This window comes from Biomphalaria glabrata, chromosome 16, assembly GCF_947242115.1.
Source record: "Biomphalaria glabrata chromosome 16, xgBioGlab47.1, whole genome shotgun sequence".
Taxonomy (NCBI): Eukaryota; Metazoa; Mollusca; class Gastropoda; family Planorbidae; genus Biomphalaria; species Biomphalaria glabrata.
In genome coordinates this window covers 28,686,874-28,758,962 of record NC_074726.1, presented here as the reverse complement: position 1 = coordinate 28,758,962, position 72,089 = coordinate 28,686,874, and the positions used below count along the sequence as shown (strand labels likewise).

At 37.9% G+C, this 72,089-nt stretch overlaps 2 protein-coding genes across 2 annotated transcripts; one reads left to right on the top strand and one right to left on the bottom strand.

Moving 5' to 3' along the window:
- The first annotated feature begins 25,339 nt into the window (after window positions 1-25,339).
- Window positions 25,340-26,632, top strand: LOC129923305 (keratin-associated protein 10-2-like). The gene has a single exon (XM_056013577.1). The coding sequence runs from the start codon at window positions 25,340-25,342 to the stop codon at window positions 26,630-26,632; it is 1,293 nt and encodes a 430-aa protein (XP_055869552.1).
- A 5,803-nt stretch (window positions 26,633-32,435) lies between these two features.
- On the bottom strand, window positions 32,436-71,733 carry LOC106069792 (uncharacterized). Its single transcript, XM_056014788.1, has 4 exons — window positions 71,438-71,733; window positions 47,950-49,337; window positions 40,395-40,474; window positions 32,436-32,647 (listed from the first exon to the last, which is right to left on the bottom strand). The coding sequence occupies exons 2-3, from the start codon at window positions 49,314-49,316 to the stop codon at window positions 40,408-40,410; spliced, it is 1,434 nt and encodes a 477-aa protein (XP_055870763.1). The 5' UTR covers window positions 49,317-49,337; window positions 71,438-71,733; the 3' UTR covers window positions 32,436-32,647; window positions 40,395-40,407.
- Between the last annotated feature and the right edge of the window lie 356 nt (window positions 71,734-72,089).

The following is a 72,089-nucleotide window of genomic DNA, read 5'->3' as shown; positions in this document are numbered from 1 at the left end:
ATCTCTGATCAAGCTGAAATTTTGCACAATTATTTCTTTGACCTGATAACACCAGAATCCATAACAAATATTAACCAATTAGTTAAATTTACTATTGGTAAAACATTTTTTTTTGTTTGGTATATATGGCTTTAGCTGATTTATTTCCCTTTAATTAGGTCGTCGCCTGAGGCTTAGTGAACATAAACATAAAATAGAAACAATAGACAACTATACAATCTTCCATGTTCGTAGACACTTCGCTAGCAGAGTGGTTATCGCGTTGGCTTGAGAAGCCTGAGAAGGCTTTAGCTCGAATTCAGGTCTTTCGCTTAAAAAAAAAAACATTTAGAAAGCGTTATTTCTCCCCCCTAACCATGAGTTCCAACTGGTCTAGACAAGTGATAGGATCATAGCGTAGTGAGTAAGCTAAAAACATGAAGTAGCGATAAACAAAATACAAATTTTTTTTTAAATATTTCAAATCTCACAGATTTATTATTGTTAGGCTAGATCTATTGCACATTTTATTACATGACTGATCCAATCAAATCATACAGGTACACTTAATAAAAGCTTTGCTTTTTAAAGTATTTTAAAAATGTTTTTCTAGTTAGTTTTTAGTTGGCAAAATTGGCAAAAAAAAAGTATGCACAAAGGCTAATTAATTTTTTTTAAGTATGTATTTTGTTCAATTATGTAAAGAAAAAAAAACAAGTGGTAATAAATTATTTTTTTATGTAAAATTATAAATGCATTATAATAATTGATCAAATATTCTGTTTTTTTTTTTATTTTTCAAACCATGAAGAAATTACAGGTTTTACATAAACACTTTAGAGTTTCAGTTACATGTTATTTGCAAATATAGTCAAATAATAAAATTTCACTTACAAATTTTGTAATGGTTTCATGACACGAAGCCTCATATTGAAATATATATTAAACGTAACAGAATGTGTATTTACTTCTAAGTTTACATGTTACCCATTTTTTAGCGTCTTTTTTTTATGCTTTTTCTGTAGTTTCCCCTTTTCATTTTTCGATCTCAAAAAACTAAAAGACATTTTATCGAAAGATCTATCGTGTTAATTATTAGTTTTGTTTGGAATGTCTGTCCGTCCGTCCCGATTAGATCTCGTAAACTAGAAAAGATAGTGAAAATACGGCATCATAATATTTTAGACCATTCAAAGTTCTGATGCAACGGCTACTTTTTTCTTTTCGGAAAGCGAAAAATTTAATTTTTTAAAACACTTATGCAAGCATTTTTTTTTTAAATACACCACTTTTACAACTATTCACTATAAATAGGAACAAACATAGGAGGCTCTTTAGTTGGGAAATAATAATAGGCCATATTTTTTTTATATATTAATGCAAACGGTTATTTTTTGTCAAATTGTTTTGTTTACATTTGTATTGCAAAGTTAAGTAAGTTCTATTGTACTAACTACTACATTTACACACAAAAAATGTTTACTTTTTTTTTAAAGAGAAAAATCTAATTAGTATGCATATAAGTTGTCACAATTTAAAACAACAATTAATAACTAGTTTTTAATATTAATGCGTGGCCTAGGCAACACCACAAAATCTCTTACACAAATCCAAAGGAACATTTATTGTTATTATTAAGGAAATGGTTTTTTTTTCCTTGAGAAATAAGAGATTCACTCTTAACAAAACAATACGGCTTGTCTTCGAGTCCGAAGATTAGTGAAGAATGCAGTATTTCCGGTGGCTGCGCAGCCCCAGCTGTGACCTACATATTTTGCCACATCCAGGGCAAGCATAACCATTGTCTGCAGGTGGTCGATTTAGATTTTCTTTTCTCCGTCTGCGTCTGTCCTCGGCAGCTTCAAGTTAAACTAATACTTGTATCTTCTAATTTAGTTTCTTGTTAAACGTGCACTTATAGCATCTAGTTAAGCTTCTTGTTAAAGATATATTTTAGCACCTAGTAACGCTTCTTGTGTAGCATATAGCTTAGCATCTAATTTAGCTTCTTTTGAAACGTAGAGTTTAGTATCTAGTTTAGCTTCTTTTCAAAAAATATAGTTTAGTATCTAGTTTAGCTTCTTTTGAAACATATAGTTTAGTATCTAGTTTAGCTTCTTTTGAAACATATAGTTTAGTATCTAGTTTAGCTTCTTTTGAAACATATAGTTTAGTATCTAGTTTAGCTTCTTTTGAAACATATAGTTTAGTATCTAGTCTAGCTTCTTTTGAAACATATAGTTTAGTATCTAGTCTAGCTTCTTTTGAAACATATAGTTTAGTATCTAGTCTAGCTTCTTTTGAAACATATAGTTTAGTATCTAGTTTAGCTTCTTTTGAAACATATAGTTTAGTATCTAGTCTAGCTTCTTTTGAAACATATAGTTTAGTATCTAGTTTAGCTTCTTTTGAAACATATAGTTTAGTATCTAGTTTAGCTTCTTTTGAAACATATAGTTTAGCTTCTTTTGAAACGTATGGTTTAGCTTCTAGTTTAGCTTCTTTTGAAACGTATGGTTTAGCTTCTAGTTTAGCTACTAGTTTAACTATTTCGAATATCAGCTGATTTCTAAAAGGTATATTTATAATGTATTCATAATGTTAAAAAAACAACTGTTAGCAAGCTTTAGAGTTACCTGACAAAAACAATTAAACGAACCGATAATTGGCAGAACAGTAAGTGGATGTGATCATGCGTGACCATTGTTTTGAATTTATGAGGACCCTGGAGCCTCTAAGCCGCGAGCGAAGGTTCTCAAATGAGGACGTAAACTTCAGTGTCTTACATTAAATATTTGAAACAGTTTAAAGTGCAGCGGTTCTCAACCTTTTATGCTTGGCGACCCCTTTTTACAATCCCCCACTGTTCTGCGACACAAACACACACCCGCTCACACATACAGCAATAGAAGAAAAGACAATAACACATCCATTTTTTTCGATGGTCTTTGGCGACCCCCCAAGGTGGTCGCGACCCACAGGTTGAGAACCCCTGGTTTAAGGGTTCAATGCTGAAGCATATAAAAGCAGCACTGGGGGTCAAAGAGTTATCGACAGAAGGTGAGACATGGACAGGACCGAATGAGGATGCAAACCACGGATAGTCCAGCGTGGAGGAAAGTGGTCATCCTTTAGGCCTTGTCGTGTAGTCACGTGACACTGAGTGCGATATACAAGGTCAAGTTAATTTTAATGATTCGAAACGGTCTTTGGGGAGGTGGCATAGGTGGTCACGTTGGACGTTCGCTTGTTACCTGTAAGACGATGTAACCCTTTACAATGTCCGTGGTTCTAGTCCTTGTCTGGTTTTTATCGTATGTAACAAGGTAACAAGGTAACTAGGTAACAAGGTAACAAGATAACAAAGTAATTAGGTAACTAGGTAACAAGGTAACAAGGTAATAAGGTAACTAGGTAACAAGGTAACTAGGTAACAAGGTAACTAGGTAACAAGGTAACAAGGTAACAAGGTAACTAGGTAACAAGATAACAAAGTAACTAGGTAACTAGGTAACAAGGTAACTAGGTAACAAGGTAACTAGGTAACTAGGTAACTGGGTAACAAGGTAACTAGGTAACAAGGTAACTAGGTAACAAGGTAACTGGGTAACAAGGTAACTAGGTAACTAGGTAACTGGGTAACAAGGTAACTAGGTAACAAGGTAACTAGGTAACTAGGTAACAAGGTAACAATGTAACTAGGTAACAAGTTAACAAGGTAACTAGGTAACAAGGTAACTAGGTAACAAGGTAACTAGGTAACAAGGTAACAAGGTAACTAGGTAACTAGGTAACAAGGTAACTGGGTAACAAGGTAACAAGGTAACTAGATAACTAGGTAACTAGGTAACAAGGTAACTAGGTAACAAGGTAACGAGGTAACAAGGTAACGAGGTAACTAGGTAACAAGGTAACGAGGTAACAATGTAACTAGGTAACAGTTTAACAAGGTAACTAGGTAACAAGGTAACTAGGTAACAAGGTAACAAGGTAACCAAATTAAATGCCTAATTTACAAAAAGGCGCTGGCATACAAACAAACAAAAAATGCGTCAGAGAAGAAAAAAATCATTCCATATGCTAGAACAAATTCGTACAAGGGCTCCTTCTTCCCCCGTGCCATTAGAGAATTGGAATGGGTTGCCTGAATCAGCCAGCAGGAAAACCAACGACTTAGCAGAGTTAAAGTCTTTGATTAATATGCCTGACTTGATTTAGACATGGAATGCGTAGGGCGTAATTATCTTCTTTTTTGAAGTAACGTCTGTAATATATAAGATAAGATAGCTCCAGCTGAAAAATGTCCGAAAGCGATAGTCGTTTGGACAACGCGATAGTCCTTAAAAACCTATGTTGGATCTGGCTCTAGTAACTAGTAACTCTAGTTCTATAGACAAATTAATATTTATTTCTGTTTACTTCGAAAAATTATAGCAGTCAAGCTAGAGTTTTCCATGTGTGGCCAACGAGCTAGCAATTCTTTGCTCAACGACATACATCCACTGTTAAATTTCTAGGAAAATTGTTCGAGCCTTTTCTGATATCAGCGTTCCAGTTTCCTTCCACCCAGGTTCCATGAAGTTTTCACTTGAACAGAGGCATTGTAAAAAAAAAGTCCATTAAAAAGATTATCAAAACAGATCGGTAATACAGTTTAATTTTTGCCGACGGAGTTACTTATAATAACATTAAAACATGGGAAGTAATACGAACTTTTGGTCTAAGACGATTTTGTACGCAATTTTATTAACTCCCTTTAAGTTGAACTAAACAAGTTCCAGTTTAACCCAATACCGGGGAGCTTACCGTTTTCACTAAGATAAGTCGTTTACTAACAATAATTTGGCCTGTAACCTTAGATTCACAATTACTATCAGGGGCAAGTAATTACCGTAGCTGCTCAACAGTAGATTATTTCCCTTGTCGTAGTCTCTCATGTTTCTAAAGATAGATTTATTTACGTTGGTTTAATTGCTTTACAAAAAGATGCAGGAGATAAGTTGACCTTTGCAGGAAAGGAAAAAAAAAAGGTTTATGTTACTAGGGCGATTGGATGTTAGTAGAATGTTGTCTTAAAGTCACATGAGGGGAAAATGGCCGACGAGTCACGTGAGAAAAAAATGGCGACAAAGTGAACAGAATGACGACGGTCATGTAAAAAGCATGGGGGCACAGTCACGTGGGTAGAAAGGGCGCCTGAGCTCAAGGGTGACAAAAAAAGGCGAGAAATATAACAAAATGGCGCCAGAGAGTCATAAGGAGAGTCCTGGGACAGAGTCACGTGAAGAGAATAGGACAGAGTCACGTGAAGAGAATAGGGCAGAGTCACGTGAAGAGAATAGGGCAGAGCGTCGATTCACATGTGGCCAACTATATGAAAAACAGCTAGACCTGTAAGTCAATCCAAACCTCATATCAAGAATAAAAACAAGAATGATATAAGGCTCACTATCAATAGAATACCCCTTCCCCTCCCCAGCTATCGCCTTAACAATTTAAGCTAAACTTTTTCTCCCCATGTAGAAATGTAGCTTATTGCCGCTAAGAGGCATCCTTCAAGAAGTGTCCTACCGGTCCCAAGCCCCGGGCAAAGGGGGACTAGCCTCATGCTACAGAAACCGCAATAGCACAAAGCCAAAAAGACCTCTGTAACGGTGATTCCTCTAAAGACAAATTCATACTGACGATCCCCAGTGAAACCTAGAGCCGGATTTACCTAGAAGGAACACAAGCGAATGCTTAGTCCCCCAAGAAATATTTGGCACTGACATACAATATCTCCAAAAGGGCTCCATTGTTGATGAAGGTTGTTAACCTGTAGCACCAGGTTGCTAGTACAACTAAATCGCTGTAAGAGTATAAGGCTCCTTCTGTCTCGGAAGACAATCGATCCGCCCAGATGAGTCACTGACTTTGGTTTCGTCTTGAGACGGGTCAGAATTTGGACTGACTGATCAAGCCAATTCTGTTTGCCACAGTTCGTGCATGCATATGCGTCTGTCCTAGAGCTAGCTGACAATGGCAGCTTTCTTTTTCTTTCTTTTGACTGATGCACAGTGGCGTAGCTAGGGTGGGGGGAGGAGGGGGAGAATTTGAAAATCCCCCCGGGTCCCCACTTGATAGAGGCCCCAAAATGAGTGTTTTTATACATTAAAAATTAAATATTACCTAAAATGCAGGGCCCCCAAAGACGTCAAGCCCCCAGGCCCCCAAACGATGAAAAATTCCTAACTACGCCCTTGCTGATGCAGCTTCGTTGGTACCAACATGTACAGTCTGTCTCCATGCTGTCCGGTCTTGGGCTTTCTCCTCCCACAGACTTTCAATGTAGGCTCATATTTTAAATTACAGAATGCGTGTCTCTGCTATAATACCTCTTCAGTGAAAACCACTAAATATAGCGTCTATTAAACTCTAAACAGGTTCAACTTGAGATGAAATGAAATAAATATAATAAAATTGAGTAATTATTAAAAATGGTATTTTGAACAAAATCTAACTCACTGGTACGTTCTTAACAGATTATGACAGAGCCATTTATCTTGTATCCTCCTGCAAGACTAACAATTAATGCTCCCTTTCTTCATCATCACCTTGGAAACACACACACACACACAAACACGCCATAAAAACCCATATCTCAAACAGCGTACGGACTTTTCAAGTCTAAACACGTGTGACTGTCCTTTTGGGAAGCCGGTGTGCCGCCAAGTCTACAAATGACCAAGGCTAACACAAGAACAAAAAACATTTAACTTTTTTTTAAAAAGACAATACCTCCATTTATGACATATAATAAATTAATTTTTTAATTAATTTAAAAACATTTTTTTTGGGTGTTCAGTTCGCGTATTGAACCCGTGACACCGTCAGATGCTAGAAATTACGCATTTTTTTTTATTCGGCCGATATACTTTTACGATTATTTATTGGTATGTTCATTATATGGACATCTAGATCTAACACTAGACCTAAAGTTCTGATTTAGAGCTCTTAAGATCTAGTCTAGATCTACTTCTAGATCTAGAGCCTAGATTGTAATCTATATTAGATTTACTTAAAATATAAGCAACGTCTATAAAATTAAATAAAATTGAAGCAACTTTAATTTTACTATTATCGCATAATTACGGTAATACGCCATGTTGGCTCTAGACCTACATATAGTCTCCAGCCAAATTTATATTTTTTAACTTTGAAAAATAATAACGGTCAAACTAGGGGGGGGGGGGCAACGAGCTAGTATTTCTTTTATCAGCGATAAAGATCAACTGTTAAATTTCTAGGGAAAATCATTAGAGCCATTTTCGAGAACAGCTGTCAAGCTTCCACGAAGAACTCACATGAATAAAGGTATTGTAAAAATCTGTATGTTTTATCTCAAATGAACTCTTATGGTGCATTTGTACATAATCCTAACTATTTCCCTTTTTCTCCTCTCGTTCCTGCCTTTGTTAAATTACCCAGGAGCGTTGATCTGTTGTAACTCTCTAGAGAGAAGCCCCCCCCCCTCAAGCCCTACATGCTAACCCACCCTCTTTACTCTGGAAAGCTGCGCGCGCAACGATCCGCGCCACTACACCAAACCTTTTGATCACTGGCCCGTGAAACGTCTGCGACCGTTCGCGATAACCAGCAGCCCGCCATCTTTGATTCCATTCTTAGCCATTCTTTTTAAAGTATGTTTAGGGTTAAATAATACACAATATGGTCTTAACGGTAAAGAGCGGTAACGGGGGGGGGGGGGAGGTGGTGCCAGTGGGCGCAGGCAGGGACTCACAGAGTGAAAGTATCCACTGGCCCAGATACACTCAAAGATTAACTCCTTTTGTCTCCGGGATTTTCGAGTTCCGCTTCAGACAACACAGACCTGTGATTGGAGTGACGTCCCTTCACGGCGAGTACAGCGCCACCAAAGCTTGCGCGTGCAGCCCACGACATCCAATCATTTTCATTATCTGGTGGCTAGCATTTAAAACAGATGTGAAAAAGCGGAACAAACGAACGGCGTAAAAAAATGTGAAAGGTGAAGGGGTCTGCATTTTTTTTTTAAATCCGTCGTTAATTAAGGCTAGACACGATTTAGTTTTTTTTTAAAGTTGACATTCCATTTGACCTCAATGGAACTCTCTACAAATTAAAGTTAGAAACATATGCTCTAAAATGAAGACAAGGACCAGGTTTTACTTTGTTTCACGTTTTGATTTTTTTTTAAATATATTTTTAAAAATATTATTTTATGGTAGAATGATGGGGGTATGGTGACCCAGGGCGCCCCTGAGCCCACCCAACTCTAATGAATGCCTGACAATAGTTGGGGAAAGTAAAGGCGGTTGGTCGTTGTGCTGGCCAAATGACACCCTGCTCGCTAACCGTAGGCCAAAAGAAACAGATGACCTTAACATCATCTGCCCTATAGATCGCAAGGTCTGAAAGGAAAACTTTACTTTTTTTACTTTACTCTGGTGACCCAGTGGTAAACCACGTGTTCCCAAATCAATGGTTTTGAGTTCGAATCGTTTCTGAATTTCCTATTTGGAATGTTTTTTTTTAATGTTACCCTGCCCAGCTAACTTTAGTTGGTATGTGTGTGTGTGGGGGGGGGCGGCATACATACGTTTTGGAAGAGAAACGTTAAATAAGACTTACTGACAACTACTACGCTAAAGGCATCACAACAAACAATACCATTAGCATTACCCTAAAGACCGTCACAACCCCGTCTCAAATAAGGTTTCGGATTAGTGGTGCCTTGGACATTAATTGTACTATGTCTCTCCTTCTTATGCAGTAATTCTCGAGGCTTCGCAGTCCTAGCTGTGATCTACATCTTTTGCCACATCTAGACGCAGACAAAAGCCATTGACTGCTGGTGGCCTTTTTTGACAGTAGATTTTCTCTGGGGGTCATGTGTGACTCCGGCTGAATTGTCATATCTTCAGCTTGATTTGTCTCGTCCGGAAGCTGCTTGTTTCACTTGTATGTATAGTAAGTAGGTAGAAAAAAACAATCCAAGTGTAATGATATCTTATCTTATCTTATATAATACAGACGTTACTTCAAAAGAAGAAGATGATTATGTCCCACGCGTCATGCATTCAGTCAAGTATATTAACCATTGACCTAAATTCAGCCAAGTCACTGGTTTTCCTGGCTAGCTCAGGCAACCCATTCCATGCTTTAATAGCACTTGGGAAGAAGGAGCATTTGTACAAGCATATGGGACGAGGAATGTGCCTTTATCTTTGTGTCTTTCTGAGTATATTATTAAATTTTGTTTTTGTATTTGAAGTTTATGGTCCAGTGTTTTATGTATAATTGCTACTTTACTTTTGAGTCTTCTATCCTGACTAATATAAGACGAAATGACGCAGATTAGAAATGATCCAGTTCAGTAGTAAGGTGAGTCTCTCACACAAATACACACCATGGTCGGCAAACTAAAACCTCATCATTGTTGGACGTGCCTTTCTTTTGAATATTTAATTCCCAACTCGTGATTTTCAAATCTCTTCTCACGAGGTAGCACCGAGCTCCACCCAACCCTCTCCCTACCCCCCCTTTGCAAACAGCGTTCTTTCTCCGCGTAATGTGCTCCAGATTTAGCGATGCCGCCGTATTCCCGCTTGAACTATTCCGCAGTATAAAGCACTTTCAATTATCCAACTTCCATATTGGGGATCTCGATTTCATTAGCTCCACAGACACTTTCACCTCGGGAGAATAAAGAACTCAATTGGCAGCAACTGCTATTCCAAAGCCTTTCTCGTTTTTATACAGCAATAAAAAAAGAAAACTCTAAGCCCAGATTTATTCCTTGCAAATATTTATAGTGTTGCCAACTTTTTTTAGCAGCGGTACAGAAAAAAACAACAAACGCACAGCAAAGGAGTTGTTCAATAACAATAATAGTAAAATTAATTTTCTGCGTGAATTGGTGTGTGGGAGTAATTAAACTAACATGAAAGGGTTAATTCTTTGAGCAGTTTTGACGATCAGTACTGTAAATCCTAGAAAAGTTGTTTCAATACTAACTCTCGTGCTTCTAAAAGGGTTAGCATTAACTCTTTCTCTCCGTAATTATTTACCACATTCTGGTGGAATCAACGTTGGTATCGTCAGTTAGGATAGAAAGAGTTCAGTTTTTTTATATAAATCGTCCATAAATTTCGAACACAATATACCAATCCCTTTTACAAGTAAAAAAAAAAGTTCGAATTTTATTTTAAACTTGCTGTTTATTAAATTGTATTGATGTTTCAATCTCTATTTTTTTTGAACTAGAAAGTAGCTGAAAGATCAAAAGTGAAGTGTTTATAACTTTAACATTCTAGCTGATAAAAGATTTAGCGTTAAATTTATAATTGTGTTTCCCTGTTTTGGGACTTCATACAATCCAAACTGCTGCTAGTAAGGTCATTGGTAAGTAAGTCACCGATTGCACAATAAATAGACACAAAAAAAAATCTTTCTTTCTCTAGCAATCAAATCATTAAATATAATCCCACTACCCGACATAAGCATTTCACATTTGAGTGTGTCTGGCGTGAATGTATATTTGATTTTCTATAGTTATAATTTTTTATTTGGTGTAATGTACACACTGTAAGATACATTTCTTTAAAGATGTTAGCAATATTCAATCATTATTATTATTATTCTTTGGTTAATACAATAGTCTTAAACTAGACGAGAGTATCCAGTTGTTTTTTTTTTAGGCAGCATTAATCAAAGGAGTAAAATTACTCTCTAGACACAAAATGTTTGTAAGGAAGCAGACGTCATTTCGTACTATTATATAATTTGTAGATATATCTCTTAAACATTTCTTCAGACAGAGTGACTTTGTCTAAGAAACGACTTATTTGAAGTCACAGTAACAGCTTTAACAAAGTATAACCAGGGCTAAAAGACACCTGCCTAGGCAAATATAGGGAATAGAGTAATCATTTCAGACTTTGCCGGAAATCTTCAGGCTTTCTATAGAATGCCGGATTTCGCACTTTTTCGGTAGCATAGTTATCTTAACTCTTTCTCTCCGTAATTAGTTACCACATTCTGGTGGAATCAACGTTGGTATCGTCAGTTAGGAGAGAAAGAGTTAAGATAATGAACATAATAGAAGCAGGGAGGATCTAGTAACTTTATCGTTAGGCCAGAAGGTTATCTTTGACGATGTGACAATGACAGTGAATTTTTTTTTTTATATTTTTTTTATTACATTTGTTATCGCCAAATATACATTCAGATCAGTGATGCCTAAACTAGAGCCTGCGGGTCTAATTCGGCCCTTGTAGTTGTGCCATCCGGCCATCAAAACGTGGGACCACATTTCATAAAGAAGTCGTTGAGAGTCTTGGTTCTATTGGACCTTGTCGGTGATGTGGGGAATGTTTATGGTCCCACAAGCCTAAATAGGTTGGACATCATTGAGTTCTACATCTCTGTGCTTACCTTCAGCAACTCATATGGCACTTATTATGGTCTACCATACTCTGACACACACACACACACTGTTATGGAGTGTGTGTGTGTTTGTTTCTATGGTGACGGTCGGAAGAGGTTAGCGATTGGATGTGAGTGATGTAACAAAGGTGGCAATGTCGTCATTTGGTCTTAGTTAGGGGAGACAACTCCATAACGTGAGCTTAAAAGATGTTATTACTGGTTCCCGGCCATTTCATCCCCGGTCAATTCATCCCCGGTTATTTCATCCCCTGGTCACTTCATCCCCGGTCATTTCATCCCCTGATATTTTCATCATCTGATCATTTTTATCTAACAAATTGTAATTTTAAAAATCATGAAATGAGGAATATTTAATGTATTCATTTTTTATTTAAATTACAAAATTGTAACACGTTAATGTTTAAAAGGAATTAAAGCAAAACCTATACAGGCGACATGATATCACGAGGATGGGTGAACTCCGCCTTTATTAGAAAAAAAAAAACCCACCTTATGTCAAGGCTAAAAATGACGCACCCATTTTCAAGAAAGAGCGATTGAAAAATAAAATAAAGTGAAACATGGTCGTACTTTCACCACACCTTTGCCTTTGATGATAAGTTATCAGCGGCACGGTCATAATTATTGTAATCGCACTTCTATCTCTCAAAAGATTCCCACTACTTTCACCACACATTGGCCTTTGATGATAAGTTATCAGCGGCAAGGTCATAATTATTCTAATCGCACTTCTATCTCTCAAAAGATTTCCACTACTTGCACCATAACTTGGCCTTTGATGATAAGTTATCAGCGGCATGATCATAATTATTCTAATCGCACTTCTATCTCTCAAATGATTTTTACTTGGCCTTCGATCCGGATAATATTATGATATTACAACCCCCACATCCAATAGAAGCGCTCTAGCTAAGTACACAACCAGATTTACAATAAGATTTCACATTAAGAGAAAAAACTGGAAGAGGAAACACTATAAACGTATTAGTAATAAGTCATAAAATGTCAAAAAGCATTCTACATAATCAAATTTATATATAAAATATTTAATTGGGGATGAAATGACCGGGGATGAAGTGACCGGGGGATGAAGTGACAAGGGGATGAAGTGACCAGGGGATGAAATGACCGGGGATGAAGTGACAGGGGATGAAGTGACAGGGGATGAAATAACCGGGGATGAAGTGACGGGATGAAATGATCGGTCACCGTTATTACTAAAGTCTACTACAGTTATTTCATTTATCGCAAGTTGATATTTTGTTTACATTAAAAATAAAGTGTTATTTAGTTTATTCACAAAAGGAAGTTATTCAGATTATTAGAAGTCTTATTAGGTAAGACACATTACGTCTACAACGGTTTAGTTGTCTACCAGCAGTTTGGGGCTACAAGTCAACGACCCGGTAACAACACAAACACACACGAATTAAAAATAACTATTTCCTTTTTCTGATGTGTGCGTTAACTTAGTGACCTTTGACCCCTGACCACTCTCCTCTCCCTGTCACCTTCACGCCTACATCAAAATCACCCTTGTTAGCGTTCACACCTTACTATTCCGAGGAGAGTGTCAACGCCAGGAACGACAACTCTTTAAATGTCATGCAAAGGGGGAGATAATAAAAATAATGGTCCTTGTAATGGCGCTTTCGTCTTATAGCTGCGGGCTAAAATCAACTTTCATCTGAGTTTATTTTTATACTTACTGCACGCTGTATCCAACTTGATTACCAAATATGTATTTCTTGTTCATTTAATGTTTGATTTTTTTTTCTCTTTTAAATCTATACAACGATTCTGATAATAAAAAGCAGCAGTGCTGAAAGAGTTATGCCCCCTTCCGAAATTTCATGCAGCGTTCTGGGGTTTAAGAGGAATGCCGCTAATTTGATTTGTCCTGCGCTAGTATTGCTTAATGCACTGGAGAAAGCAGGGAGATTTTGGGAATAGAATCACACTGAAGGGGAGACCCACAAAGGTTGACAGCACTAATTTTTTTTTGTGTTTTTATTAGGTGCCTTTCTCGAGTTTTTTTTTTTAAAGGTCATCCATTTAGGCTGATGTTTTGTGCAGAAACAGGCAAAGGTCATCGCTCATTGCGCAGAAATTAGTTACATGTTTTTAAAAACCCACGTGACGCGTTGAATATGGAAATAGGGAGGTGGGAGGAGTTAAAAAGAGGGATTTCAAACTACCTAACTGATGGGAAGCGTCAGACATTGAGAAACCTAAGAACCAACTTGGAAATCTCCCCACATCTCTAACAAGACTAAACTAAGAATCTTTTAACTCTAATGTCAAGTCCGTCCTACTGTACGGTTCTGAAACACGGAGAACAATTGAAGCAACAACCAAAAAAAGTACAGACCTTCATCAACAGATGTCTGAAAAAAATATCTTTAAAATACACTGGTATGACATTTAGAACTACTACAATTGGTGTTAGAAGTGGGATTAAGGCAGCTCCACGAACGAAAGAAGGAAGTGCTGATGAAGTTAGTCGTTATCTGCTAAATTAAGACCGAGGGCTAAACCGAGACCCTTCGTTATAGAGGCCCTCAACTCTGACCTACAATGTAACAAGTGTACCCCATGGAAACGCTTCATAGACCAGCTTAGGCACCAACTTGCTTTAACTCTTTCTCGCCGTAATTATTTACCACATTCTGGTGGAATCAACGCTGGTATCGTCAGTTAGGAGAGAAAGAGTTAACTGACATAGAAAGGAGTACCTGGCAGCGAATGGCTACGGAATGATACAACAGGAGATCAATTATGAAGGCAGTGGGATACACATTTTGAGGCGAAAAAAAAATCTATTGCGGAGGACTGACGTCGAAAAGAAAATCTAAATCGACCACTGGTGGAAAATGGTTATGCCTGCGTCGGGTTTGGCAAAATATGTAGGTCGCAGCTGGGGTGCGTACCACATGAAGTACTGCACTCCTTATTAATCTTCGGACCCGAAGACAATCCTTATTATTATGTGCATGCAAATTTAGCTAAACCCTTTTTATGCTCATTCTGTTCTCATTAATTTGATAGAAATTTTATTCCAATTATTAAGGAGTCTCTACAGTAGCTTTACAAACATATTTGTTTGAGGCCGTTACTACCTGATATTAAATAGTATTTCTATCACTATTATTATATTTTTAGGCTAATCACTTTGCAATTGTTTATGATTTAATACTTGTGAATTATGAGAACTTACAAATAAAAAACTATATAAAAAAAAGCCACCAAAAGAGGCCAGAGGGCCCATAAAAGAGGCATATAAAGCCCCAAAAGGCAAAGAAAAGAGGCATGAGGCCCAATGATTCCTATGATGATAAAGCTAAAATTGAATAGCGCAAATACTGAGGTTTCCTATTAAAAAAAAAAGAGGCATAATCCAAGAAAAATATTCAATTGGAGAAGTAAGTTATTCTCATAATCTTACAGGTTACTTAACCCTATTCATTAAATCGTTGTTTATGTATATTGAAATTCCACTGTGTGCAAAATACATAATAATATTAATCACATTTAAAAAAAAACAACTTATATCAACTCACTCTGTTTGTCTGGTAAAGAGTTTGTACATGTTCTTTTTTCAATAAGACGTCTTGTCTCCGACTTTTATCTACATGTGCACTGCGCGTGTGTCTCTCTCTCTTTTTTTTTGTTCTTCAACAAAAGTTTTCAATATTTTGATATATAATAGCTTCGCAAAATTTGACTGTTCTAACAAATTAAAGTCAGAATAATCTCGTTTTGAAAAGGTTCAAAAAGTTTGGAGACGACATTCTGCGTGCTGCAGACGCATTCGATGAACTGAAGCCTGTTGCTTAAAATAGGTTAGCTTTCGAAAGATTGTCATTTTATTTCGTAAATATTCAAATATGGATTTATAACTACATCGAAACTAAAACATTGTTTGGTCCCTTAAAAGATTTTTAAGTTAAGGGTCTGGGTGTATAGCATTATTGTTCTGTCTTTAGGGGGTTCATTGGTTAGGTAGTATGTTTTTGATATTAAATAATATTTCTATGACTGTTATTATATTTTTAGGTTAATCACTTTTCAATTGTTTATGATTTAATACTTGTAAATTATGATAACTTACAAATAAAAACATATTAAAAAAAAAAGCCCACAAAAGAGGCAAGATGGCCCATAAAAGAGGCACATAAAGCCCAAAAAAGAGGCAAAGAAAAGAGGCCCAAGGCCCAAGGATTCCTATGATGATAAAGCTAAAACTGAATAGCGCAAATTCTGAGGTTTCCTTTAAAAAAAAAAAAAAAACTTACTAAACCGTGTCTTTTCACTATGTGACCAATCGAGGCCAGTCGTTATAGAAGGCCTGAACACTGAGCAGCGACGTCACAACCTGTGGGCAGTTTAGACCAATAACTCGATACCACGTCTTACAGACCTGTGACATGACAACAAGCTATTGGTCTAATTAGACTCTAAATGCTCACAGGTTCTAGCGTTGGAGGTCAGTGTTCAGACCTTCTGCAATGGTTGATCTAGGCCCAATTGACTTGTCTTTTCTTCTTCATATTGGCCCTCCAATTGGTCTGCTATAAAAGACCCTTTTTATCGCGAAGGTCAAACACAAACAAAGATTATCAAGGAAATCACTTAATGGTATTATTAAAACTAAAACCAGGAAGAGTCCAGAAGCCATTTACATCATACGCTCAAGTGCACACACACACACTCACACATAGACTCACACACACACACTCACACACACACACCGGCAAAAAACACATACACTCACGGGCTAGGTGTCTAAGTACATAGGAGCAACGAATCGTCCAATTATCAATTAGGAACCTCATCATTTCAAGCAGCTGACCAGACAAGTTGAGACTAAACCAAGATGTACATCTCGGTTCTAAAAGGCGAGATAAGGATGTCTAGGTTCAGTATGTCTAGGTTCTGGATGTCCAGGCTCAGGGTGTCTAGGTTCAGTATGTCTAAGTTCAGGGTGTCTAGGCTCAGGATATCTAGGCTTACACATTTAATGCATCTCAAGATATTGTTGTGTGACCATAACATCATTGTATCATTAGATCTAAATATCATGACATCATTGTATCATTAGACCTAAATATCATGACATCATTGTATCGTTAGATCTAAATATCATGGCATCATTGTATCATTAGTTCTAAATATCATGGCATCATTGTATTATTAGATCTAAATATCATAACATCGTTGTATCATTAGATCTAAATATCATGACATCATTGTATCATTAGACCTAAATATCATGACATCATTGTATCGTTAGATCTAAATATCATGGCATCATTGTATCATTAGTTCTAAATATCATGGCATCATTGTATTATTAGATCTAAATATCATAACATCGTTGTATCATTAGATCTAAATATCATGACATCATTGTATCATTAGATCTAAATATCATGACATCATTGTATCATTAGATCTAAATATCATGACATCATTGTTTCATTAGATCTAAGTATCATGACATCATTGCATCATTAGATCTAAATATCATGACATCATTGTATCATTAGATCTAAATATCATGACATCATTGTTTCATTAGATCTAAGTATCATGACATCATTGCATCATTAGATCTAAATATCATGACATCATTGTATCATTAGATCTAAATATCATGACATGATGGTATCATTAGATCTAAATATCATGACATCATTAAGTATGAGTCCAATCTTCTTCTCTCTGTTAAAATCTTCATCTTGTTTAGAGAGTCTTATCCACACCTCGAGAAACAAATTAAAGTAGAGGCATGGTTCAGTCTGGATTGTACTAGTAATCAGTTCTTCTTCCCCTTCTTTAAGCCATGTTTTTAAATCGTCTGTTTGCTCTACCGTCTGCTTCTCCAACATTCACAGATCCATGTACATTTTAATACAATAACTTCCCCTGAAAAAAAAGGAGAGGTATACAAGAAAGTCTATTTCTGGAACAGGGTCACGTGTAAAAGTAATCAACGATAAAATATAAAGAAACCTCTTCCACTGAAATGAGTTGTGACTTAATAAGACCCAAATATCTTCCCCGAGTTTCTTGTTACATTGAACTCATCTATATCTCGTATCACAAAACAATATAAACTCGTTAGTATTGAATTAAAGGCTTCGATTGTAGAAACTAAACAAAAAAAAAAAAAAGAATCTAAATTGTTTTATTCTATTAGACTTTAAATAAGTTCTTGCAACCTGTAAATAAAATGTTATTATTAGCGTTCGAGTCACGTGATCGATCATGTGATCTCTATGCTAACAATACCAATGGGAAATAATTGACTTGTGTAGGAAAAATGTTATCTAAATAAGATTTACCAGAGAGTCTTAGACTATTGCTCTAGGCATCGGAAACAAAAACTCGAGATCGAGCGTGTGTGTGTGTGTGTGTGTGGATGTGTGATTGAGTGTGTGTGTGTGCATGTATCACTATTTCTATAAGTGTGTAGGTATGCGTAAGAACGTGTGCGTCATGTATTTGTGTGATTGCGTATACGTAAGTTTGTAACTGTGTGGGATATATGGGGCAGATGATGTAAAGGTCATCTGTTTCTTTGTGCCACGGTGAACGAAGGTGTCATGTGGCCAGCACAACGACCAACCGCCTTTACTTTTCCCCAACTAATATCAGGTACCCATTAAAGCTGGTTGAATTCAAAGGCGGCCTAAAGATCGAAAAATTAACATTCCAGTTTTTCACCAGGATTACAATACGGTTGGGAAGCCAAGCGCTTCATTGCTCAGCCACCGCGCCTACGAAAATTGAGTGTGTAAGAGTCTGAGTGTGTGTGTGATTATGCGAGACTGACGACGTCCGTGTGTCTATGTGTGAAGGTGTGTGCGCGTGTGTGAGAGAGAAAGCGTATGTGGAAGGGTAATGCACTTCCGGTTTAGATTTCTTTAGATTTCTCAAGACACCAACCAATCATTTGTTGCATGCTCCGTCACGTGACCTAACTCTAAAACCTGGCCAGACTTATTTATTTCTGGCAAGGAAGACAGGAGCGCACATTAAAGTACCAGAGCAAAGTTGTCCTAGAACTAACTACCTCAGAGTAAGCTCGGCAGTCCGCTCTTGGCGACATCTTTAACTCCCAGAGCATCCCCACCCCTTTTAGAAATCAGCACAGAAATGGCATGGGGATAATTTGTTCCGGTAAATGTAGTGGTTTAGATTTTGTAGTCCTGTTTGGGTTTTTCTAGGTATTTTTTTCTTCTTTATTCCAAGTGTTTGTTGTTTTATTTGTATATTAAGTTCTCTTGTTTAATTTGAAATTAAAAGTATATTGTTTGCAAAGACGTTGGTGTATTTGTGTTTCTTGATAAGTATCCCAGGCGCTTGACTGTAATGTCCGTATTTATACGCGAAAATATTCACTCACTATGTCTTCATAAAGTAACTGATAAAGTCAACATATGAACTAATTGAAATACAGTCGAGCCTGTCACTAAAGTATGTAGTTACCTCGTGAGTCAAATGTCAATTGAATAGTAATATCAACAAACACCAGGAAAAAAAAAACGAACTATTATGACGTCACTAAATGTCGCATTGAACAACCCTGACCTTGACACTAATTATTATCTTTTTAATAATCATGTGATTGACCATTAATAAGGGTATCATGTGACGAACTGCTTTAAGTATCTCAAACTTTGTCATTATAAACATATATATATTAATATATATATATATATATATATATATATATATATAAATATATATATATATAATATAAATATATATATATATATATATATATATATAAATATATATATATATATATATATATATATATATATATATATATATATATATATATATATATATATATATATATATATATACAGTGCTTTTTTGTGACGGTACGCTCCGGTACGGTTAGAGACCCGATCTGTGTAACTGACTCCCAAAATCCGTCTCAGCCATTTTTATTGAGCCACATTTAGCCAATCTATCTATCTATCTATCTATCTATCTATCTATCTATCTATCTATCTATCTATCTGTCTGTCAGTCTGTCAGTCTGTCAGTCTGTCTATCTATCTATCTATCTATCTATCTATCTATCTATCTATCTATCTATCTATCTATCTATCTATTAATCAATCAATCAATCAATCAATCATTCTTCTCTCTCTTTCTCTGATATAATTGTAATCCCTTTAATGGAGAGTCGACGACCCTGTCAGTGACTAACGGTAAGATAAAACACCAGCAGTCTTTCGACCGCTGACAAACACCTGGGATGTTACTTTCAAGTGAGCCAGCACATACTCCCACGATCAAAATTAAATACAAACTTTTGGTCGTCTGCAGCGTAGACATTCTCTGATCAGATCAAAAATTACGTCCCCTTTATCATGTTGTATCCAAAAATAGACTTTCAGATCAATTTCAGTCGTAGAAATACAATCTATAGCCTAGTTTATATGGACTTTGTATTTGTCACATACATTTTATGCTCTTCTACTTTCATACATACATTAAACATACATGAATAACAGCACCAGGGACCAAGTTTTTAAGAGAGAAAGTAGTGGATGAAATGCCACGAAAATAAGGGCATGCGCCGACCGAGGCATGCCCAAACTAGACTTTGACCTTTGACCACTGGGGGTGGTAATTTGCATACGGGCGAAGTGACTCTAGACCAGAAAAATGTTATTTTGGACATTCGGATGGTCTGGAGGTTAAGTTCGCTTAGTGCGTTATCGCTAGGCGGTGTTGCCGTTTCCAGGGTCACTGGTTCGGGCCTTATTTTCGTAGCATTTAATTCATTACTTTCTCTCTTAACTGACGATACCAGCGTTGATTCCACCTGAATGTGGTAAATAATTACGGAGGGCAAGAGTTAAAAGCTTGGTCCCTGGTGCTGCTGTTCATTTATGTCTAATATATGTATGTATCACATTTGTTTCAGCACCTAGCTTCAACTCTATATTCATCTTCTACTTTCAACAAGCAATTCTTAGAAGGGAAACTAACTTAAATAATTTTTTAATACACTTCTGTGTTTTTGTTGTCTCGCTTCTATCTATAGGTCAGTGGCGTAGCCAGGGATTTGGGGGCCCGGGGGGGGAGGGGCTTGACCTTTTTAAGGGTCCCTGCATTAGGACATTTGACACCATGACATGAGATAATGGCGTAATATTTAATGTAAATACAAATTTCGGACACCTATTTTGGGTACCCTCTCAAGTGAGGGGGGGGCCTGGTGGATTTTCAAATTTGGATCTCCTCTCTCCACCCTAGCTACGCCACTGCTCTATGTCGTCGTGTGGAGATGTAGCAGACGATTTGCTGATGTGTCCGCCCCTGATGAAGTGCACATCCTTCATGTTGTAATTATTCGTTCTCTCAATCATTAACTGTCCTCTCTCCACCCTAGATACGCCTCTGCTCTAAGTCGTCGTGTGGAGATGTAGCAGACGATTTGCTGATGTGTCCGCCCCTGATGAAGTGCACATCCTTCATGTTGTAATTATTCGTTCTCTCAATCATTAACTGTCCTCTCTCCACCCTAGATACGCCTCTGCTCTAAGTCGTCGTGTGGAGATGTAGCAGACGATTTGCTGATGTGTCCGCCCCTGATGAAGTGCACATCCTTCATGTTGTAATTATTCGTTCTCTCAATCATTAACTGTCCTCTCTCCACCCTAGATACGCCTCTGCTCTAAGTCGTCGTGTGGAGATGTAGCAGACGATTTGCTGATGTGTCCGCCCCTGATGAAGTGCACATCCTTCATGTTGTAATTATTCGTTCTCTCAATCATTAACTGTCCTCTCTCCACCCTAGATACGCCTCTGCTCTAAGTCGTCGTGTGGAGATGTAGCAGACGATTTGCTGTAATGTGTCCGCCCCTGATGAAGTGCACATCCTTCATGTTGTAATTATTCGTTCTCTCAATCATTAACTGTCCTCTCTCCACCCTAGATACGCCTCTGCTCTAAGTCGTCGTGTGGAGATGTAGCAGACGATTTGCTGATGTGTCCGCCCCTGATGAAGTGCACATCCTTCATGTTGTAATAATTCGTTCTCTCAATCATTAACTGTCCTCTCTCCACCCTAGATACGCCTCTGCTCTAAGTCGTCGTGTGGAGATGTAGCAGACGATTTGCTGATGTGTCCGCCCCTGATGAAGTGCACATCCTTCATGTTGTAATTATTCGTTCTCTCAATCATTAACTGTCCTCTCTCCACCCTAGATACGCCTCTGCTCTAAGTCGTCGTGTGGAGATGTAGCAGACGATTTGCTGATGTGTCCGCCCCTGATGAAGTGCACATCCTTCATGTTGTAATTATTCGTTCTCTCAATCATTAACTGTCCTCTCTCCACCCTAGATACGCCTCTGCTCTAAGTCGTCGTGTGGAGATGTAGCAGACGATTTGCTGTAATGTGTCCGCCCCTGATGAAGTGCACATCCTTCATGTTGTAATTATTCGTTCTCTCAATCATTAACTGTCCTCTCTCCACCCTAGATACGCCTCTGCTCTAAGTCGTCGTGTGGAGATGTAGCAGACGATTTGCTGATGTGTCCGCCCCTGATGAAGTGCACATCCTTCATGTTGTAATAATTCGTTCTCTCAATCATTAACTGTCCTCTCTCCACCCTAGATACGCCTCTGCTCTAAGTCGTCGTGTGGAGATGTAGCAGACGATTTGCTGATGTGTCCGCCCCTGATGAAGTGCACATCCTTCATGTTGTAATTATTCGTTCTCTCAATCATTAACTGTCCTCTCTCCACCCTAGATACGCCTCTGCTCTAAGTCGTCGTGTGGAGATGTAGCAGACGATTTGCTGATGTGTCCGCCCCTGATGAAGTGCACATCCTTCATGTTGTAATTATTCGTTCTCTCAATCATTAACTGTCATCTCTCCACCCTAGATACGCCTCTGCTCTAAGTCGTCGTGTGGAGATGTAGCAGACGATTTGCTGATGTGTCCGCCCCTGATGAAGTGCACATCCTTCATGTTGTAATTATTCGTTCTCTCAATCATTAACTGTCCTCTCTCCACCCTAGATACGCCTCTGCTCTAAGTCGTCGTGTGGAGATGTAGCAGACGATTTGCTGATGTGTCCGCCCCTGATGAAGTGCACATCCTTCATGTTGTAATAATTCGTTCTCTCAATCATTAACTGCTCTTTCCTTCCATCTTCAAGCAAACAAAAAGAAAAAAAAAAAAAGAAAAGGAAAAAAATAGATAGCGTTAATCATGTGGTCACACTCCCCCTCACCCCCTTTTTGGGGTATAGATTCCGACATAGCGCAGCTGTCGAATGGTCAGTTGTGCTATACGATTACTTAACTCTTTCTCTCCTAACTGACGATACCAGCGTTGATTCCACCAGAATGTGATAAATAATTACGGAGAGAAAGAGTTTAAGTCTGCTGCATTGATTTCGTTTGATCTCAAGTTGTATTTGTTAATATTGTAATAAAAGTAATATTTTATATTGTTCACAAAAGAAGCTATTCAAATTATTTCAAGTTTTATAAGTTAACATACGCCTACAGCGGTTTAGTTGTCCACCAGAAGTTTGGTGATACAAGTCAACGACCGTCCATAACAAGTTGTACTTACATACTTTTCACACTAGTGGATGTCGCTGGACACACATTTGAGGCCAACAGGCAGAGATATGAGATACGTACAAACAAAATGACCATGCCAAACAAATGGACAGTATTAACTTCTTCCCCCGCAAAAAGCAATATACAATCTTTTAACTAAGAACAGGACACACACCTATGTTAAATTACCATCTTAACAAAATAAATCCCACACACCTACCACATTGTAGACACTGCACCCACCCTTATGAAACTGTAAACCATATTCTCTTTGAATGCCCCTTCCTAATTCACCTTAATAAGACCCCACTACCACTACAGCCCAACATAACCAACACCCTGTACAGCAGTGCTGAACAACTGAAGAGAACATCATGCTATTTTTCCTTGGCACAGTCTGCAAAAGAGCTGACAGCCCAACAGCAAATAGCTGGCTTGATAAAGTAGAAGAAATAGAGGCCGAAAGAAGGTCCTTGCCGAAGACAGGCGCCAACATGGAAAAGAAAACTTAAATAGAACCCCTGGGGGACAATGGGTTTGTTTGCATTAGATCAGTGATGCCCAAAATACGGCCCGAGGGCCAGATCCGGCCCGCGACGTGCTTCCATCCGGCCCACTGAATTGTCAGCACAAAGTGTAGAAATCTCCCTTCCAAAAAAAAAACGGTTGAAAAATGTATCTTTACCTACGTTTGGGCCCTCATTTTTTCTCCGATGGATTGGTATTATGATCTTTAACATTTGTGTGTTTATGAATTGGAACTCTGAATGTAGAATCTATCACGAAAAGTGAACCTATCTTTACTTTTTTTGTTGAACATGATAATAAGCCGATATATTTATTTTATAAAGAAAGTGTTGAATAAAACGACAACATAGAAACGGCATTATAAAATAAATATGGCGGCATTCTTGGTTCGAGTCGCGAATAAAAGATAGTTAAACTAGAGATTGGAGGATCCATGGGAATGTTTACCAAAAAGAGACCACAAAATGAGCCGGTGGTAAAGCTACCTACACTGTTGCCTACATTTTAAGTAGCGAAATGAAGCTATTTTCTGACACGTAACAAAGATGATTGTCAATAACCAGTTAGTTAAGTATTAAATCCACAAGTTTCAACCAAAATAGTTTCAGAACAATTTCATTTCGTTTTTGTAACTTTTCGGTCATGTGGCCCGCTAGATGAGTGTCGGAAATTAAAACGGCCCGCGGGTCGAATTAGGTTGGGCATCACTGCATTAGAAGTTACGAAATATGCAGCTTCAAACTGTTTTGCATAAAAGCGAAGGCGCACTATTGTCTAACCTACCAACATAATCAGTGTTAAAAGCACCCAACTTATGAACTAAGGGTCACAGCCTCTGCAGAATACTCCAGTTGTATTCGTTGTCTAATCATGATTAAAGATGACTTTAAATAAAAATATTCAACATGAATCATTTAAATTAATCAGACAGTGATTAATTATAATCATAATCATGAAATGAAGACACCTAAATTCTCATGGGGAATGTAGTCCCCCCCTGGTCATGGCAGATAAAAGTGACATGATTTCAGTTCTGCCCTACATAAACAGAAGAGAATTGTTAAATAAGTTAAAATATTACTATCTTGCATTCTTATTGTGTGCCATTGCGACATTTCAATAACAAGCAATAGTGTTTCATAACAGAAAAAATAATGATAAAACTCAACTTCATCAATTTTGAATTTTTTGAATTATTTTTGTTTAAATTGATTTTATCTAGGGGTTCTCAACCTGTGGGTCGCCTAAGACCTTCGAAAAAATGGATTGTTATTGTCTACTCTTCTATTGTTGTGTGTGTGTGCGGGGGGGGGTCGCTGCAGAGTGGGGGATTGTAAAAAGAGGTCGCCGAGACTAAAAGGTTGAGAACCGCTGATCTAGCGCATCTATCATGCCAGCAAGCTCAGTGCATCTATCATGCCAACAAGCTCAGTGCATCTATCATGCCAGCAAGCTCAGTGCATCTATCATGCCAACAAGCTCAGTGCATCTATCATGCCAACAAGCTTAGTGCATCTATCATGCCAGCAAGCTCAGTGCATCTATCATGCCAACAAGCTCAGTGCATCTATCATGCCAGCAAGCTCAGTGCATCTATCATGTCAGCAAGCTCAGTGCATCTATCATGCCAACAAGCTTAGTGCATCTATCATGCCAACAAGCTTAGTGCATCTATCATGTCAGCAAGCTCAGTGCATCTATCATGCCAACAAGCTTAGTGCATCTATCATGCCAGCAAGCTCAGTGCATCTATCATGTCAGCAAGCTCAGTGCATCTATCATGTCAGCAAGCTCAGTGCATCTATCATGTCAGCAAGCTCAGTGCATCTATCATGCCAGCAAGCTCAGTGCATCTATCATGTCAGCAAGCTCAGTGCATCTATCATGTCAGCAAGCTCAGTGCATCTATCATGCCAACAAGCTCAGTGCATCTATCATGCCAGCAAGCTCAGTGCATCTATCATGCCAGCAAGCTCAGTGCATCTATCATGCCAACAAGCTCCGTGCATCTATCATGCCAACAAGCTCAGTGCATCTATCATGCCAACAAGCTCAGTGCATCTATCATGCCAGCTCAGTGCATCTATCATGCCAACAAGCTCAGTGCATCTATCATGCCTTCAAGCTCAGTGCATCTATCATGCCAACAAACTCAGTGCATCTATCATGCCAGCAAGCTCAGTGCATCTATCATGCCAACAAGCTTAGTGCATCTATCATGCCAACAAGCTCAGTGCATCTATCATGCCAGCAAGCTCAGTGCATCTATCATGTCAGCAAGCTCAGTGCATCTATCATGTCAGCAAGCTCAGTGCATCTATCATGTCAGCAAGCTCAGTGCATCTATTATGCCAGCAAGCTCAGTGCATCTATCATGCCAGCTCAGTGCATCTATCATGCCAGCAAGCTCAGTGCATCTATCATGCCAGCAAGCTCAGTGCATCTATCATGCCAGCTCAGTGCATCTATCATGCCAGCAAGCTCAGTGCATCTATCATGCCAGCTCAGTGCATCTATCATGCCAACAAGCTCAGTGCATCTATCATGCCAACAAGCTCAGTGCATCTATCATGCCAGCTCAGTGCATCTATCATGCCAACAAGCTCAGTGCATCTATCATGCCATCAAGCTCAGTGCATCTATCATGCCAACAAACTCAGTGCATCTATCATGCCAGCAAGCTCAGTGCATCTATCATGCCAACAAGCTCAGTGCATCTATCATGCCAACAAGCTCAGTGCATCTATCATGCCAACAAGCTTAGTGCATCTATCATGCCAGCTCAGTGCATCTATCATGCCAACAAGCTCAGTGCATCTATCATGCCAGCAAGCTCAGTGCATCTATTATGCCAGCAAGCTCAGTGCATCTATCAAGCCAGCTCAGTGCATCTATCATGCCAGCAAGCTCAGTGCATCTATCATGCCAGCAAGCTCAGTGCATCTATCATGCCAGCTCAGTGCATCTATCATGCCAGCAAGCTCAGTGCGCTATGGTCCAATCTCTTGCTGTGCACCAGTGGTGGCGAGGCTAGTGTCTGGGAGTAGGATTCCATGCTGCCTTTAAGCGCTCAGTAAACACAACGCTCCTTGAGTCGGGATTCGAACTCAAGCCGTAGCTAAGGATTTTTTATCCTCTCAGCCAATTTGTCAATTTTTATTTTCAACAAAGGAAAGAACGTTGTGTAACATTCCATCTTATTTCATTTTATCATCAATTTCTATACAAATACTTGGGTCAATGCGGTTACCAGCCACATTATACAAACAATAATAAGTAGGCCAATACAATGTGAGACTGACAGTTCAGAACAGTGGAATGTAAACTGAAATGGAATCATCTGTCATTACATTCTCACTGGCGAATCGAAATTGAAATAAATTGAAATTCTAACTCCTCATCTTATGTTATGCATTCTTCTTAAGTTAGCGCTCGCGCGCGTGTGTGTGTGTGTCTTAATGTGTGTGTGTAGATGTGTGTGCTTCTATGTATTTTTGCATTATTGTACATAGCTTAAAAAGCTCCCGCCATGAAATACAAGTCTTCATTCTGCCATCAGTATTCGTGTCCAATGTCAAATAGAGACTTACATAACTACATACAAGGTGAAGTTAAGCCTGGAGTTTTAATCTAGAAATATTTACACATTATGTATATGCTTAAGACGGATTCTCAAGATAAGCTCCAAAGATAATACAGAGAAACATTACAAAACAATTGCAAAAAAAATATACCTCTTTATACTTTCTATAGAGCAGCGGTTCTCAACCATTTATGCTCGGCGACCCCTTTTTACAATCCCCCCACTCTGCCGCGACCCCCCCCCCCCCCACACACACACAAAAGAAGAATAGACAATAACAATCCATATTTTCGATGGTCTTAGGCGACCCCTGGCAAATCGTCAATCGACCCCCAAGGGGGTCGCGACCCACATGTTGAGAACCCCTGCTATAGAGTGATTATTTTACTTTTAATAACTAATGAATATTAGATTTTAAAAAGTTTTTAACCCTCCCCCCCCCACCCCCTTTTCGCGAGAAAACAAAAATCATGGTTAAGCGAATTTATACATCTATTACACTTTATATTATTCTATTGATATGTCTTCTGACTTAGGAGACGGCGTGCATAATGTTCCTGAACATTGATTTATTAAACTCTTGAATAACATCATGCCTACACTGGGAAATACCCGATGACGTAGAGTCCGTTCACACAAGAAATTATTTTTTTCTCGTTCTGTTGCCAAATTAAAATTTTTTTTGAAAAAAATTATAACGGTCAAACTAGAGTTGTCTTACTGTGGCCAACGAGCTAGTCATTCTTTTCCCAAACGATATACAGCAACTGTTAGAGCCGTTTTCGAGATCCTTGTCCAGGTTTCGCCCACCCAGAAGTTCCCACGAAGTTACTAGATGAATAGAGGTAATAAACAGTAAGAAAGTGCCGCGAGAAGCAGGTTGCAAGGAAATCCGGACTTTTATCACTGGTAGACGCCTTGGCTGGCTTGGGCATGTTCACAGAAAGCCACAATGTCGACTCCCACTTGACATTCTGTATGGTGATCTAATAGAAGGCAGGAGATATATGCAGGACGCCCACTTATAAGGTATACCGATGCATGCAAACGCCTAACGAAGCTCTTCAAAATCGACACAGGAGAAATGGGCACTGGAAAGATCCACATGGTGAGCAAGCACGAAGGAAGGGGCTAGAATTTGCAGAATACTCACCGGAAGCAGAAACAAGGGTGAAAAGTGCAGTAGCCCCTGGTGATTACAGATGCCCAACTTGTGACCGCAACTGTGTAACAAGGATTGGCCTCCTCAGTCACATGACAAGTTAGAAAGAAGTATCCCATCGATTCAGATGTAGAATCTATATCTATCTATCTATCTATATATATATATATATATAATTCTCTTCTTGGCTCAAGAGTTTGGACGAGAAGAAGAAGTAAAGGAAAGATCACTCTTTTATTTATACGGATAGAGTTACCCCCACGAAAAAAAAAGAAAAGGAAAAGGGGGGGGGGGGGGAAACAAGTAGTATTCTTTCCAAATATTTACATTACATTGAGAACGACCAGGCAGCCATCCATGATTATTATTGAACTGAATAGAGGACAGAATGTGTCCACCTAGTTATTTGGAAACAAGTTTGACAAACTAAGCGGAGTAATTCTCTCCAAATTTAAATAATGTTTGATAACTCTACAAACTGTTTGATTGTCTCCCCTTTTATGTGTCTCTATTTTCGAGCAATTTTCTCATTTTATTGTTTTCTGCGGAACAGTAAATGACTCGTTTCATATATTTTATTTTTCATTTGAATTTAAAGAAAGTAATTTTTTAAATCTAGATCTAGATCCAGGACGGTTCAAAGACAGATAGTTCAACGACCATTTTCTTTCTAACAATTGGATTCAATCGACAATTTATTCAACACCAGAAAATTCATTTTTTAAAAACTTGTAATAAGTATTGAAAGATAAAATATTTATTTCGATACAATCTTCATTGACCTACTACAACATACACTCCGTATCACATAAGATAAGATAAGAAGACAGTGACTTCTACATACATAAAATTTAGAATAATCTATTGTACTAAGTCTTTGCTTACTGTTACTATTGGTTATCCTCACGAATAACTAAACAATGACCAATTGCTCCCAATTGGGCCCCCCGCGCCAGGCAGGGGCCCCGCAATTTACATTTAGCATATCACTATCCGTAATCTAAATCGACCACCGGCGGACAATGATTATGTCTGCGTAGAAGGAAGCAAAATATGTAGGTTTCAATAAATTGAGTAATTTTTATTTTTTCTGTGTTTTTTTTTTTCTATTTCACCAAATTCACTTTGCCTAGGGCCTGCAATTTACTTGGGGGGGGGGGGTTTCCTTGGTGATGTTGAAGAAAAGCGATTGGTTGGTGGCAACGCAGTGAAGATGATGAAATTACAAAAGTGTCTTGCGTAATACAAATGTGCAACGGGAGACGATCTAAAGACATGCAAGAGTAAAGACGCGTTTTTGTTGTGAGCTAGATTGTGTTTTTAAGTATCAGTTTATTTCATTAGTATTAAATCTAGATCTCATCTCAAGTTCATTCCGTGTATAATGAATGACAAAACGTTTGGTCACAAAAGAGGTTTGGTAAAGTTATTTCAAGTTCTACAATTGAAAATAATTTATATGCATACATCGGTTTAGTTTTACTAGCTGTTAGGAGCTACAAGAAATCGACCGACATTATATGGCGAAAGTTAAGACACAATATTGGGAAAGAAAGTTAAGACACAATATTTGGAAAGAAAGTTAAGACACAATATTGGGAAAGTTAAGACACAATATAGGGAAAGTTAAGACACAATATAGGGAAAGAAAGTTAAGACACAATATAGGGAAAGAAAGTTAAAACACAATATAGGGAAAGAAAGTTAAGACACAATATAGGGAAAAAAAGTTAAGACACAATATAGGGACAGAAAGTTAAGACACAATATAGGGACAGAAAGTTAAGACACAATATAGGGAAAGAAAGTTAAGACACAATATAGGGACAGAAAGACAAGACACAATATAGGGACAGAAAGACAAGACACAATATAGCGACAGAAAGTTAAGACACAATATAGGGACAGAAAGACAAGACACAATATAGCGACAGAAAGTTAAGACACAATATAGGGAAAGTTAAGACACAATATAGGGGAAAGAAAGTTAAGACACAATATAGGGGAAAGAAAGTTAAGACACAATATAGGGGAAAGAAAGTTAAGACACAATATAGGGACAGAAAGTTAAGACACAATAAAGGGACAGAAAGACAAGACACAATATAGGGAAAGAAAGTTAAGACACAATATAGGGAAAGAAAGTTAAGACACAATATAGGGACAAAAAGACAAGACACAATATAGGGACAGAAAGACAAGACACAATATAGGGGAAAGAAAGTTAAGACACAATATAGGGGAAAGAAAGTTAAGACACAATATAGGGAAAGAAAGTTAAGACACAATATAGGGACAGAAAGTTAAGACACAATATAGGGGAAAGAAAGTTAAGATACAATATAGGGGAAAGAAAGTTAAGACACAATATAGGGGAAAGAAAGTTAAGACACAATAATTGGAAAGAAAGTTAAGACACAATATAGGGAAAGAAAGTTAAGACATAATAATTGGAAAGAAAGTTAAGACACAATATAGGGAAAGAAAGTTAAGACACAATATAGGGAAAGTTAAGACACAATATAGGGAAAGAAAGTTAAGACACAATATAGGGAAAGAAAGTTAAGACACAATATAGGGAAAGAAAGTTAAGACACAATATAGGGAAAGAAAGTTAAGACACAATATAGGGGAAAGAAAGTTAAGACACAATATAGGGGAAAGAAAGTTAAGACACAATATAGGGGAAAGAAAGTTAAGACACAATATTGGGAAAGTTAAGACACAATATAGGGAAAGTTAAGACAAGACACAATATAGGGAAAGAAAGTTAAGACACAATATAGGGAAAGAAAGTTAAGACACAATATAGGGACAGAAAGACAAGACACAATATAGGGACAGAAAGACAAGACACAATATAGCGACAGAAAGTTAAGACACAATATAGGGAAAGAAAGTTAAGACACAATATAGGGGAAAGAAAGTTAAGACACAATATAGGGGAAAGAAAGTTAAGACACAATATAGGGAAAGAAAGTTAAGACACAATATAGGGACAGAAAGTTAAGACACAATATAGGGACAGAAAGTTAAGACACAATATAGGGAAAGAAAGTTAAGACACAATATAGGGGAAAGAAAGTTAAGACACAATATAGGGAAAGAAAGTTAAGACACAATATAGGGAAAGAAAGTTAAGACACAATAATTGGAAAGAAAGTTAAGACACAATATAGGGAAAGAAAGTTAAGACATAATAATTGGAAAGAAAGTTAAGACACAATATAGGGACAGAAAGACAAGACACAATATAGGGAAAGAAAGTTAAGACACAATATAGGGAAAGAAAGTTAAGACACAATATAGGGAAAGAAAGTTAAGACACAATATAGGGGAAAGAAAGTTAAGACACAATATAGGGAAAGAAAGTTAAGACACAATATAGGGAAAGAAAGTTAAGACACAATAATTGGAAAGAAAGTTAAGACACAATATAGGGAAAGAAAGTTAAGACATAATAATTGGAAAGAAAGTTAAGACACAATATAGGGAAAGAAAGTTAAGACACAATATAGGGAAAGAAAGTTAAGACACAATATAGGGAAAGAAAGTTAAGACACAATATAGGGGAAAGAAAGTTAAGACACAATATAGGGGAAAGAAAGTTAAGACACAATATAGGGGAAAGAAAGTTAAGACACAATATAGGGAAAGAAAGTTAAGACACAATATAGGGGAAAGAAAGTTAAGACACAATATAGGGGAAAGAAAGTTAAGACACAATATAGGGGAAAGAAAGTTAAGACACAATATAGGGACAGAAAGTTAAGACACAATATAGGGACAGAAAGACAAGACACAATATAGGTACAGAAAGTTAAGACACAATATAGGGAAAGAAAGTTAAGACACAATATAGGGACAGAAAGACAAGACACAATATAGGGACAGAAAGACAAAACACAATATAGGTACAGAAAGTTAAGACACAATATAGGGGAAAGAAAGTTAAGACACAATATAGGGACAGAAAGACAAGACACAATATAGGGACAGAAAGTTAAGACACAATAAATATAGGGGAAAAGTTAAGACACAATAAATATAGGGGGAAAAGTTAAGACACAATATAAATTTAAAATATAGTCAAGTGACACAATAGTCGCGTTCTCTGAAGTTTATTCTTTCAAATGTTACAGAAAAGAACAATATTTTTGTTTTAAAGTCCTTTCACTAACATTTAACCCCTGGTGTTGATTTCTGCTGTTTCAGCCAACAGGTCCAGATCATGTGTGTTCGATTCTTTTTCGTTTTTGTGTCTTTAATTTGAAATGACTTAGAGAGTTTCAGTCATGACGTCACTCTTCGGTAGATCTGTAGACACAGAAGAATGATTGCATTAATACGCACAGGTCTGTGAATACAATTTAAACTTAACATTTAGTAAAGCCATTTATTATTAGCCCAAGTCTATAGACACGGCAATAGAGCATTATTAATTCTAAACTATAAATTCAAAACGTGTTTTTACAAAGCTCATATGAACTCACTCTGTGTGTCTGTCTGTCGGTCTGGTAAAAAAGTTTGTACACGTTATTTCTCCAACACCCAATGTCGGATCAAGCTGAAATTTTGCACTATTATTTCTATTATCTGACACCACCAGAATCGACAATAAAAAGAGATGATTAACTATTGGTATCTGAACAAGGGGAAGAGCCTTTGCATTCATGAAGTGGTGGTATAAGCTGAATTAGTCCCCTTTATAGGTCATCGTCTGAGGTTTAGTGAACACATATTTAATATAGAAAGAGACTATATATATATAAAAAAGATAACTATACAATCTTCCATGTTCATAAGCACTTCGCTATCAGAGTGGTTACCGTGTTGGCTTGATAAGCCTAAGAAGGCTTTAGCCAACTAGTTCGAATACAGGTTGTTCACCTTTTTGTTTTAATAAATACATTTAAAAAGCGATCACCCAGATACGCCTTTCTTTCACCCCCACCAATTTTCAACGGGTCAAGACAAGTGACAGGATCATAGCATATTGAGAAAACTAAAAGCATGATATTGCGCTAAACAAAAACAATTGGTAAAAATATTTCTAATCCCACAGATTTATTATTTTTAGTCTAGATCTATTAAAAATTTAATTACATGACCCTTCCAAACTAATTGATACAACTATAATTAATATAAGCTTTGTTTTTTTTTTTTTTTAAAGTAGTTTTCTTTTTGTATTTTGCTTGTTACAAAATTTAATTGGAAATTGTGACCAATGATTCTTAACGGATCAAATGTCACTGTCCTTGTGGGGAGATCATTTTAAGTTCATCTTTAAACCAATCTTTGTATTATCTATGTAATGTAGATGCAAGTGGAAAAATAAATTTAACTCTTTCTCTCCGTAGTTATTAACTACATGCTGGTGGAATAAACGTTGGTATCGTCAGTTAGGAGAGTAAGAGTTTACTATGTTCATCATAGTGCTTATGTCTAAATGTTAACAGACATATGTTCTTAACCATTTCATTTCGTATAATTAGTGATACAGTAGCTAGGTGGATTTCAATCAAAACTATTGTGATAATAAATGTAATTTGTTTTTTCATTTCTTGATATAAAACGGGTGAGTGGCGAAGTGGCATAAACCGTTTTTTTTGTATCCACGTACAATGTAGGTTACATTACAGACACAGCAGTAAGGTGCTTAGTCACACGTGTGTTGTTGTTATTTTTTGTCATTGAGATCACTATTGGATCCAGTGGCTTGGAGCTATTTTAACAAAAAAAAGTAAAGTAAAGTTCCCCTCTCAGACCTTGTGGTCTATAAGGAAGATGGTCATCTGTTTCTGTGGCCTACGGTTAACAAGGGCGTCATGTGGCCAGCACAACAACCAACCGCCTTTACTTTTCCCTAACTAATGTCAGGTACCCATTAGAGCTGGGTGGATTCAGAGGCGCCCGAAGATCCCAAAATTAAAAATCCCAGTCTTCATCAGGATTCGAACCCCGGTCCCCGGTTCGGAAGCCAAGCGCTTTACCGCTCAGCCACCGCGCCTCATTATTTTAACGAAGGTTCGTCAAAAACAGAAAAACAATTAGATTTATAATTAAAAATTACAATTTATTGTTTGTATACACACTTATTAGAGACTTTACCCAAACCAGTTTTTAGAAGTTGATTTTGCAAAGAATCTGTCAGTTTTTGCCAAGTTTAGATTATTCACTCTTATGACTAAATGATATTATTATATAGGTTATTATTTTTATTGTAAAGGTGAGCTGTTTCTGTGGCCCACTTTACATCATCTGCCCCATAGATCGCAAGGTCTGAAAGGGGAACTTTACTTTTTTTTTTAATTACTAATTTTATTACCATTTTTTTTAAAATCCGAACATAATGTAACATAAAGTACCTAACTTAAACGATCTTCTGAAGTACATAACTATCTGTGTATAATGTCTTTTAATTCACATTGATACTGTAAGTAAAGTAAAGTTCCCCTTTCAGACCTTGTGGTCTATAGGGCAGATGATGTAAAGGTCATCTGTTTCTGTGGCCTACGGTTAACAAGGATGTCATGTTATTTTTTATATTTATTTTGTTATTTAATTTATTTAATCTTACCTAACATGTTTACATACTTTATGTTAGGTACTTTTTGCACTGCAAGGTATTTTATGTTAGGTGTTTTTGGTAGATCGTTTATGTTAGGTACTTTTTGTCAGGTACTTTGGTAGATCGTTCCAATTTGGTACTTTATGTTACGTTATTCAGTAGATGGTTTAAAGTAGGTACTTTATGTTAGGATATGTAAGGTACTTTATAGTATGGTCTTTGGTAGATCGTTGAAGTTGGGTACTTTATGTTAGAATATGTAAGGTACTTTAAGTTAGGTACTTCAGTAGATCGTTTAAGTTAGGTACTTTTTGTTAGATTATGTTAAAGACTTAATGCTAGTGCATCTAGCTGTGGTAGATAGTACAAGCCTTTGTTACCATGACATCAAGTTAGTATTTTTATTGTTAATTGTTGTCGATAGTGTAAATATTTAAGAAATAAATGCGCATGCGCCATCACGTGAAACCCTCAATCCTAAGTTACACGTCTGCTGTGCTACCCACTACATCTCTACTGACCGTGCGTGGAGCTAATGAAATGGTCAAAGAAGAAAACAAAACATGAACACAGCTCTGAACACTGAACATTGTAGCAGCTATGTTTGTTCACTCTCCGTTATTGGAAGGAAAAAATTGACATTTTAAAACTGGAGCAATGCAAAGAAATGCTAAAAATAGGTTTTTAACAGCTTTAAAGTTGTAAAATTTTTTATTTTGTTTTAATTATTGAAACTGATTTTTTTTTTTACGACTTTTGACATTAGATGGACAGTCCGTACGTATATGTCAAGTCCGGCTGTGAAATCTGACGCACAAATTGCCGATTACAAGAGAACAGCGCTTGCATCTGAGAAAAAAAAAAGCAAAGTCAATGACACCAGCTCCAGCTGGAATAACCTGCCCAGTGTGCAGCCGAACATTTCGGGCTCACATAGGTCTCACCAGCCACATGTAGAGGCATAAAACTCCAGTGCAAAGCCCTCAGCCCCCTGGATGACAAAAGTGGCCGTCATCGAACCACGATGGACGAACTACATATGTAAAGTAGAAATGTTATATTTTTTGTTATTTTTATGAATTATATGAACTTCAAGCAGCGTCCAAAAGTCAAACAATTTCTCGAGCTATTCTTAGCCTTGATGGAACTATCACATGACGACATGACGTCACTCTAGTTAATTTTTTTTTTATTTTTTTTTTACGTTTAAAAGTTTCAAGAGTTTGCCGAGTTGGCTTGTGACAATTCGAGTACAAACAAGCCCGTTGTATGTAGAAATAAAGACTGCGAACTGTGGACATTCATCTATAGACCACTTTCCTTGTTTGTTTAATAAAAATATATGAATGAATTCCACGAAGAGCTCTCGATGATGGCAATATTTAAGTTGCAATGTGTAGTAAATACAATGGGCGTTCATATATGATTAAATAAACACAATTTCAGCTGCGAGACGCTTTGTAAATAATTGCGCAACAGAAACTTCAAATATTCAAATATGTAGATCCTATATTTGTAACAGAAAGTTAACTGTATTTGTTTCCCCCTTGGACGTCACACATGGTACATGTTCGTATCACCATAGGCGATGTATTGTGCCGTTCAAATTCAGAGCATGTCTGTTTGCATTCTAATGCTGTGCTTTGAACTTGTTGCGGGTAATACTATTAACCCTTCGTTTAGCACGTGCATCCATCTTTCTTTAATCTAACCATCCATCTTTATCATTCAAGATGTCAAGTCTTTCTGCTTTGTAACCCTCGATCCTCTCCACTTTGTCCATCTGTCTGTCTGTCTGTCTCTCTCTTGGTATCACGTTGATAACCTGCTTTTATTCTCTCACTTGATCTCTCTCGTGCTCTTTCTATTAATCTTTCACACTCTCTTGGTCTCTCTCTTGATTATTTCCTCTTTCTTTCTCTCTCTCTCTCTCTCTTTCGACCTTTTTTTCTCTCAAAATATCTATTTCACTCTTTCTAGAACTGTCTCTCTCTATCTCACTCTTAATCCGTTAATCTCTCTCGTGTTCTTTCTATTAATCTTTCACACTCTCTTGGTCTCTCTCTTGATCTCTCCCTTGATTCTTTCCTCTTTCTCTCTCTCTCTCTCTCTCTCTCGACATGTCTTTCTTTCTCTCAAAATATCTATTTCACTCATTCTAGAACTGTCTCTATCTCGCTCTTAATCTCTCTCTCTCTCTCTCTCTCTCTTGAACTGTCTCTCTCTTAATGTCTCACCAAAGCACCTAACAGCGTACAATCAACCATCACACTGACCCACTCCTTTCTTTGCTTCAGTTTTCTCTCTCTCTCTCTCTCTCTCTCTCTCTCTCTCTTTCTCTCAAAATATCTTTTTCACTCTTTCTAGAACTGTCTCTCTCTATCTCACTCTTACTCTCTCTCTCTTGAACTGTCTCTCTCTTAATGTCTCACCAAAGCACCTAACAGCCTACAACCACACTGACCCCCTCCTTTCTTTGCTTCAGTTTTCTTCACAATTTTCAGAAGTGACATTTAACTTCCTGGCCCTGAAAGCTCTTAGCACTGTGGATTCGAACACTTGAACTCAACGCTTCCTCTTCACCAATCATCCATATTCTCTTGGACACCTTAGGGAGAGAGACAACCCAAATATTTGTCCAACCAGTCTCCTCATATCCTGTTTCCTACTTCTGCATCCCAAGCAGCATAGAACCATCCATTTTTTTGGGCTTAGCTTTTCCATCATCTTCTATTCTTATCTTTCAACCTGGTGTCATTCCCTGTAGGAAAGTGTTTAGGAAGTCCTTAAGATCGCTTGTATAGATTGATACCTTCAAATAACAATAGTGTGTTGGTGAGAGGTTGAAACCGCTTGGCTACGCCTTGGCCACCTAATAAAGGGGGGGGGGTCGAGTTCGAACCCCAACTCGTGTTTGCTGACCACCTAAAGGCAGCTAGAAAACTTTCTGCAAGCTACCCCCTCCCCTCATTGGTCCACAAAAGAGATTGGACCATAGTGCACAGTGTATGCCATAAGTATGGTGCACAGTGTATGCCATACGTATGGTGCACTATGTATGCCATAAGTATGGTGCACAGTGTATGCCATACGTATGGTGCACAGTGTATGTGTATGCCATAAGTATGGTGCACAGTGTATGCCATAAGTATGGTGCACAGGGTATGCCATAAGTATGGTCCACAGTGCATGCCATAAGTATGGTGCACAGTGTATGCCATAAGTATGGTCCACAGTGCATGCCATAAGTATGGTGCACAGTGTATGCCATAAGTATAGTGCACAGTGTTTGCCATAAGTAAGGTGCACAGTGTATGCCATAAGTATGGTGCACAGTGTATGCCATAAGTATGGTGCACAGTGTATGCCATAAGTATGGTGCACAGTATATGCCCTAAGTATAGTGCACAGTGTATGCCCTAAGTATAGTGCACAGTGTATGCCATAAGTATGGTGCACAGTGTATGCCATAAGTATGGTGCACAGTATATGCCCTAAGTATGGTGCACAGTGTATGCCATAAGTATGAAAGAAGCGCTACGTAAAAGCAATAATAATAGTGTCCCCTTTCAGATCTTGCGATCTATGGGGCAGATGATGTAAAGGTCATCTGTTTCAGTGGCCCACGGTTACCGAGCGATTTATGTGGCCAGCACAACGATCAACCGCCTTCGCTTTTCCCCAACTAATGTCAGGGACACATTTGAACTGGGTTGACTAAGAGGCGCCCTAAAGATCCAAAAATTTAAAATCTCAGTCAACATCTGAGATGAACTCCTATTGATAAATCAGAACAGGAAGGACTCAATCCTCCCGTAGTGCTCTGGCAAGAAACTGGGCCGTTCGGCGTAATGTCTCGTACCTACCCTACAAGTCGTGTGACTGCTCAGACACGCCCCCCCCCCTTTAGCTCTAGGGAGCTGGGGCCACGTTAGTTAAGATTTCAGCAGCGTTTGTTGAGCTTGTCCGAAAGGTGTCACAAATGAACTTTAGTGCCTGTGCCTGTACTCGGTCGAGTGATTCGAGGGCTCTTTTACTGGCGTACATTTGAACTGTATAGCTGTACTCAATTTGCGATCTAATGTCACCTAAGTACAATGTGCGTAGCATGTCAGCTTTGGCGCCCCACTTTGTGCTGGCCAGCTTTCTTAGTAACGCTAACTTCTCCGAGGCTTTTCTTTCAGCATCCTGGACGTGCTGGAGCATTGACAACTTTCTATCCAGGGTCACCCCTAGATATTTTGGCGTATTTTCACGTTGGAGTCGCAGCCCATCGAGTTGAAGCTCGAATGGATCAGCCTTCACCAGGATTCGAACCCGGGAACCCCTTAGTTCGGATGCCAAGCGCTTTACACAGTCTCTTTTTACAGCAGGTATACCTTATCAACAATTTCAGAATCTAAATTTCACTAGATCTAACGTCACCACTAGAAGTAGAAAATAAACGAGAACAAATAATAAAAAAGAACATCTGAGCGCGGGTTTATTGTCGCCAAATATATGTCGCAGTAGAGCTCAAAGTTGAAACTAGTCCGTCACGTTGAAGGGATGTCAGTCCCAGCGCAGAGTAAAATTGATCGACAACTGATCACTTGGAAGTGTCAGGGGAGATAATAGTAATTGATGAGGAAGGTAGACAACTTTCGCAGACCTAGTACTCGAAAACATGAGAGTAATCGTTCTTTTTTAACCGTGTTAACTCTTCAACTTCGAACGGCCTTGCTAGCAGGGGCTACAATGGATGAACAGAATTACAAAAGTGGCTACATAGCATAGAGTTTGGCAGATTTAAATTCTTAATCATTTCATTTCGTCTTCTATTCCCGTTCATGTTTTTTTGTAAACTTTTAAATCTTACTTCTGGAGATTTTCATGCTAGGATTATTCAGAGTTATCAGCTCATTGCTAGCGTTATCATTTTCAATTTGATTCTACAGCGCTGAAAACACAACAGTGCACAAACGTTTTTCTAGACACCCGATACACCCAAAGAATATCTAGCTTTTTAGGAATTTATCTCCATTGTATGGCAACCTCCAATGTGTTTGAGATGCTAATTGTTGGAATATGTTTGAATTATATTAAATCTATCTATCTATCTATCTATCCATCTATCTATCTATCTATCTATCTATATCTATCGATCTATCCATCTACCTATCTATCTATCTATCTATATCTATCTATCTATCTATCTATCTATCTATCTATCTATCTATCTATCTATCTATCTATCTATCTATCTATCTATCTATATCTATCGATCTATCCATCTATCTATCTATCTATCTATCTATCTATCTATCTATCTATCTATCTATCTATCTATCTATCTGTCTGTCTGACTCTTTCTCTACCTATCTATCTTTTTTTCTTCTTTTCATATTAGCTTTATCTTCTTATATACATGCATATATCTTCCATATATGTGTGTGTGTATGTGAGAAAGAGTGAGAGAGAGAGAGAGAGAGAGAGAAACATCAAATCACTTACCTATATATGAATATCATGAAGTTATTCTATTTTCTAAATTTATTTTTTCTTTCCCTAGACTTGACGTCGTCAATGAACTTCTGAAATGGTCAAACACATTTATGAGTGTCAGTGAGCCAATCATTTATATTATTATGCATTTAATCATCAAAATACCTACGACCATAACATAAAACAATAAAAATTAACATAAGTAGCAAGCGCCATGATAAGTGATCATTGGATAGAGCACGCGATATCCTAGTATGCAATGGAGATAAACCTGTACGACAGTGCTGAACAACTGAAGAAAACAGCACACTTGTTTTCCTTGGCACAGTCTGCAAAAGAGCTCACAGCTCAGCAGCAATAAAGCTGGCTAGAAGAAGAAGAAGATCTCTATTTCAAGCGTGTACTAATACATATAAACGTCACTATATTTAGCCAGGATGCCTTCGCTGTCTGCTCTTGAAGGCAAACGTAATGGACCTCATACACCAATCGTAAACAAACAACATTTAGCCACGTGATTCTATATATCTTCAATACAAATTGTGTAATCCATAAAGACTGTCACGTGATACGTCGTTTTTCATTGTTTTATCAATATTATGACGTGGCTAAATATGTTTATTTACGATTGGTGAATGAGGTCCATTGTTGATTGGCTGCTCATGTTTTAAGATTTTTTTGTGATGTTGTTTTGTTTTCTCGTGGGATATTTGGCCAAGGGTGTGGGGAGAGCGCTTGATATCAACATTTTTTATCAACATTATTTATCAACATTATTTATCAACATCTTTTATCAACATCTTTTATCAACATCTTTTATCATTATCTTTTATCATTATCTTTTATCAACATCTTTTATCAACATCTTTTATCAACATCTTTTATCAACATCTTTTATCAACATCTTTTATCAACATTTTTTATCAACATCTTTTATCAACATCTTTTATCAACATCTTTTATCAACATTTCCTGCTAAGCCTCAAGAAAAGAAATAGTACCGATGATAGTAGTCTACTTTATGTAACGCCTTGCCCATGAGGGCGTATATGAGGGTGCGGGTTGTACAATTTTGTTTCGTCTTATTTTGTTATTTGTGCGGGGTATACGCATGTGCGGGGTATACACCTGTGCGGGGTATACGGGTATATGCGCGACAGTACGGAAATACAAGATAAAGTATATACAGTTCCTCCTTCGTGATCCAAGATGAGCACATACGTCATTTCCTATGAACTCGAAGTTGACTGTAATGTCCAAATCCTCGCTTTAAAATGCCCCGCCGCATACGTGGCTTGGGTAGGTTAGGTCAGTTGCAGATACGCCTGCTTCTTCTCTCAGCTTTCTGTTGGTTTGGCGCTCTTTCGCCCTGGCCACTCTTCTTGCTTCATATCTAGTGACTCCGAGACTCACAGCTTCAGGCCAGGAGGAGACATCGAGAGCTAGTGCTTCCCAGCCGTGAATGTCAATATCAGACTCCTTGAAGGAGCTGTTAAGGGTGTCTTTACAGCGCTTGTATTGATGCCCCCTGGGAGCTCTTTCTTGCACACAGCTCCCAGTACAGAAGTCGTTTTGGGAAGGCGATTGTCTGGCATGCGGACTACATGTCCCGCCGATCGAAATTGGGACCTTTTTTTACTGTGGCATGGATAATGTTCATGTTGTACTTTTATGCGTACGAAGCATGTGTACCGATAGTGTTTACAGAGGAAGCATTTGAAAGTTGTGTACAAATAATGCGTACATAAATTGTGTAGAAAGGATTGGTGTGGAGGGTTATACAGATAATGTGTACGGACCATGTTTACAAAGGATACTTTTGAAAGATCTGTGCACAAATGATGTATACGGAAAGTGTATAGGAGAGATTTGTACGCATTTTGTAGGGAGTCTGTTAATCAAGGGTTCTCAAATTTAAAATGCTCCTATCACAACAATTAAATTAAACGCTGCACAAGATTTGCTGGTTTACATTAAAATGATTTAATCTATTTATATAATCCTCTTCATGGCTCAAGAGTTTGGATACCAAGTAATGCAAAGATCACTCTTTTATTTATGCAAGTCGGACGGACTAGAGTTACCCCGCGTAATTTTCGAGGCGAAAAAAAAGAGGGGGGGGGGAACACAGTTCTCTATCTCTTCTATACAAATTACGTATATCCATAAAGGCTGTCACGTGATACGTTTTTTTCATTGCTTTATCAATATTATCACGTGCTAAAAATGTTGTTTATTTACGATTGGTGAATGAGGTCCATCACGGGTATTGCATAATGCAGTTTTTTTTTTTATCGCGCGAAGGATTGGCGTTTTCCATATCGAATGATACCCCGAAATGACAATTTTGGTCTATATATTTCAGGAGATTTGTATGAGTTTTCCAAAGATTTTAATAATTTCCAGATTTTTCCAAGACTTTTCGTATATTTTGCAATTTCATGTGATTTCCGGGAGCTCCTGGAAAATCGACAGGAGGCAGCGTGAAATCTGTTATAAGTTATAAAATGGTTTAATTGAATAATTTATACACCAAGAATTGGCGCGGGTCCTATGAAAGTGCGGGCCCACTGCGGTCGCATAGGTTGCACTGGCCTAAGGCAGGCCCTGCAAAGTAGCTGCGTATGCTACGCCGCCGGTCGACTAGTTATGATTATTTTTCTTATTTGGATGTTTTTATTAGAATGTTCGATTAACTCCCTTTGCAACCTCTACATGACAGCAAACATTGATACATATCTACGGACCCAACCTATGTATTGGTAATCACGATACGCTAATGCGTGTAACCTATGGTTTACAGGTTGGAATTCATTACTTACACCTACAGTTGAAAGTGAAGTGTAATTTCAATATCTAGTATGTTTGTTAACCAAAGAGTGTCTTAGGTAGCAAATATAATATAGTAGATATTGAATGTTGTTTTGGTGTTAATCTTTCCGAATAAATAAAAGTAGACATAAACAGAGTGCCTAGTTAATGAAGGCCATGGTGACGAAAGAAACAAAGAATGAACAAATCACATCAACATTGCACGGGCCAATGTTTTGCAGGCGTGTTGAAAATAGCAAAAGACCAAAGACTGAGACAGATGGAGTCAGGTTATTAAAGAGTCAGCGTTGCCTCCGCAGGCCTTTCTCTCCTTACACAGACAAACGGCAAAACAAGTTATGAGCAAAAAAACAAGTTCCGCCACGTTAACATCTGCTAAGCAACTAAGTTGCGCCAAGTTCACGTCTGCTAAGCAACTACGTTGCGTCAAGTTCACGTCTGCTAAGCAACTAAGTTGCGTCAAGTTCACGTCTGCTAAGCAACTAAGTTGCGCCAAGTTCACGTCTGCTAAGCAACTAAGTTGCTCCATGTTCAGGTCTGCTAAGCAACTAAGTTGCTCCATGTTCAGGTCTGCTAAGCAACTAAGTTGCGCCACGTTCACGTCTGCTAAGCAACTAAGTTGCGCCACGTTCACGTCTGCTAAGCAACTAAGTTGCGCCACGTTCACGTCTGCTAAGCAACTAAGTTGCGTCAAGTTCACGTCTGCTAAGCATTTAAGTTGCGTCAAGTTCACGTCTGCTAAACCACTACGAATACTTTTTTAATAGGACACTATTCACAAGATGGTAAGGAAAGTCAGAGGAAGACCAAGTAAACAATGGATTTGTGTGGAGGGAAAACAGGACAATAAGAAGAAATTACTACATTGTGTAGTAATATGCAAGGAAGCTTGCACCTAAATTTCTCTGCATCATCTTCCCACTATAGATAAATTTATTTTTTTTCATCTATACTACGCAATGGGCGACATTGTACCTACATTTCTCTGCATCACCTTCCTACTATACGCTAAAAGATACAATTTAAGTTTGTTAATTTTGCATATATTTATTTTAAATTAATTGGCGTTTGTGACTTTTTCTAGCTATACTAAATCACAAGAGAAAATCGGAGGCTGTTCCAATATTTGAACCAATCATGTCTTTCTCTCTTTAAAATAAACCTTATACATGAAATCAATACATCTAAAATGATTCTATTGTTTGTACTCAACACACACACACATATTTTTTTTTCTTTACAATAATTCCGAGTTTCAACAACAGTAAACGAGAAGGGGAGACAATAAGTGAATATCACAATGACTAACATATTGGCAGTGTTACTGTTAAAATCGTGTGTTGCTTTTTTTTAATAGCAGCAGAACATGGATCCAAGTTGGAGGTGCGGGGGCTGATTGGTTATGCACTTGGGTTCGAATCTCGGTGAAGACTGGGATTTTGATATTCGGTATTTTTAGGGCGCCTCTGAGTCCACCAAGCTCTAATGGGCACCTGACTTAAGTTGGGTAAAGTAAAGGCGGTTGGTCGTTGTACTGGCCACATATCACCCTGCTCGTTAGCCGTTGGTCAAAAGAAACGGATGACCTTAACATCATCTGCCCTATAGATCCAAGTACAACTGTTACAGTTTAGAGTTCGCCGCTATATGCAGTTTAAAACTAAAAATACCGACATCATTAGTGACGAAAAATCAAGTGTGAAAAGGACGACAATGTCTTACATTACAGTCACAATTGCATCACAGTTCCAGACTAGAAGTAACTGCTCCCAGAGTCAACAGCAAGGTGTACGTAACATAAGTTGGGGAAAAAAATATCAGGAAAAAAAAATACCACATAAAATACAGAACCAATGAACATGTCGTAACGCCAATGATCGACTAACATTACGCTTTGGAGGAGATAATTTAATACTTCTGCTCCAACGCAATTCTACCCATTCTCTATCACTAACTGAACGGTCAAATTTCAAACAAGTACAGTACCATAGTTCTGTTGACCGATAGAGGCTGGTATAAAACGTATCGCTTATAAAAAAAAATGATTTGAAGACTATTTAGTCCAGGGGTTCTCAACCTGTGGATCGCGACCCTTTTGGGGGTCGATTGACGATTTGCCAGGTGGTCGCCTAAGACCATCGAAAAAATGAATTGTTTTTGTCCATTCTTCTATTGCTGTGTGTGTATGCGGAAAGGGGTGGGGGGTTCGCGGCAGCGTGGGGGGTTGTAAAAAGGGGTCGCCGAGCCTAAAAGGTTGAGAACCGCTGATTTAGTCCATGGCAGTATTGACTTATCCTCAGGGTTGTCCATGGGGCATATTTGTCTATCCTATCCCATCCCATAGCAATTTATGCCTGTCCCGTCCCATCTTATGAGATTCCCATTATAATATTAATCTGGAATAGAGTTCAAATAAAACCATTAAATATATAACGTTTAGGTCTAGTTTTAGTCACCTTACGGAACTCATTTTTTTGGCGGCCATTTTGAGGTGCTACGTTTACACGGCCTCTACTCAGTGACTACGTGATTTCAAGTGTCTGCCCTTCTGCCTTCACAAACTGTTTGAAATTTTCAACTCAGAATGAAAATCAAAAACGAAACAGATTGCACCAGATTAAACTTAGCTTTGTATTTACAGAACGCCAAGCCGCGCGCATGCGCAATGTGCCAGTCTGGCAGTGTTTGCCGCTCGTTAAATTGAGAAAAAACCTAGACAGAGCCTTTAAAACACCTAGGAAAACCTAAATGATTCTTTAGACCCGAAATCCTTCCCGTAGCACAATGCAATTACATAGATGATGAATGGCTTCTATTTCGTTGCACTTAGCAGCTGTGAATTTCAGCCTAAATTTATTTTACAATATCAAGTACTGACTTCCATGGGAAATACAAATGTGTGCTGTCTCATACCTTCCCATTCCATCCCATGGGACGTTTCCCTTGGGATTCCCCCCTGGTAGCAACATTCCTACAACAGTAGGCCCTACTAATCCTCTACCTCCTTCATAAATTGTGTTGTTATTTTGTTGTTGTTGCTATACTTGTGTTTTTTTTACTATGATGAGATGCACGCTGTAGACTCGAGGAGAATGTATTTCTGCACATCTAAGGGAAGGAAATCGTTTGTCTGTTTGATGTCTTGAAGATGGATTTTGTTTTCGTTGGGGGTGGGGGGGGGGGAGGAGTGCCAAGGGACCCAAAGGAAAGCACTTACTGAAGACAGGCTCAGAAGACGTAAATAAAACTTGAATAGACACCGACGGACAACAACTTTGCTGCATTAGTTGTGGAAAAATATGTAGGTCACAACTGGGCTTGCTTAGACGTGTGAAACTGCACTCTTCCTTAATCTTTGGTTTCGAAGACATTGCCAATATTATTATTATTATTATTATTATTATTATTATTATTAATCACAATACGTTAATACACAATATGTTAATACACAATATGTTAATTTACAATTTGATAGTTCACAATATGTTAGTTCACAATATAGTTAGTACACAATATGTTAATACAAAATATGTTAATACACAACGTGTTTCGATCGTGACAGTCGATGTGATTCATAAAAAACTTAGGTCATTGAATTTGTGAGATGTGTGGCTGAGGCCGCTGAGATGCTTAAACTGCTTGGTTACCTAACAAGCTTGGGCTCGACACCCGGCTCGAGCAGAGTTGTATTTACTGAGCGACTAAAGGCAGCACGGAAAACCTTCTCCCACTGTTCTACAAATGAGATTGTACCATAGCGTACTGAACATGCTATAAGCAGAAAAGTTGCGCTATTTAAAAGCTACTAGTCGACCGGCGGCGTAGCATACGCCGCTATTTTGCAGGGCCGGTCTTAGGCCACTGCAGCCTATGTGACCGTAGGATCCGCACTTTCATGGAAACCGCGCTAATTCAAGGTTTATAAATTATTAAATTAAACCATTTTATAACTTAAAACAGATTTCCCGCGCACTCCTGTCAATTTACCAGGAGCTCCTGGAAATCTCCCGAAATTGCAAAATATACGAAAAAGTCCTTAAAATATACGGAAATACATTTTTTTAAATGTCATTTTGGGGTGTCATTCAATATGGAAAACGTCAATCCTACGCGCTATTGATAAAAACAGCATTATGCATTGGCCGTAATTGTGTAATCTGGTGAAAGAAACTTCTCGCGCCTCAAACTAATGAAGAATTACTTGAGGTCAACAATTCTCGTTGATAGATTGAAACACTTGGTATTTCTTGCTATTGAGCGGGATCTATGTGGGAGACAGAATTATTATGATATACTGTATGACTTTGCTACACGCAAGGCTCGTAAAGTAATTCTGTACGTAGTAAAGAATGAATAAAATGCATAGACGGATTTATTTTCTAATACAAACTCTTAAATTTGACTTATTGTCCGCTTCCCTACCCGAACTTGGCTCCGCGAAATCCGTTTCGAATAGGGCCCCACAATGCTTAAGTCCGGCCCTGCTATTTAGTGTTTGTAAAATGTTTGACATGTTTCGGATGTTCCTTTAGAGTTGACGATAGTTTACTTCCTAGTCCAAACCTCCCGCATGGGATGGGAGCGGGCAGGGTTTGACAGTCCAGCGCGCAGCCATCCGTAGCGAGCTGTGAAAACGTGTTTCCCCCCCCCTCTTGTTTTTTTTTTTCATGGGGATGACTTATTATGAACTATATATATAGATTCAATAAAAGCAAAAAATCACTGAACTTACCCTTTTGAAAGCTGTTGATCTATTTGTTGCTTTTCTAAACTTTTTATTGTACTTTGACTCAAACTATGCTCTGAGTCTGTTTCTAAATTTGAATCTGAATCGAATGGAATGTACTGAGGAGACAGGTTGTTCCTCTTGCCAAAGTTCAAGGGCATTCTGTCCAAACGGCCCCTCTTATTGGCGAGATCGAGTAAGCTGAACGACCTCTTCCCGTAGGTCAAGGGCATCCTGTTCATACGCGACCTCTGCTGAACTGTTATGGCGTCTGCGTCTAATCCGGTAGGGCGAAAGCGTTCAACACTTGGCTCTCGTTGAAAGCTCGGATCAGAATTTGGGTTGAGATGTGTAGGGTTCATGCCGGTGTAGCGCTTGCCGTAAGCAAATGGCATGCCTTCCAATCTCGATCTCCGGACTCGAACTAATGGCGTCCAGGTGTCTAGAACAGATGTGCCCTTCTGACTTTTCTTGTCCATCCAATCGTCAGTCTCCAAGAAATCGGCGTTAGTTGTGAAAATGTCCTCCTTGTTGTACGAACTATCGAAGCTGCTTTGAGGGCGGCACCTAATAATGATGTTGCCTTCTGTATCCCTCTGAACAGAAAAATCCATAGGGGCATTACTGTTTTCTTTCAAGCAGCCGACCTGGAAGAGTTCGCCCGATCTTTTCCCATAAGTTAGCGGCATCCGTTCCAGTCTTCCCCTTGACTGCCTCGGCATCGAGCTGAAGAAGCTTTCCCAGTTTCTCTTTCCGTAGCTCAGTGGCATTCTGTTCAGACGATCCCTCTTCCCAATAGGGTCACTGGGATCTCTGTTGTTTTCGGGATCGCTGTTCAACGTTTTATCTTTAACCTCTTTCGCGAAATTACGCTGCGGGAGAAGCGTGTCAAGAAATGTTTTCAATGTCCCTATAGAACCAGTATTGTCCGTGTCACACTTGTTCCCCGTGGCTGCTGAAACTTTTGTAAGACTTTCTTTGGCCGTCCTTAAAAGCTCCGGGCCGTATTCTTTGCCGAACTTGTTTTCAAATCCAGAATCGCGCTTCCCATAAGATAACGGCATGCGGTCGAGTATTCCCCTGGACAACCTTTCAAACAATTTTGGTTGACCTTTTGCGGAGTTTGACGACATCTGGTCCATCCAGTCGCTGATCTTTCTAAGCTGTGTGCGAAGTCTTTCAAGCTCAGCAGTATCCAGAACATCGCTGCCAGGATCGGGTTCATCTTCTGGCACGCTTATGGCATTGTCGCCATACTGTTGGCTCTGCCCGAGCGCATCTGTGGCAGATTCCTTTCCGCTGCTGACCATGGTTACCGCTGTAATCTGAAGAAAGAGAACTCCAAGGAAACAAGCGTGAAGACGGAAGTACATTCTGATTTCTGGTTTCTATGTCTGTGAATAATAATAATAATAAAAATAATAATAAAAATAAAATAAAAATAGTAATAATAATGAAAAAAAAAAAAAATAATAATAATAATCTTTATTATCCATAAGGATAATAGCAAAACAAACACTATTTTTTTCATAGTTTTAATGAATGATAAAAATGTATCTTAAAAGACTATAAAAGTAGGGCCGGATTTAAGTAGGCTCCAACACTCTTTTGAAAGTGTCGAAAAATCCACTTCTAAATAACACTACTTATATCTAAAAGCATGCCATATTTTAGAAGAAAGAAACAGAGTGCTTATTAAGTCAGTGTCGTGTTCCTTCGTTTAAAAAAAAATATTTAATAAGGAAATTTTATTATCAAAAAAAAAAATATTATTTTTTTTTTTTTTGTGGAGGATAAGGCCGTGGGTTGATGCACTGCCGTAAATACGGAGCTGTGTTACCAGGGTCACTGGTTCGAGCCTTGGTAGGCGCAGTCCTTTATTTTCGTCGCATTTAATTCACTACTTTCTCTCATTTAAAAACTTGGTCCCTGGTGCTGCTGTTTATTTATATTTAATGTATGTAAGTATCACATTTGTTTCAGCACCTAGCTTCAACTCTATGTGTTACGAGCAGACTGCAAGCGGACCCTGCTTAACCACGTCAGTGTGGTCAACCGTAGGATTTAAAACATTGTCGGTAAAAAAAAAATGTGAATATCTTTATTGTGGGGGGCAAAGGGGGCCCTTTCTTGTAGATCCCTCGGGGCAGTTGCCCAGTCTGCCCTCCCTTAAATCCGGCCCTGAGTAGATCTACACTTTCCCTTGGCCTATATAACTCTTGCGGAGGAGATTAAATATGTTTTATACATTTTGATTAAGTTTAACTCCTGTGAGATTTTAAGCAAACGCAATAGATTGCTACAAAATCTACAAATCGGGGTGGTAATATATAGATGAGTGGTAAAAAACAACAACAACCGCTTACCTAGATGAAGAGCTGAGTTCCAACCCCGAAAAAGACGAATTTTTTGTTTTAATTTGAGATTAAACTAGATCCTAGTGGCGTTTGTTGGGCGCCTAAAGGCAGAATCTTCCAGATAATCCCTCCCCACACATGTTCACAAATATATATATATATTTGTTATAAACCTGGTGGTGGCACAGATGGGGGTAGTGGTGTGAGTGTAGTCAGCCGACGCAAATCGCCCCAGGCCAACGCTAGACGAGCGGTCAACCGTGACGAGTTACGACGGTATATGCAATAAAACATAAACAACAGGATAGCCAAGGCAATGGCCACCATGTCACGGTTGCAGAAAAGAGTCTGGGACAACATATTGCTGACTAGCAGTACTTAAGCCCTAGTCTACCGGACCTGTGTGTTGAGCACCTTGCTGTACGGAAGTGAAACATGGTCAACCTACTCATGGCAGGAAAAAAAGATGAATGTCTTCCACCTCCGATGCCTAAGGCGGATCTTTAAAATAAGATGGCAAGATAAGATAACCAATGAGGAAGTGCTACAACCAGAAGGGTGCCAGAACATCCGCTCTGTTATCAGTAGCAGACGCCTTGGCTGGCTTGGCCACGTTCGTAGAATGCCAGTAGGTCGACTTCCACGGGACATCCTGTATGGCGATCTAATAGAAGGCAGGAGAGCCGCTGGTCGCCCACTTTTACGTTATACGGATGTATGCAAACGCGACATGAAGCTCTTCAAAATCGACACTGGCAACTGGGAAGAGGTGGCACTGGACAGATCCACATGGAGAGAGAGCATAAAGGAAGGGTCACAGATTTGCAGATGCCATACACTACAGAAGCAGAAAGAAGGGTGAAAATACAACAGCACCTGGTGATTATATATGCCCAACCTGCGATCGCAGCTGTGTATCAAGGATTGGCCTCTTTAGTCACACAAGAAGTTGCAAAGGGAAAGATCGTCTCTCGAGACATAAAATGCCACAGACATGCAATAAAAGCATGGAAAACGTGCTATGTAAAAGACATAATAGAGTTCTAGATATATTAATAATAAATAACATGATTAATTCAAAGTAGCTGAAGCAAGCTCACTCTATATAAGCTTTGGTTTATAAAATGAATACCTTTCTTTTATTTTACTTAATGTCTGAGTTAGCCTTATTATAGGTTATTAAGATCATCAAGCTTATCGCACAAAACATTACCGTTTGACTGCTGACACCAGACACTGGAAATCGGACACAGTAATCCTGGGACACAGGTAAACACTGGACACCAAAAAAAACTAAGCCCAGGATACAGGACACATGACGATGGACACTGACAGGGCCGGACTTAGGCCACTGCAACCTATACGGTCGCAGTGGGCCCCGCACTTTCATAGGCCCCGCGCTAATTCTAGGTGTAAATTATCGAATTAAAACATTATAACTTATATGTAGTCACGTTTTTTTTCGCAACTTCCTGATTTTCTAGGGGCTAGTAGAAATCTCATGTAATTGCAAAATATACCAAAAAGTTCTGGAGATATTCTGAAATCAAAAATATCCTGAAAAGTCATAAAAATCTTCAGAAAAATAGACCAAATCGTCATTTTGTGTTGCCAATCCTTTGTGCGATAAAAAAAAAACGGCATTGTCAGCTTTCATGTAATGAAATTTAAGACTAATGTATCTTCTAATACAAAATCTTAATGTTGACATTATGGTTATCCCTACCCAGACTAGGACCCGCGCAATCCATTTCGAATAGGGCCCCGCAATGATAGGACCGGCCCTGGTCACACTGACCAAATCAATATCATTGTATATAGTTTTACCTCTTAGAATTCAAATGTTGTCAAAATAGTTTCTCCTAAATCAAGATAATTCAAAATAATCAAGCTTTTTATTATATTCCAGGGCTGTCAAAACCTATCCTGGTCGTAGCCATTTGTTGTTTTTTGTTGTTGTTTTTTTGGAGTCATTAGCTTGATGTCAGTTAATATAATTATCGAAATGATTTTCCGAGCTCATCAAATCAACTAGAAGACATGTTGCATTAAGAAGCCTCGGAGCCTCGCTCAAGGAGGCATGTTCGCCACAGAGAAAATGGAAGTTTCTAGAAGTGTGATGTTTTCTAGGGGTAGTTGTGCCCCATTGGCGATCAGGGTAGCGTGTCTCACACAGGGTCAATTGTTCGATTGATTTGAACAACTGGCGTTTGGGGGGGAGGGTGTGTTGGATAGAGGCATATTGGGATTGTGAAGCTATGATGCATTTAAGGAAAAGGGGGGGGGGTGGAGAGCTTTGCATTATAAATAGTATGAACTATTTTGTATCTGAATGACCATCCTTTGTTCTGTATCCATTTTTTAAAAAACAAAAACATTGAAACTAATGAAACTAACTGGTGCTGTGCATTAATTAATAGAAACACATGAAACTGTACGGATTACTTTCACTTTATATAACATTTTTAAAATCACAACATTAACTGATACTGATACATTTACTAATAGAAACTGTAATGGCGTCAGATTTAATTTTTTTTTTTTTTTTGGCATGATAAATGCACTTTTGTAATAATAGACGAAATTGGTATTAACAATACTCATAGGTAAATAAAACTAACAAAATATTTGTTTTCAAAAATGTTCCTATTTTTTCCTCTTAGAAATACCTAATTGACAATTCTTAGTTTACTTCCCTTGTGGTGTATGAAAAGTTTCTTACACCATCGAGATAGTCAACAATTTTTTAGCATTTCCCTGCAGGGGTCTAATAGAGTCGCTCAGGTTCTAGGTCTTATAAAGAGTAGGGAGAAAGGACTTGTGACATCTTTCATCCTTTAGGGTTCCCAGTTTTTATTCTCCATTTTCGTTCTAATCCTTCTTTTTTAAAACAAAAACCTTGACACTAATGAAACTAACTGGTGCTATGCATTCATTAATAGCAACATACGAAACTGTAGAAGCATTCGCTCTGTTGATATTGCTCGCAGGTAATATAACCTTTTTTATAACCTTTTTAACATTTAACGTAGAACATTTTTACAATCATAACACTAACTGGTGCTGTACGTTTATAAATAGAAACTGTAATGGCGTCAGATAATATAACCTTTTTGCATGATAAATTTACAGATTCATGAACAGACGAAATTGGTATTAACAATACTCTCTTTCTCTCTCTCATTCTAAAATCGTCTCTCCAGACTATCTCATCTCTCTCTCTCTCTCTTTCTCACTGATTCTCTCTCTTTTTCTCTTTTTTCTATCTTGCTCTGTTTTTCATTACAATCCGTCACTCTTTCATTCTTCCTTTCTCACTTTCTCTCTATCTATTTCTTTCTTTGTCTTTCTTTCTGTCACTCTATCCTCCACTCTCTCTCTCTCTCTCTCTCTCTCTCTCTCTCTCACTCAGCCTCTTTTAACTCTATTTTCCCCAGTCTTTCGATTAATTAAACACCGTGTCAACAATTTAAACTTGTCAAATTAAAAAAAACACACAATCTCAGAACAACAAGCAGACATGTGTCCAGTGTGTAAAGGGTTAATTAAAAGGCCCAGGAGATGTCCATTATTAAGCCCAGGCCAAGGAGATTTCCAAAAGTGGGATAATTTGTTTTGAATAAAAGTTAGTTGAGAAATGACTTTTATTATTTTTTACCTCATATTGAAAGCTGAAGTGCGCAATTACCCGACGGACAGTGAATGGTAACGGTCTGTAATATTTTCCCTTGTTTGTCAGTGTGTCAGCGTTTCAATATGTGTCTGTGTTTTAGCGTGTCATTATGTGTCTGTGTACATTTGTAAACGTGTCCGTGTCAGAGTGTGTATGTCTGTGTCAATATGTGTATGTGTCGGGTTTCAGAGTGTCTTTCTGTGTGTCAATGCGTGTGCGTCAGCCTGTCTCTGTACGTTTGTCTGATAATATGTTTGCATGTGTGTTATGTCAGAGCGTGTCTGAGCGTGTCAATAGGTATGTGTCAGCGAGTCCATATATATTATTATATATACATATCGTGTCTACTTCTTTGTGTTTCTTTATATGTCTCTACTACTTTTCTGTGTGTCTCTACTTTTTTGTGTGTCTCTACTTTTTTGTGTGTCTCTACTTCTTTACATGTCTCTTTTTCTTTGGGTGTCTCTACTTCTTTATGTGTCTTTGTGTGTCTCTACTTCTTTGTGTGTCTCTATTTTTTATGTGTCTTACTTCTTTTGTGTGTCTCTACTTCTTTTGTGTGTCTCTACTTCTTTAAATGTCTCTTTTTCTTTGAGTGTCTCTACTTCTTAATGTGTCTTTGTGTGTCTCTACTTCTTTGTGTGTCTCTATTTTTTATGTGGCTTACTTCTTTTGTGTGTCTCTACTTCTTTTGTGTGTCTCTACTTCTTTATATGTCTCTTTTTCTTTGTGTGTCTCTACTTCTTTATGTGTTTCTATTTCTTTGTTTGTGTGTCTTTCTGTGTCTACTTCTTTGTGTGTCTTTGCATGTCTCTACTTCTTTGTGTGTCGTTGTGAGTCTTTAGGTGTCTCTACTTCTTTGTGTGTCTTTGTGTGTCTCTACTTCATTGTGTGTCGTTGTGTGTCAGTACTTCTTTGTACCTCTATTTCTTTGTGTGTCTCTAATTCTTTGTGTGTCTATTTGTGTCTCTAATTTTGTGTGTTTCTCTATTTCATTGTGTGTCTTTATTCTGTGTGTCTCTGTGTGTCTCTTCTTCTTTGTGTGTCTTTGTGTGTCTTTGTGCATCTGAGTGTCTGGCTCTGTGTCTCAGTGTACATATTTACGTCCTTGAGTGTTTGTCTCCCTGTCGTGACTTAAATTTGTCAGTCGGGTGTGCTGCATCAGTAATACCTAATGGATCATGACAAATATTTAAAAAAAAAATATTTTTGTTTTCAATATGTTTGAAATAGATCACAGTCGTTAACAGTGTAATCCATTAACAAATTTTTAGTTTTTAATTGACTCAAAATTTATTCGACGCAAATAATATTTCAGACGAAGTAAGTGACATGTTTTGTTTAGTTGTTGTTTTTTTTTTTTTTCAAATTTGTTCAGAAAATATCTGTTCAGCTCGGAAAACCGAATTCCCAGAAGAAGCTTGCATTATGTTGTGACAGTCAGTTTGTTTCAATCGGGGCATAGAAACATGCCACCACCACCCCCAGCTCCACGTAATCTGTCCCAGACCTCCAGCCCTGAATAAAGCAGGGGCGTAATCCCAGGGCACTAGCTATCGAGCGATATGGCAGTGACAGTGTTAGTCTTGGGTCACGAAGCCTCATCACTCTGAAAATTTTTTTTTGTTGGGGGTGGGGGGTGGGGGGGTGGGGGGGGCGGGGGCTAAATGTTACTATTAAAGTCGAGTTTTAACTATTTCAGAGGATTATATAGTAAAGTAAAGCTCCTCTTTCAGATTTTGCATACGATGTAAACGTTCTTTGTTTACGAGGGCATCGTGTCGCCAGCACAACGGCCAACCGCCTTTACTTTTCCCCCAACTAGTGTCAGGTACATATTAGAGCTGGGAGGGGAGGGGGGGAGCTTACGGTCGTTGACTTATAGCACCAAACTGCTGGTAGACAAATAAACTACTGTAGGCATAATGGCTCTTAACTAATAAAAGTTGAACTAGCTTGAACTAACTTGAACTAGCTTGAACTAACTTGAACTAACTTGAACTAGCTTGAACTAGCTTGAACTAACTTGAACTAGCTTGAACTAACTTGAACTAGCTTGAACTAACTAGAACTAGCTTGAACTAGCTTGAACTAGCTTGAACTAACTTGAACTAACTTGAACTAGCTTGAACTAACTTGAACTAACTTGAACCAACTTGAACTAACTTGAACTAACTTCCTTGTGAACAAGACTATATATAACTTTTATTATAATATAGACAAAATCAATTTGACGTGAGATCAAGTAAATGTAGTAGACTTTAGTAGTAATATTATTTAACAAAATCTAACTCACTATAATAACAAAACCTTTCAGTCTCACGTTCTGGAGTCTTCTGTCCTTCTGTCTTAAATAAGACCAAGTGACGACAACGCCACCTATCGTGCATCATTCACAACCAATCGCCGTCCTCTTCCCAACGTCACCATAGAAACACAAAAAAAAAAACAAAAAAAAAAAACCATACACTCCATAACAGCTCTATGGATCTATAAATAAAACAAAATCCCAGTCTTCACCAGGATTCGAACCCGGGACCCCTCGGAGGGGTGGAAGGAGAGAGAACTACTACTTTGATGAACTTTATGGTGTTTCTTCATCTTTGGTTACCAAAAGTCTATATATAATAGAAGTGTAGCTACCACAATAATAATTCTGTCCGTTACAACGAGTCTAAGATAGTTCTGTACTTTTCTGATGTATATCATAGAAATATGGAATAAAGACGCAACTATTATCTGCTTTGTGTGTATTTAATCATCAAACAACAGCATATAAAAAAGTGTATATAACTTCTCATCAACCAGATAAAGAAAGGGCCCCTATTCACTAGTACCCGCAATCTACCAAGGCGACAATAAACAAATGTTTAAAAATGATGTCAGAAAATTTAAACCCGGAACAAATAAATATTTAAAAAAAATAGAAAGGCAAAAGAAAATGTCAAATTATTGTCACAGCATGACGTCACGTTTGACTCAAGACACTCAAATAGAATTGACACATCTCTCAATAAGAATTCCATATGCTTTGCGGGGCTATTATCTACATCCTGAGACCTAATCCCACAATCCTTTTTAGCTTTAGCATTCAATAATAACATAAATAATTACCTCTCCGCACTTTTGCTTAGATCACAATCTATGATAGACATGCTTTTGTGCGGCTATTGAAACAACACTGAAAGAGAAACCACAAGAATAAAAGGGGGGAAAATGTGAAGTTTTGTTTCAGCTTAAAAAGCTTTGCCATTTTTAATGCAACTTATCTAACAGTCTATAGGCTATGTCGCTGTGATATTACGGTTGCATTTCTGTTGCCTGTTATAATAGCATTGCCCTTGTATGTGTTGATGGCTGTCTGACTTCGACAGGTTACTCTTATGTCTAATAATACTGAGTGTCTAACATAGCTGACCCTCGACTGCAAACAAGACTCAAGTGTTTCACAGTTGATGATATCCAAACTTATTTATCTACACAATACCTTTAATATGCTGAATAAACATGACTATTTATGACATATATTTTAAAGCTGTTTGTGTACTGCTGTATCTATCTATCTATCTATCTATCTATCTTTCGTATCTATCAGCCTATCTTATCTATCTTATCTTATCTATCATCAATCAATTAATCTATCTATCTATCTATCTCTCTATATATATGTTTTTTTATTATGCTAGAACAGATTCGTACAAGTGCTCCTTCTTCCCTAGTGTCATTAGAGAGTAGATGGGTTGCCTGAATCAGCCAGGAAAAAACAACGAATTGGCAGAGTTAAAGTCATTAATTAACATACATGACTAGATTCACACATGAAATGCGTAGGACGTAAATATTTTCTTTTTTTTTTTGAAGTAACATCTGTATTTTATAAGAAAAGATAAATATCTGAAATATAAAGCAAAAAAGTAAAGCATATGTGTGCATGTATGTATGTATGTATGTATGTATGTATGTATGTATGTATGTATGTATGTATGTATGTATGTATGTATGTATGTGTATGTATGTATGTATGTATGTATGTATGTATGTATGCATGTATGTATGTATGTATGCATGTATGTATGTATGTATGTATGTATGTATGTATGTATGTATGTATGTATGTATGTATGTATGCATGTAAGTATGTATGTACGTATGTATGTATGTACGTATGTGTGTATGTATGTATGTATGTATGTATGTATGTATGTATGTATGTATGTATGTATGTATGTGTGTATGTATGTATGTATGTATGTATGTATGTATGTATGTATGTATGTATGTATGGCAATAGTTTGGTCCAGATTAGTTTGTATTCGCTGTGAGTTCTTTTGGCCAATTTTTTTTAACCTCGTATCGACTTGTATCGCTTCCTAGCCAGATCCTGCAATACTCACAGCTCTATTACAAAAAAAAAAATCGATTTATGCCTATTACTTATCAGGTATCGAATCCAAGCATATCTTTCAAATATCAAGAAAGTGAATCGCGCTCATTACGACATTCATTACTTTGCGAAATTAATAGTCGAATATCCTGATTAATGTTTGCATTTTTTAAACTTTATGTTATAGAGATCACTTGCTTATTGTATTTGAATACATCACGAATAGACCAGTGCTATTGTGTAGCGCATATTAAAATAGAGCAAGATAAACTAATTAGTTCAGTTTAATACAGCTTGTTTTTGTTCTATCTAGCCAACTGTATATTAGAGATGCCTGTAGCTTGCGTTGCTATTACGAGGGACGTAATATAACGATGGAGGGCGAGGTGGCTTGATGGTACAGCGCTTGGCTTCAGAACCGAGAGGCCCTGGTTGAAATCCCAGGGAGGGCTGGGATATTGCAATTCTATGATCTTTAGGGCGCCTCTGGGCTACTCTATTGGGTAATGACTGAGGCTGGGGGAAACGTCAAGGCGGTTGGTCGTTGTGCTGGCCACAGAAACTGATGATCTTGACATCATATGATCGTAAGGTCTCAACAGGGGGGGGGGGAGGATTAAGTATTTTTATATTGCATAAAGCAGTGGCCTCTGGATTAAAACAAAGCATAAAGCAGTGGCCTTTGATTATAACAAAGCATAAAGCAGTGGCCTTTGATTATAACAAAGCATAAAGCAGTTGCATCTGATTAACACAAAGCATAAAGCAGTGACCTGTGATTAAAACAAAGCATAAAGCAGTGGCCTCTGATTAAAACAAAGCATAAAGCAGTGGCCTCTGATTAAAACAAAGCATTAAGCAGTGGCCTGTGATTAAAACAAAGCATAAAGCAGTGGCCTGTGATTAAAACAAAGCATAAAGCAGTGGCCTTTGATTAAAACAAAGCATAAAGCAGTGGCCTTTGATTAAAACAAAGCATAAAGCAGTGGCCTGTGATTAAAACAAAGCATAAAGCAGTGGCCTGTGATTAAAACAAAGCATTAAGCAGTGACCTGTGATTAAAACAAAGCAAAAAGCAGTTGCATCTGATTAAAACAAAGCATAAAGCAGTTGCATCTGATTAAAACAAAGCATAAAGCAGTGGCCTGTGATTAAAACAAAGCATAAAACAGTGGCCTGTGATTAAAACAAAGCATAAAGCAGTGGCCTGTGATTAAAACAAAGCATAAAGCAGTGGCCTGTGATTAAAACAAAGCATAAAGCAGTGGCCTGTGATTAAAACAAAGCATAAAGCAGTGGCCTGTGATGAAAACAAAGCACAAAGCAGTGGCCTGTGATTAAAACAAAGCATAAAGCAGTGGCCTCTGATTAAAACAAAGCATAAAGCAGTGGCCTGTGATTAAAACAAAGCATACATCAGTGGCCTCTGATTAAAACAAAGCATACATCAGTGGCCTGTGATTAAAACAAAGCATACATCAGTGGCCTGTGATTAAAACAAAGCACAAAGCAGTGGCCTAGCAACCAATGTCGGCCAAGGTGTTTATTGCGCCCGGGCACACGACCAACATGGCGCTCTTGTTAGAGAAGAAAAAAATGTTCGGATGGTATGAATTTAAATGTTTAAATATTTAAACTTCTTATGTCATTTTACTCAAACCGTTGGATATTGTTCTTAAATAATTTATCTGCTGTATTTATGACACATCGGACACCGATTTGAGACGTGCACAAGCTTGTTACCATACAGACAGACAGACTGAGTTGATATATGGCTCCTTTTGTCTCGAAAGGCAATGGTTTTCGCCCAAATGAGTCACTGGTTTTGGCTTAATCTTGAGACGGGGCAGAATCTGGTGTGGCTAATCAAGCCAATTCTAGAACGGCAGACTTTACCACAATTAGTGTTCTATTTAATACACCTAATACGCATAAAAACGGTTTTTTTTTTTGGGGGGGGGGGGGTTGTAGTTTTTCCGCCATATATAAAAACAATTTCCTCCAGATAAATCATAGCCCTATACGTTGTCAGACAGAAATCTACAAAAAAAAAATGTGAAAATAGACCCTAAAAATAGATACCGTCCAAGACAATAATATCTTTAAACAAATAAAAACTAGATCTAGTTGCTAATGAAATGTTCGCATGAAAACACACCCTGATTAACTTCTAGCATCGATGTAATTATCTAACTTTAATCCAATTAAACACATTGTGACATAAAATACGATGAGAAAAAAAATAATTTAAAGGTGAAGTCGGACATATGGTTGCCATTATTCATTATGTTTACTTAAAGCTAAAAATAACCTATGACAACTTCCGTTCGCAATGACGTATTGGCCATTATCACAAGCAATATATCTACTGGGGAAAATGCACAATTACTACCATATGTGTCAATACTGCTAGGTTTAACTTCCCCTTTCTGTTTCTGCCATGTGTTCGTTTTGGAAAATTTGTAGGGAACACTTTTAATCATTCAACACTGGACGCCATCTTAGGCGGAAAAACTTTGCTCACAACAAAAGACACATAACTCACAATGACTAAGGACTATAACTTACATATATCAAGTATTAACACTTTCTGTATATAAAACAAAATTTGATCGATTCGTGTATTGTCATCGACTACGAATAATTGTGCAAAATTTTAACTTGATCCGAGAATGGGAAGAGAGAGAAAAAACATGTCAAAGAATCATCCCAGACAGACAGACAGACAGAGTTAACACAAGTTTTGTAAAAATACTATCAGGTTCGTTTCATACAGACTGCTGAACAAGATGATTGCTTCCATTGTGTACCCTTTAAAAATCAGACCTTGCGATGTATAGGGCAAATGATGTTAAGAATGTCTGATTCTGTAGCCTACGGTTACCAAGCAGGGTGTCATGTGACCAGCACAACGACCAATCGCCCTTAGCGTGGTCTAGAGGCTAAGTACGCTTTAACTTGGCTTGTCTTGGCTACCTTTGAAGGGGGCTCGATGCTCCACACCCGACTCGGGTAGAGTTGTGTTTACTGAGCTGTCTAAAGGCAGCACGGAAAACCTATTCCTAGATACCCCTCCCCCCACTGGTCCACAACTGAGATTGGACCAAAGCGCTCTGAGCATGCTATAAGCATGAAAGTAGCGCTATATAAAAGCCATAATTATTATTATTAAACTATTATCAGGTACCACGAAGCAGGGTGGTCTCAAAAGGGGGCCTAAACATCAAGAAATTCAAAATCCCCAGTCTTTGCTGAGGTTTAAACCCGAGACCTCTCGTACAATGTTATTTTTGCTTAAGAGATATGCAACTTATACGCTGTAAATAAACAATGTTAGTTTCAAGAGTGTGAAGCATCAAAAGCCGTCAGAGTCATTCGTTTTCTGTAACTGTAGCAAAGTTTGCTGCTCTAGACTGTTAAGTCACTGTAGATCTTCTGCAAAACTTAATTAGAGGCAGTCTCCATCAGCCAGAGGCAACGTTTGGCACTGGTGACAAGCTCTTCAACCAAAGTCCTGTCTGATACGTTACGCACAGTCCTGTCTGATACGTTACGCACAGTCCTGTCTGATACGTTACGCACAGTCCTGTCTGATACGTTACGCACAGTCCTGTCTGATACATTACGCACAGTCCTGTCTGATACATTACGCACAGTCCTGTCTGATACGTTACGCACAGTCCTGTCTGATACGTTACGCACAGTCCTGTCTGACACGTTACGCACAGTCCTGTCTGACACGTTACGCACAGTCCTGTCGGACACGTTACGCACAGTCCTGTCTGACACGTTACGCACAGTCCTGTTTGATACGTTACGCACAGTCCTGTCTGATACGTTACGCACAGTCCTGTCTGATACGTTACGCACAGTCCTGTCTGATACATTACGCACAGTCCTGTCTGATACGTTACGCACATCATCCGGTCCTCTATGCCAAAGTTAGGCTTAGCCCCAGGGGCGGACTGGCTATATGGGCATTTGGGCTATCGCCCGGTGGGCCGGTACCCAAATGGTCCGGTCGGGCCACCCAAAAGAGACTCATGAATGCCATTCTCGAATGTTTTCAAATGTTAAAGGTTTATAGTATTCTCTTGTAAAAGGGTCCCCTTGAGCGTTCTTTATAAACTCTACAGTGTAATGCTAGCTTTATCTAACACATTTTCCGAAATAATAGTCTACACCCGTAGACAGGGTGACTAGGAGGCTTCATCCTTTTAGGGCCCACACTTTTAGCGATTAGAAAGCACCATACGACCTACATTGTTTCTTATAAAGATACAGAGTTTCATTTTATGCATTAGTTCAGTTATCGATGCATTATCAAACCAGAATGATTTTGAGGACAGCTAGACCTAGAATTGGATGTCCATCATATGATATATACAATTTGTGGGCCGGATTGTATAGAAATGCCAGGGCCGATTTTAATACCCAGTCCTCCACTGGTTAGCCCCCGCGCATGAAACTCGTCCAGGTTGCCACGTTAGGTCAAAGGCCGCCTCTGCACCAGTGATTCATCTTGGCGCATCCATTGTCTTTGGAGACAGGATGTATATGTATAATGTACTTCAAAGTCCGTATCTTGTAGTAGGAGACAGGATGTACATATAATGTACTTCAAAGTCCGTATCCTGTACTAGGAGACAGGATGTACATATAATGTACTTCAAAGGCCGTATCCTGTACTAGGAGACAGGATGTACATATAATGTACTTCAAAGGCCGTATCTTGTACTAGGAGACAGGATGTACATATAATGTACTTCAAAGGCCGAATCCTGTACTAGGAGACAGGATGTACATATAATGTACTTCAAAGGCCGTATCTTGTACTAGGAGACAGGATGTACATATAATGTACTTCAAAGGCCGAATCCTGTACTAGGAGACAGGATGTACATATAATGTACTTCAAAGTCCGTATCCTGTACTAGGAGACAGGATGTACATATAATGTACTTCAAAGTCCGTATCCTGTACTAGGAGACAGGATGTACATATAATGTACTTCAAAGTCCGTATCCTGTACTAGGAGACAGGATGTACATATAATGTACTTCAAAGTCCGTCTCTTGTACTAGGAGACAAAAACATATCAAAAAGTTTTTCAAGTGAACACAATCAAGCTCAAGTCCGTACTATTAGAGCATGGAATGGGTTGCCTGAGTCAGCCAGGAAAACCAATGACTTGGCAGAATTCAAGTCATAGGTTAACATGCATGACTAGATGCAAGACGCGTAGAACGTAATCATCTTCTTTTTTTCTGAAGTAACGTCTGTATTTCATAAGATAAGATAAGAAGATAAGTTGAATTAAAAACAAAACTCCAAACCAGAAAACAAAAAATCTCTAGTCTGTTGTGTCGGCTTCCTGCTTGCCAACCCAGCCCTACCCATCTCGTTTTTAAAAAATCTCTGACAGACAATATTTTAACTTAATCATAACTTCCTTCTCTCTTCTTTTTTTTTTCCCTCTTCCCTTCTTATACGGTAAACCATCTAATTTTTACACTTATGTAATATAGCGCTTTTTTTTTTTTGCTTCAATGGAAATCACTCTAGCATATAATAAAGATGACGTCATCTAATGTTGCTTTATTTATCTTTTAGCTGTCTTTCTCGGATTTTTCAACCATCTCCTGTTAAAATCTTCGTATCTATTAATAGATCTTAGGGGGAATAATTACGTTTTTAATACATATGTCTTAGTATTCATGGCGTTTATAAATTTATTTTAAAACAATGTAACATTCTGCAAGAAAAATTCCATTAGCTCAGGTCAGTATGGACCTCTAGCGAACTATTGGTCTAAACCGCCCACAAGTTGCGACGTCGCAGTAAAATGTTCAGGCCTGCATGTTTATAAATATTGCATTGGCGCCGTGGTGGCTATGGTAGTATTTTTTTAAAGCCAATTTTAATCCCTTGATGTCTTAATTGTTACCTTTCTGTAAAATACAAAACAAAAACTAACGAATAAACAAAACAAAACAAAAAACAACAATCGAACCATTCTCAACTACAAAAGCGACCTTTCTTCTCCAGTAATAGACAGTGAATAATTCATAGTTGCCTTGACGTTTAGTCGTAAGAATTGGTTTTCAATTTAGCGACGATTTAAGTGGACTATCTCCCTTTACACACTCTTTTTTTTAACTGGGTCATCTCCCCTTTAACATACTTTTGAAGTACGGTGTATAGATCTGCATCCTTTTTTTTTTTTCGCTTTGTACTTGTCTCTATTGTTTGATATTCATAATTTATGTATAACCAGGCACACCCCCTTCACCGCTCGTGTTAAAAAACAAAAAAAAAAACAGAAACCTTTTTTTTTAATCAATGACCAGCATGGGTTCACAAGAAATCAATGTCTCCCACCGCCACCCACAGCCAAGAAAAAAATGGCCCAATGACCATCAAATAGTGCCATGTTTACAGCGATGGGTGAGCAAACAAACACACCAGGGCCGGATTTAAGGAAGTGGATGCAGGGCCGGTTCTAACAATTGCGGGGCCCTATGTGAAACGGATTGCGCTGGGCCCAGTTTGTGTAGGGATAAGGATAATGAGTAACAATTAAAATTTTGTATTGGAAATAAATTCGTCTTTGCATTTTATTAATTCTTTATGTATACAAAATCAAGATCAATTATTTTTTTTAAATTGCTTTTCATTTTTTTTAAAGAGATCGAGATAGATCTAAATCTGTATTTATATGCCAGTGACTGTTATAGGAAAATAAATAATGGAACTTCCGGTTTTGGTTTAAATTCGCCCTATTATTACATTTTTATTAAATGAAAGCTGACAATACCTTTTTACATCGCCCGTAGAATGGTTGTTTTCTATAATGAGTAACACGCCAAAACGACAATTTTGTCTATTTTTCCATGAGATTTTTCAGGAGATTTAGAATTAGCTCAAAGCCTATGAAAGTGCGGGGCCCACACTGCATTAATTGCAGTGGCCTGAGGCTGGCCCTGTGTGGAGGCCCCTGCACTTTTTCGAGACGTTGAATAAAAAGCCACTAATTAATAAAAACGAATATCTCAAACCATGTCATATTTGAGAAGGAAGAAAATAGGGTACTTGTACACTGACCGTGATCTCAAACAAGGAAATCCTATGCCGAACTGGGAGTCGAACACTTAGTGAGGTTGTGACTGAGCGTCGCATGAGGTTTGCGGGACATGTTCTACGTCAAAATGAATTACGCACACCAAGAGTTGCGATAACATGGAAGCCAAAACGAGGAAAGCGCAAACAGGGACGTCCTCGTATTACCTGGCGACACACCTTCATGGAGGACCTCAGAACAGTGGACACCAGGTGGGAGGAGGCTTCAGACATTGCCAGTGACAGATCATTATGGAGACAGCTTGCCGCCCAATGCGCCGAACGGCGCGGGAGGACCTAAGTCTAAGTCTAAGTTGTAAATTGAAACTAATGTTCTTTCTTTTTAAAAAGAATTATTTAATATGCATATTTTAGTTCAAAAATGTATATTTTTTAGCAGACCCTGGAGTGGCTTACTGCCGTAACTCCTGAGCTGCATTCATTTATTACAAGCATACTAAAACGGACACTTCGTAACAATGACAACGTTGCCTACAGTAACTGTAAGTTTTAAAATATTGTCACTAAAATGCGAAAAACAAATGAAAAAAATTTGACAAGGATCTGACCCGTCGAAATTCGGATATCCATTTTTTATTTGTAGAGGCCCCGAGGCCCAGCATGACCTCCCTTAACTCCGCCCCCAAAACAAACAGAAAATAGTTATACAAATAGTCTTATAAATAGTTGCTGCTGTACTTGGTGATACTTCTTTTAATTTGCTAGTAAACTTGCAAATATCGATTTCAAGAAAGCTTTTTAATTGCACTGGGTCTACAGGAAAGAATGGGCCATACCTTGTGTCCAGAGTGCCAAGGAAATTACTAATGTTATTAAATAAAAGAAAAAAAAATGATCTAGCATGTTTCAAAGGCGGATCAAGAATTTTTGAATAGCTTTGGTTTTTTTTAGTCTGAATTATAAATGGAAGCTCGAACCATGGTTAGTCTTCTTGGATCTTGTCAATATTTAATTTAATAGCCATGACATTTTTTTTTCAGTTAGTACATTTTCTTACTAACTTAGTCCTTTGAATTACACTGTGACCAAGAGCGTACTTGCTATATGGGCGTTCTGGCCGGTGGGCCGGTACCAAAATGAGCCGGTGGGGCCACCGGAAGGGCCGCATGGATGTATTAAATTAGGTTTTAGGATATTCTCTTATAAAAGGGACAGGTGGGAGTCGTGTTAAAAACTCCGACTCTACACTACTCTACAGAGTAATGCTAATTTAATCTAACACAGTGGTTCCCAAACTTTTTTGTCTCGTAGACCCCTTGCCATGTTTTCTGATTTTCGGTAGACCCCCTGCTCAACTTGCAAGTGTTTGCAAATTCATCATTTTGTTAAACAAATTTCTAACCATAGTGAGTTGAAACTACACAACTATGGATATTATGTTTCATTTACGAATATGTTGTTATCTGAAGTAGTATTTCCAACATTATATATTTATTAATTAATTAATTAATTTGCCTTAAGTATCATTGTAAAAGATTTCGCAGTTTCTTGTGTATTTCTTGATTTTTCACGTGTGGCTCAAATATTAAACTGCGGAACTGTTTTCATTAACAGGAGAAGGGGTGAAGGCTAGTAACTGGAGCCTAAACCAGTAAGCTTCGAGCATGAAGGGCTCATTAGCCTTGGCTTGCTACCCACCTAGCAGAAGGAAAACTCAATTAAAAACTCTGCTGCCTTGCAACTATACCCAAATATGGGAAAGGTCTCGTGGGTCAACCCTAAGGAAATATAAGGAGACGGCGACCATTAGACAGTTTGTAGCACACAGCGTTACACCTTGTCAGGCCAAACCGTAGTTATGTCGTTTGCAAAGATTTACTTAAGAAGCTTTTAATTTTATTACTCATGCCACCGAATCGACTTTAAACTGTATTGTTACTTTAAGAATTTTTAAAAATAATAACAGATGTAGGTTTGTGTAAAACGTCTGGTAGATTCAATGTTTGACCTTTGCTGTTTTCCGTATTTTGCTATAAGTAAAGAAATCTTGTAAGACGCTCACAAACCATCATCTTCTTTATATGATGTCAAACAGAGATTTTGTGGCTCTATTTTGAACTTTATCTTTGAATGTTTTAAAGTTTTTCAAATCTTTATTTTTGTCAGGGTGGCATTGTCTCAGATGATCCTCCAGCGTAACTGTACAGTCTACATTTTTTTTTCTAAACATTAGTTATATGCAGACAAAAATTAAGCTATTTAAATAAGTATTGGAATTGAATACAACAATTTATCGTTTGAATAGCAGGATAAATATTTAAAGGATTAACGAAGGTATAAATCATATATTAGTGTATGAAATAATTACATTAATGGAATGTGAAAATTAAGTAACTCGTCCTGCTTGGATGAAACCCATATCGTAGACCCCCGTGGACATCTCATAGATCCCCAATTTATTTTTGCACTTTCGTAGACCCCTTGGAGGTCTTCGTAGACCCCTGGGGGTCTATATAGACCACTTTGGGAATCACTGATCTAACACATTTTCCGAAATAATGTAATATTCTACATCAGTAGACAGTGCTACTAGTAGGCTTCATTCTTTTAGGGCCTACACACTTAGCGATTAGAAAGCAACATAAGGCCTATATTTGTTATAAAGATATAGAGTTTACTATATGCACATGTACAGTTATCGATACATAATCAAATTTAACTTAATGATTTTGAGGACAATTCGGCCTAGAAATGGAACCCTCGTCACATGATATACAATGTACGGGCCCAATTGTAAAAAAAAAAATATGCCCGGGCCGAGTTTGATTGTGACCCTATAGTCATGGGCCTAGCGACCAGGACGAGAATAGGGGCCCATAGTGCCTAGGCCCATGACCGGTAAAAGCCCAGAAAGGATACGAAAAAGACTGTGCGAATCGAACTGTATCACATCCTGTACAACTTCATAGAAGTCACCTCGCCACAGCCAATGAATCTAGGTCATTATCTCTAAGCATTTTATGTTTAACTCTTTCTCTCCTAACTGACGATACCAGTGTTGATTCCACCAGAATGTGGTAAATAATTACGGAGAGAAAGAGTTAAAGACAAATAATGAACCAAGGGCAGATTAAGTGGAATAAAATTGTTTGGGATTAGGGAGAATAGCTGGTGACACCATTATCTAATTGCCCCAATGACACCAATCCTAGCAACGCCACTGCTTAGAACTGCTATACTTGGGAATACTTTTAGCGTTAGTATTATTATTCAATATTTAACAAATATACCTTGAATGTTATAGCTAAAAATGTTGTAGCTAAGAATGTTATAACTAAAAAATGTTATAGCTAAGAATGTTATAGCTAAGAATGTTGTAGCTAAGAATGTTATAGCTAAAAAATGTTATAGCTAAGAATGTTGTAGCTAAGAATGTTGTAGCCAAGAATGTTGTAACTAATAATGTTATAACTAAAAAATGTTATAGCTAAGAATGTTGTAGCCAAGAATGTTGTAGCTAAGAATGTTATAGCTAAGAATGGTGTAGCTAAACTAGACCTATATAGATATAATCACCCGACTGAATGCCTACGGTTCGATCTTATTCTTTAAACATTCTAGTAATATTTATCTCTAATAAAAATCAATATTAAGGAACATGTTTCTTACATAAACGTTAATGCACAATAAAATGTCTAAATAAATATGTGTGCTTGTATTTTTGCCTTGAATTAAAACCTTTACAAAATAATGGTACTTAAAAAAAAATTATATTAACTTATTAAGTAACGGGAAATCTTACTTATAGGCCCCTACTGGTAAAGTTTAAAATCCCACTAAATAACATAAACTCGCGGTTTCAAATTTAGATCTGCAGTATCCAAAGAAATAGAAACGAAATCGTTGGAGTTTTTAAAACATTTGACCTGTATAACTATTTTTTAGTGCTTGACTAACAATGCCGATGTGCTATTTTCTTGTCTGACCACTAAAAATACAACTAACACTATTGCATTAAACCGTTAAACGCGCAAGGGAAAAAAAACTGGGTGATCTTGTCATTATGGACTGCACACTCAGTACATTATATAGACCTACACGTGTACGTCTATCTGGCCAGGTTGTTAAAATCAGTCGGACACACTGTCTATTTACTTTTTGGGCAGGGAGGGTGTATAACTATTTTAGTGTACAGATATATCTACGAACATGCTTGACTAGCCACGCCAGTGTGTTATTTTCTTGTCTGACCTCTCCACATGAAGCAAACACTATTGCATAACGCAGGGTAGTCTTACAGTATTATCGACTACACACGTACAGTACACTAGGCCTACATGTGGTCATGTGTATGACTAGCTGACCAGGTTGTTAAAATCAGTTGGACACAGTCTATTTACTTTATGGTCAGAGAGGGTGTGGATTAGGATTTGTTTTCTAGAATTGGTTACCTTAATGCTTTTAGATCTATATTAGGCCTAGCTGTTGATTTAGACTTAATAAATCTCAATAATAAGTCTTAGGTCTATAAAAGGGTGTACTTGATGTTCCTGCAATTAAAAAAAATAGTGTTTGCCGCAAACGAATGCCACTAAATATTGACCTAACTCACTAATCAGATTCCCAATAGAAACAGAAATTAAACACCTCCACGTTTCTCACAAAAAAAAATTCGGAACAATCTCATTCATAATACTGCATAGAAGCTTTTGGCAAAAAATGTCTAACATTTTATAATACTGCTACTTTCAAGTGCAAATATTTACTCCCATAACTTCTACCAGCATCTTACTTTACCCTCTTCAAATGCAGACTGTCTAAATAGTTGTTAACTGCATCATTTTTTTTTTTTGATAATCAAAGTTATTGATATCATATGACCAGAAAACAGGGAGTGCGTTTCAACCCTGACCACATGTTGAAAAGTTTTACAAATTTTAATTAAATTCTTTAGTTAGTAACTAAAAAAAAAATAATTAAACTATGATTTTACCTAAACTTTTTTTCTTTCTAGTTGAACAATGGCCTTAACTAATTTTTTTTTTAGTTAAACTAAAAGTTTCTAACTTTTTAGTTAACTTTTGCCCTTCACTACTCATATGAAAGCTGTTACTTCTCATTTCAAGACCTCTAGCAGGACGGCAGGGAATGGAAGGAATGGAAGCGGGTAGGATTCGAACTCCCTATCATCAGAACGATAGCTCGAGGCGCATGCAGGCAGCCACCTTAAGTATCTAACTGTTCAATATTGATAATATTGTTTAATCTGCGCTTCCAATAATCTTACAGACCATTTACAGTTGGTCGAACGCCAATTAACCTAATACTGGTCTAACATCTCTAAATTGAGAACTTATTTAAATTAATTTAAATAAAAAAACAGTCTTTCACCAGGATTTGAATCCTGGACCCCCGGTTCAGAAGCCAATCGCTTTACCACACCGCGCCTCTGCGCTAAAAGCATGTCAGTTTCGCTAAACAAAAACAATTCACAAACATATTTGTTTTCACACACATTCCTTATTGTTAGATTAGATCCATTAAAAAATGAATAAGTCTGATTCAAAATAATAGATCCAATTTCACTTCATATAAACATCTGTTTTTTTAAATATTTTTTTCAAAAGCTTATGTGTTTGTTTATTGTGTTTTTTTTTTTGTTTTTATATAAATATTTTTATTTTATGTCATTTTTTTTTTAAATTACTATGTATAGCACACTTGTCTGGCTTATTGCATGCTCAGAGGTGCCTCCAATCAACCTCTTTTGTACCCATGAAGGTGGGAGGAGGTATCTGTAACAACAGGTTTCTTTAGGCACTGAACAAACACAGGTCAAGTGCGAGTTTCGAACTCAAATCCCTTGATAGGTAGCCAAACGGTTTATACCTACCAGCCACTATTGTATTTCAAATTTGAGATAAACATACAAATCATATTTTTCCTTACACATAAAGTAAACTAGATTAAAGAAGTTATTTAAAAAAAGCAACAACTTACTTTTGGGTTTTAAAGAACAAAGAGACTTGTTTTTGTTGTCAACTTGAAAAGCAAAAACTTTGAAAAAAAAAAGGAGAGGTTGATCTTTAAACTCTGGATGTAGATCTACACAGTTTGTTTTTGCTAACTTTTAAACTAACTTGCTTTCCTGTTGTTGTTTTTTGTCTGTGTTTATTTCTATAGTTTTTAAGTTTGACTGCAGTGTAACCTAGGTTTTAAAAAGCGTCTCTTAACATCCTTTGTTTCCTGTGCGGGTTGGCTGCGCCGATTATATATCCAACAGTGAGACTCACAGGTGGCCAGATTTTTATAGCCTCGATTTGATTGGTCCCGGATATGCTCATGGCGCGCTTGACAACAGCGCCTGCCAACTCTCGCGTTCTTATCAAAACACAAGAGTTTCACATATTTACTACCTTACATCCTCTTGTGCCTCTGGAGAAAAAATGTATATAGAATCTTCTAGATCAGGTATTCTCTAAACATGGCGATATACATTTTCCCGCCTTCATTTAATTGCTATTTATTATCCTTGTTTTAATATGTTTTATGGATAGTAGAAAAAAAATCTGAATTGGCGACCAATTAGAAAATGGCATGAAACTTTTTCTCTTGGGGACTCTCAACATGATGTCAGGGAAATCAAAGCGGG

Excerpts from the sequence above, each read along its gene's own strand:
- LOC129923305 (XM_056013577.1), top strand. The coding sequence starts at position 25,340 with ATGTCAGCAAGCTCAGTGCATCTATCATGTCAGCAAGCTCAGTGCATC.
- LOC106069792 (XM_056014788.1), bottom strand. The coding sequence starts at position 49,316 with ATGTACTTCCGTCTTCACGCTTGTTTCCTTGGAGTTCTCTTTCTTCAG. Across the intron at positions 40,475-47,949 it reads GATCAACAGCTTTCAAAAGG|AAGTTCATTGACGACGTCAA; the intron begins GTAAGTTCAGTG and ends TGACCATTTCAG.